Source organism: Gigantopelta aegis, chromosome 3, assembly GCF_016097555.1.
Source record: "Gigantopelta aegis isolate Gae_Host chromosome 3, Gae_host_genome, whole genome shotgun sequence".
Lineage (NCBI taxonomy): Eukaryota > Metazoa > Mollusca > Gastropoda > Neomphalida > Peltospiridae > Gigantopelta > Gigantopelta aegis.
In genome coordinates, this window is record NC_054701.1 from 14,546,780 (window position 1) to 14,618,868 (window position 72,089).

Genomic DNA, 72,089 nt, shown 5'->3' on the forward strand with positions numbered 1-72,089 from the left:
AAATACCTGTTCTGCAATGAACCCCGTTTAATGGGAAGGTACAGCAGCACCTTATCCCCTGGTTTAAATTCCCGACTCCTAGTCTTCCTATCAAACACTGATTTTATTTTGCTCTGAGCATGGCTCAGTTGCTTCCTAGCCTTCCTATCTCTAACTCTCTTATTCATTAATACTCCCTTGTCCATATCATAACCTGACATCTGATCCTCCATCTCACCCTCAGTTAACAATGTAGTGCGAGCTGCCAACAAACGTGGATCAGCCCCCTGCTCTAGGATTAACTCTTGTCTATTACAGGGTAAGTCCCCTCTATCAAACACAACTGGTTCATTTCCCCTTTGCGGGAGGTCAACAGGTTCCACCACATTTAGTTCGTCAGTTGACTTATCTACCATTTTACTGATAACCTCATCCACTCCAATTTCATGGCTCACACACGTATCAGACAAATCACAAATATCCTCTGGGTCTCGTGTTACCCTTCTGGCCATAGCCCTAGTCTTTACACACGCAGGATATCTAATCTCATCAACCTCACTCTCTTTTATTGGTAAAGGGCTGTCTTTAATTAACAATTGGTCACATTTCGGCTGACAACACTGACTAGTCAAATCATTACCCAACAAAACTCCTATGTTTTCAACAGGCAAGTCCTTTACAACACCCATAATGACTGGTCCCGTCACAAACTTCGAACACACGAAAACGTTATGTAACCGTACAACCATTTTTTCTCCATTAACCGAGGTTAAGGCCAAACTACGTCCTGTATCTGAATTCTTAATACCAGCTAAACACTTTGACGTTATAAGCGACAGGTTACACGCAGTATCTCGATAGACTGATATTGCCTTAGGACTCAATTCTTGTTTCACATCACAAAACCATGCCAGTGGACACATACGGGTTTACTTTCTCTGCCATGGGACTAACCATTAACTCTCTCGCTAACGGAGCTGACCTCACTAAACCGACCACTTGCGCATTATCGCGTTTCCTTTTAAAACAGTCCCCTACAAGGTGGTTATCCTTTTTACAGTAACTGCAATGTGGACGAAAAGTTCGTGCATTGGCTGATAATGCAGGCTTTTCCTTACTTTGCCCACCAGGTGCATTCCTTGCCTGACTAGCTGACCAACTAGAAGACTCTCCCCGATAGTTACTTTCCCGGGGAAAACCTGGCTGAAATTTCTTCTTATCACCCTGTTGTAAAGAGCTACCCTGTACTGCCTGAGCTTTGTGTATTAACACGTAGTCATCTGCCACTATGCCTGCCTCCTCTATCTTTTTGACATCACGATCCTCTAAATGAATATGTAAGCTAACTGGTAATCCATTTTTAATGTCCTGTAAGATCAACAACTCCCGTTACTCGGTATATGACTCTACCTGATGAGACACCACCCATTTATCAAACATCCCTGCCTTCTTAGCCACAAACTCACTATAATACTGACCCTGCATTTTTCTCAACTCGCTATACCGTAAACGATAATCCTCAGGTCGTAATTCATAAGCCCTCAACACTGCAGCCTTAACTAGGTCGTACTGACTTGCTCGCTCATCACTCATTGAATTATAAGCTACACTAGCCTTCCCCTTTAACTTAGACACGGCTAACAATGTCCACTTAGACTGCGGCCAATTTAGCTGCTTAGCGGCCCGTTCCAAAAGTTGGAAGAACATATCTACCTCCTGATCGTCAAATACAGGCACTGATCTATAAGCCTCCGACATGTTAAAATCATTTCCTGCCTCCCGTCTAACTTCTTCAGTATTCAACTTTAACTCATGTTCCACTTTTAATTTTTCTAACTGGAATTCTCTATCCCTCTCTCCTTTCTCTCTATCCCTCTCTTCTCTCTCTCTATCCCTCTCTTCTCTCTCTCTCTCTCTCTCTCTCTCTCTCTCTCTCTCTCTCTCTCTCTCTCTCTCTCTCTCTCTCTCTCTCTCTCTCTCTCTCTCTCTCTCCCTCTCTCTATATTCCCTATCTCTATCTCTATCTTCTCTATCCCTCTCTTCTCTTTCTCTCTCTCTCTCTATCCCTCTCTCTATCTTCTCTATCTCTCTCTATCTATCTAATGCACGTTCTTCTCTTTCGTACTCAAGTTTTTTAAAAGCTAATTGTTGTTCCACACTTAACTCATTTATCTCTATCTTTGGAACAATCTCACTGTCTTCCATAACAGGACTATCACCAAAAACTTCCTGGATAATAATTGTCCTTATATCTCCTAAGGTTTTAGCTGATGTTAAACCAATTTCTAGCGCACCCGCGATTTCAACTAACTCGGCCTTACGTGCTCGCTTAATCTCCACTACACTGAGCGTAGGCCTATCCAGCAAATTCTTATCCATGTTTAGATATGACGCACTTATTATTAATTAATTTTCTAGTGAACAACGTTGCTACTTCTAGTAATTTGTAAAAATAATTTATAAAGCCCCCATTTACAAACAATACTTTTTTCAGATCCGGGACCAGCGCCCCAATTTTCACTCCTGTCACGGGGATCCTATAATACCCGTAACTGAATAAAACACGATTATCCAAATATCTCTCCTAACTGTATATCTATTAGATCTCTCTGTAACGGGAAGTTATACCCGCGTGGCTCGTCTAGGTATGATCAGAGATACGATCTTATATAAAGTATGTATAATATAGCACGTTTAGTTCACTAGAAAACACAACAAAAACACAATACACTTTGGAATCTGTATTAACCTACGCTGACAAATGTACTGCCGCAGTAGTTAATTAACAACAACAAATAATAACAACCCAGAACTGATCACTTAATTAGTTAATCTCTAGGTGTCTAGTTTACACAATATTCTAATCACTTCACCGTGACACAACACCCACACGTGTGATAATTGAGAAACGCTTCCAGGGGAACTTAATTAATAAAGGAATTACAACTCTATTCCTAACTGGTTAATTTTTAATTAACCCTTACTACTCATTCAGTAACCTTGTAATACAGAATTAATACTGGTACCTATCACAATAAAGACAATAATCTACAGTTTACCTAGGTCCTCTAGGATGACTGCCTAAGCTTTATTAATTAGAACAGTGAAGCCTACAATTTACTTCGTCAGTTTACCGGAAACACTGTCTAAATAATATTGGTATAATACAGTATTAAAATATTTAAAGTCACATCAATCACATCAAGGTTATACAACAGAGCAGAAATAATATTTACCAAGTCCAAACGGACGCGTTCCCTAGAAGCCTTCCAATATGTTTCTCCCTGATATCTCTAAAACCCTAGCTATTTATCCCAAAAATCCGAATATCGTCTGGGGGCACATCGCGGCACCGAATACCTACAAGTGATATTTCCACAGCGACCAAGACGGCATCTCTTTCTTAGAAGCCTAGACTGGTCGTCGCCTAGTTCGCCAAATCACGGTCGTAAAAACCGCACTCGCGGAGGTATTACGTAACTACTGGCCACATGGCCTGCACACCTCGTCTGGGTGTATATTGGAAAGTACAGCTCGACCACCGTCGCGCAGACGTATTACGTAACAAAGTACCCACCTGATCTAAGTGCATATTAGAACTGCACACGGCGCTCTAAAACAATTAATATCGCCACAGGCGAAAACAAAATTAAGAGCATGTTCCGTCACAAGTAGCATGCACATTGTGATAACAAATCAAGATTACAATAGACAAAGCTGTTTAAGAATCACTCCCAGCGTGTGCCAAGGCCTCTAAGTCATTTGAGGTGAATGTTGGTCTTCTTTTACGATCACCATCACTTGCCATGCTTAATGTGTCAGCCTTTTACAGATAATGTGAATACACAAATACGAACAACACCTAGGCCTATTAGAAAGCACGCCTTGCACAAAAATCACTTTTGTCGCACATTTCTGTCGTTTGCTAAAAGTGCTAAATATGTAACCTACGCGTCACAGTTAAATTTAAGGGACGGTGGTGTACATGCATGTTATGGTACACACTACACTGCGACATACAGTTTATGTGCAGTTTTAACGAAATACCTACTGAAGTAAATATATATGTTATGTTCTGTAAACATGTACATTTACATAATATAGTACGCAATATGACTTTTATCATGTTTAACCTAGCCACTAAAAGCGGCCTAGAAGTACGATAAAAACTGAATATAATATAATAGGTCATATAAAATTTAATTTCTGAGATGCGTTTGGTATCTATTTCACACCGCTGTACCAAACGACACAGGGATTTCCCATGTTACGACATGCTTGCAACGACAGTATAACGATACTGTAACTGCACGTTCGACTAACTGTCGCTCAACGTATCGTTATGGTGTCGTTATTGTACTTTTGCGACGTCGCTAAGACATAACGACCGACAGCTTCGGGAACATGGCCCCTGATTGGCAGGTGTATATTTGATGTGTAACCAGACGAGCCAATTCATTATCGTTGTCTAGATACACAAATACATACCTGTATTGTGTAATAACCTGTCGACCCATAAAAAGGGTAATGGACATGGTTTATTACTGTTCTGTAAACCTATTGATTAAGTAGACTTTCCCATCTAAAATCATAGACCTGACCAATTATGTAGTCACAAAGAAAGGAAAATTATCACTTGGGTATCGTGGGTTGTCGTTTTTTGCTCCAACGTATTATACCAATAGGCCTAATAGTGTATATGTTTCCTTTGGATTATTTAACAGAGAAAAATACTATAACCCCATTTCGTTCCGTTAATGCAACTTGAAATATATTTAGTTAAATAGTTTATTATATTATCACGTCATTCATGTTGTTTTACAAGTTAGGTTGATCAAACAGAAGCGCCTTGTCGTAAATTACTTCTTTGTTTACACTGTGCATACATGAGTTGGTAGGAGCTGAGTCACTTCGCCCCAAGCTAGAGTACCGGACGCATCAAAAACAAACGAAAATGGCTGCCCCCAGTTAGCAGGAATAATCACGTTTTTTATTAACTCCAAAATTACGCGTTTTTCATTTGTTAAAGTGTCAGTGTGTGTTGGTGTATGCATCTTTCCAACACATAAGGCTCATGTTTGAGTTTACTCTCCCTTTAACGGTTGTTAAACCTCAACTATGTATATGGCACAGTGCGATAGTGTACTGAAGAAAATGCGTTTCTAGGCGAGTGTCAGACACTGTCAAAGCCAAATGATCGTGAAAGAATGACGAGTTAGAAGTCCCTGGGAGGTAGATATACATATGTTTAGATGTTGTAAAGAGTGAAGGTTTTGTGGAATATTATTATGTGTCCGTATGTGTTAAATGACGGGCGTAGGAAGGTGCCAAAAAGTGGCGGAGGCACACACACACACACACACACACACACACACACACATACACACTTCGCTTGTTTGACATGATTGACAGTACATTCGTCTTTAAAATACTATCGACAACGACAGTTTGGTCAATCCACACGCGTCGAGTTTTTCAGGTGCATACTGTATTAAATCTTTATGGCGGGACCAAAGAATTAGGTCGAGAGATCGAGGTTATCGAGTTTTCGAAGTTTGAGTTTTCGAAGGTAGTTATTACTAGTCTGTATAGCAACTCGGCCGGGACCGTCGCTTCAGATCGAGAGATCGAGGTTTTTTAGAGATCGAAGGTGGAGTGATCGACGTTTGACTGTGTGTGTGTATATATATATATATATATATATATATATATATATATAGATAGATAGATAGATAGATAGATAGATAGATATATAGATATTATATATATATATATATATATATATATAGATATATAGATATAGATATATAGATAGATATATAGATAGTATATATATATATATATATATATATACTTAACTCCAAAAGAAACGCGAACATTTTAAAATATTAAAAAACCCACATTTGAATAAACTATGTACAAATCGATTAAGTTGACCAATAGCCATCTTGTCATCGTATCCAATTCCACATAACGCATGAAAAAAACGAGTACAGTGTGACGTCACGCACGTGCTGAAATTGACGACCAAAATCGATCTGGAATGCAAAACGGGTGGATCATGAAAGATGCGAATTGCACGTGAAACACTACCAGGCCTGGGTATAAAAGAAACGCCAGACAGCAATGTTCAACTCATTTTACGAGTAGCGATTCAACGATGCCACGACTTAACGCTGATTCCAGACATAGAGCTTTGGGGAATTTGGAGGCCGGAATGGATGCCAGGCAGGTTGCACGTGCTTTCGGTGTCCATGTCTCGACAATCTACCGTCTCATAGGCCGATTTCTACAGAACAACAACGTCGTCGACCGTCCACGTAGCGGCCGTCCCAGAGTGACGTCACAGCGCCAGGACCGTTACATCGTCCGAACTCACATGCGTGATCGGTTCGTACCAGCCACCACAACAGCCCGGCAGACAGTGGGAACCCACAACCGCCCCGTTTCCTACACCACGGTACGACGTCGTCTGATCGCCATCCATCTGAACTGTCGTCGACCGTACATTGGACAACGTCTCACACAGCGACACCGCCTTGCACGACACAACTGGGCTGTTCTGCATCGACAGTGGCGGAACCGACAGTGGCAGAACATCGTCTTCTCCGACGAAAGCCGCTACTGCTTAGATAGGGCCGACGGTCGTATGAGGGTGTGGAGGCGTCGAGGTGAGCGCTTCACAGATGCGTGTGTTATGGAGAGGGACCGTTGGGGAGGGCCTTCCGTCATGCTGTGGGGTGCCATATCCTGGGGACGTCGTGTACAACCTGTCATCTTCGACAACAACGGCCGAGGACGCGGCAGGGGCGTCACAGCACAGCGCTACATCGACGAAGTGCTCACGCCTGTGGTGGTGCCTTTTTTCGCGGGTCACCGTCAGATGGTTTACCAGCACGACAACGCCAGGCCACACACGGCACGGGCCACCCAGGCATTCCTGGCACAGCACAACATCATCACAATGGACTGGCCAGCTTTAAGCCCGGATCTGAACCCCATCGAGCACTTGTGGGACGAGGTTCAGCGCATGATGAACCAACGCCCTGCTCCCGTGGTGACACAGCAGCAGCTCCGCCAGGCCGTCGTGGACACCTACAACAACGTGCCCAGGGCCTTCATCAGGAACCTCTTCCTCTCCATGGGTAGGAGGTGTGCGGCGGTCATGGCCAGCAATGGCGGACACACCCGCTATTAGTGGACATGTTTGAGTGGCATGTGACGCCATTGAAGAAGCGCCATGGCCTTGACATTTCAAATGACAATGCGACCTCGATTTTTAACATGTCAATAACATGAAATCTCATCTTTACGAATTGTTTAAGTTTTTCATAGAAACGATTATTTTAAGAACTTTGGGACGTATTTCAATGAGTGCACTCAAAACCTCCAATCTACGTATTCGCGTTTCTTTTGGAGTTAAGTATATATACCGTTACACCTTTTGTTACTACTTAAAGTTTCACGTTATTTCTCAAATATACAAATAAAGCGTGAAACTTTAAGTTGTAACAAAAGGTGTAACGGTATATATATTTATACTGGCTCCCCAAGAGGTAGAGCACTATACCAGCCACACCAGGAAGAATACTGTAGTGTGTGTGTGTGTGTGTGTGTGTGTGTGTGTGTGTGTGTGTGTGTGTGTGTGTGTGTGTGTGTGTGTGTGTGTGTGTGTGTGTGTGTGTGTGTGTGTGTACATGTATAAATATAAATATAAATATATAAAAACCATCGCTGCTGCTAAAAAGTTGAGGGGGCACATGCCCCCTCCTCAGCTTCCTACGCCAGTGTGTTTTAGTTGTATATTTGAGAAATAGAAAGAAAGAGACGGGAAGAGAGAGAGACACACACACACACACACACACAGAGAGAGAGAGAGAGAGAGAGAGAGAGAGAGAGAGAGAGAGACAGACAGACAGACAGACAGACAGACAGACAGAGAGAGAGACAGAGATACCGAGACAGACCGACAGACAGAGAGCGCAGTAAGTATACTAAATTAGCAGTATATTGTGTTCGTACAGGTATGTTAAATGGAAATCACATGTAATAGCTCACAGTAATATTGATTCGGACGTTGTTTTGCTGCTAGTGACGCTACACACACTGGCCGAGCACGTTTTGTTCAGACCGGAAGTACAGCAGTAGGGGTTGTTAGTACCGCAGTAAACACTGTAGTAAACATTATTCTGATCCGTGAAGCTGCAGTTCTCACTGGAAGTCATTCTTTAGACGGTTGTCAGGCAGGCTCTGCTACGTCATACTGGACTAACCTACAAAGAATTAAAGGCGCAGACCCTAGTTTTAACTCGTAAAAAATGGACACTACGTTTAGTTAACTTACAAACCTGTAACTCATTTGGATAAAGTTACAATAGAGTGAAAGAAGAGTATGTGATGTTAAAGCGGGACATATCCTTAAAAATAGACTAGAACTTGAATCAATAAACTGCTACTCCTGAGACGCACGTACGTTTTTAAAAATATGAAAAATGCATTTTTGGTACTAGAAACACCAGGATCACCCGAAATACTTCGGTTCTACGGAAATGGATAATCTAAAGAATAAAATATACATAATGTTTGATTTCAATGATCATAAACGGCTCTAATAGTGAAAAATATGATGAAGTGTTTAAAAACTAGGGTCTGTCCCTTTAAGCATTACAGTACAATAATAGTGGAAATTATAGTGACATTCACAATCAGCATCATTATGACATGTCCGAAAGAACGGGGGTGGGGAGAAGGTAATGTGCCCCATCCAGGCTTCTCCAACCCTACCCCTACTTGATGACAACAAACATACGTTTTTGACGTATGTAAATAAAGATAAAATTGTGTCTTGCGCCCCACCCCCATCTCCACCCCCCACACACACACAGTTGAGACTATGTCCCGCCAAACTAGAGCTTGTGCCACCCTACCAGGCGACTGTTCTACGGGCCTGTATGAAAATGCTTTAATATATTTTAGGGCTCACTGTAGTCTTGCGATGTATGCACTAAACCTGCACTGACCGGCCTCGGTGGCGTCGTGGCAGGCCATCGGTCTACAGGCTGGTAGGTACTGGGTTCGGATCCCAGTCGAGGCATGGGATTTTTAATCCAGATACCGACTCCAAACCCTGAGTGAGTGCTCCGCAAGGCTCAATGGGTAGGTGTAAACCACTTGCACCGACCAGTGATCCATAACTGGTTCAACAAAGGCCATGGTTCGTGCTATCCTGCCTGTGGGAAGCGCAAATAAAAGATCCCTTGCTGCCTGTCGTAAAGAAGAGTAGCCTATGTGGCGACAGCGGGTTTCCTCTAAAAAACAGTGTCAGAATGACCATATGTTTGACGTCCAATAGCCGATGATAAGATTAAAAATCAATGTGCTCTAGTGGCGTCGTTAAATAAAACAAACTTTACTTTTAAACCTGCACTGATTGTTAAACCGTGTATGTCTTTACGGACTTTTCTTTCATACCAGGTGTCGTTAAACAAAACAAACTTTCTTTCATATCTGTATGTGTGCAACTATGCGTATGTGTTGTTGATGGTGTTGTTGTTGCTGCTGCTGCTGCTGCTGTTGATGTTGTTTTACCCAGTCCTAATCTAGATGATAACTCCACTACCCCCCCCCCCCCCCCTCCCGCCCCGGAATTGTCACTGGATATTTCAGAGATTAAGTCCAGGGTGGGCGTGCCTGAACCTTCGGGACATGGGCACTTAAAAAGAGTTCCCTTCCCTTCTGATAACTCCACTATGTGTTTCTATTTTTATCTGTGGCTATTGTATTGCAAATATTGTTTGAGTGCATATTCGCAATCCATTACTTTATCTATTCCCTAAAGGTTTCTTTTTAATGGTATTTATTATAAAACTAATTAAATGTATTTATTTATGTATCTCAGAGACAGACGTTAAACAACAGACGTAACAATTTAAAATGGAAATCGACCTAGAAACCATGGTAGCTAATGACATTGATTTTCTATTATGTCAGAGGTTTCTGTACCGCTCTGTGATGGATCGGTTTCCATGCTCTGGACTAACATGAACAAAGTCCCCATATCGGAAGGCTTAGTTGTATTAGTGTATTATATTTTCGTCCTTGGGCGTAATGAACTAGTTACCGCTTTGGTGCTCAAAGCGTGTTATGTATTGCAGAGGTCGGTTACATTACGTGTGCGTAAAATCTGCGCATGCGCATGAACTAAAATAATGTGTCACTGTGCACTAATTAAATGAAGTTTAAACAAAATCTTAACACAAATATATTGGTTCTTGGTTGTGGGGATTTTTTTTTTTTTTTTTTTTTTTTTGGGGGGGGGGTTGTTGTTGTTGTTTTTTGTTGGGGTTTTTTAATTCTGAGAGATATCGTGCTACAAGAGTTAGAACAGTTGATATTTGAGGAAAGTTCAAGTTTGTTTTATTTAATGAATACATGAATGTTTAACGACTCCCCAGCACGACAAATACATCGGTTACAGGGTGTCAAACTAATGTAATTGCGTCAGTGAAGTGATGGTTTTGTTTAACGATACCATTAGAGCACATTGATTAATTGGATGTGAAACGTGTTATTTTGACACGTAGTATCCACAGGAAATCCGTTATATTGTTCCATTAGTGGCAAAGAATCGTTTACATGCATTTTCCCACAGACAAAACAACATATGACCACCTTTAGACACTGGTAAAGACGGGGAAAATCCCAGTCAAAGAATGCGTCCACTGAGGGGTTTTGAACCTCCTACCCAAACACCTCATACGAGAGCCCTACCGACTGAGCTACATCCATCCGTGCACTACATAGAGAGAATAATACACGAGTGGCCGTTAGATACAATTTATCTCACAACGAGATGTATTAAAATGTATCTAACGAACGAAAGCGAGTTTGATACGTTTTTAAATAACAAGTTGTGAGATAAATGGTATCTAACGGACACGAATTTCTTACATATCCTAAAAAAAAAAAAACATGTTTTAAGCAAATTTTAACATCTTTTTCGACTAAACGTTATTTACAGCCGTTGCACTTTTAGCTAACTTACGCGTCACAGACCCATGATTGTCAGGTTAACTATACGTCACAATTTAATCGATTTCCATCGTGTTGTTTTTAATTGGATGTATGGCAGTGGTGATCTGGTCATCACCTAGGAGCAGTCAGTCGTATGTCTTGAAATTATTAACACACGTACATATGTAAACAACTATATGTTATTAAAAAATAACGCATGGTGTTCTCACCAACAGGTTTGTAAGTAACCCTTTTATTACCGATATAGTTAAAACAGTCTTGGTACATGTATCAAAGTGGAACGTCCCACTAGAACGTAACACTTCGTGGTGTCATTGATTGGCGCACTACATCCTTAATGTCAATTCATACTTTGATTGCCGACCTCATGTGCAACTTAAATTTATTTTTGCATTAGGTCTCACTACACAGATGCCAACTGCCATTGAAACCCATGTTAAATTGACCAACTTCAAACGAAGATTGCCAATAGAACGGGTTATCGTTGCACTAACAACATAATACACCATTACGAACATACATTATATAAGCATTTATTTTCACTCCAAAATTGAGAACATTTCCGTCTCAGTGTTTTGCTATATTACCGCATCTGGCTGTAGTACCGGTCCGAACAGGTGGTTCATTAGCCGATTCACTCCGGCCGACTCTTACGCTGTACACTCATGTCCCAAAAGATCGATGCACAATATTACAAAATAACATGGGTAAAATACAGCCAGAAGGCTTACCATTATACATACATATTGTTTTAATTCTTCACCATTTCCTAGAAGTGAATATGTGAACCATAACATGTGTCACAATTAGGAACTATAGTGGATCGTGATGAATGAATTCTCACCCGGAAGTGATCTGTGTAGTGAGACCTTAGGTAAACTAAAAAGCGTTGAACGAACGCACTAAAATCTAATCATACTGAATTGACTGAAAAATGAGGATTAGGTTTGAACAGAAGCAGAATTGGGCGAGTCCACTACTTACCGAATCTTGTCGGCGGGGAAGTTTAAATCTAGCTTTACGGGAACGTCAATCAAACGAGTTGAGTGATATAAATTAAGATCGACTATGGGTAATAAATAGGATATTAAACTCGCTACCATTTCGTATCAAATTATTATATATGTCCCTCGTGAAATAATTTACATTATCACTCGCTAAAGCTCGTGACAATTGAACCGGCCTCGGTGGCGTCGTGGTTAGGCCATCGGTTTACAGGTTCGGATCCCAGCCGAGGAATGGGATTTTTAATCCAGATACCGACTCCAAACCCTGAGTGAGTGCTCCGCAAGGCTCATTGGGTAGGTGTAAACCACTTGCACCGACCAGTGATCCATAACTGGTTTGTGCTATCCTGCCTGTGGGAAGCGCAAATAAAATATCCCTTGCTGCCTGTCGTAAAAGAGTAGCCAATGTGGCGACAGCGGGTTTCCTCTAAATAACAGTGTCAGAATGACCATATGTTTGACGTCCAATAGCCGATGATAAGATAAAAGAAATCAATGTGCTCTAGTGGCGTAGTTAAATAAAACAAATTTTACTTTTTTACTATTCTTATGCTAAAATAAACATCATCTCAGAAATAACACACCCGTTGTAGTTAAACTACCATAGCCGTATTTAGAGTACAATAGAGATAGGGTCAGTGGAACAAAACACGAGAAATTGGATAGCGTTTTCTTAGGGTAGACCTACAAGGCCATTTTTAACTTTAAAGGAATTTTTTTTGTTTTTGCATCTTTCTTTCTTTGTTTCGTTTTGTTTGTTGGTTTTCGGGGGTGTTGTTTTTTCTTTGTTGTTGTTGGGTGTGGTGTTGGGGGGGGGGTTGGGGGGGGGCGGGGATAGGGCTTCTTTAACCCTTCTCATCCACTCTCTAAATACAGCCATGTTGTCTAGATAGCTGAAGTGTGTTCCCAGGACAGCGTTTTTGAACCTTAAAGGGACATTCCTGAGTTTGCTGCAATTTGTTAAGATGTTATCGAGTGACAGAGACTTTTTAACGATTGTAATTACATATCAAATATATTTTTTCTGCATAAAATATTAGTGGCTGTGTATTAAACGTGTTTCTGATCGTTCTAATACTTGTACTAGGTTAAATTTCATTTTATTTTCTAAAGTATTGTTTTTTCGTACGTACGAAATTCTTTGTAGACAAAATCTAGTTTTGGCTTCTTACAAATATTAAGACGACCAGAAACACATTGAATATACAGACATTGATATTCTAAACCAGAAAATATATTTAATATGTAAGTTTAATCGTAGAAATATTTTATTAGTCGGAAACATCTTAAAATGCAGCAAACTAAGGAATGTCGCTTTAATACCTAAGGTCAGTAACTTGAACGACCAGAAACACATTGAATATACAGACACTGATATTTTAAACAAGAAATTATATTTAATATGTAAGTTTAATCGTAGAAATATTTTATTAGTCGGAAACATCTTAAAATGCAGCAAACTAAGGAATGTCCCTTTAATTGGATATAAGCACGACAATAACTATAAATGAAAGTAATATCATACCAGTGGCGTGTTTACGAGGGGTTGGCGTTTCAAACAATTTGTCTGGTACTATTACGTTCTATCAGGTTGATAGATTGAACTGATATTTGGATTATTTGGACAAGCTTGAATATTATGAAATCAAATTATCGTGTGTGCATGTACTTTGTAGTTTGCTCAGGTAATCGTGTTGTGAGTATATGTATCATGTATCTTTTCATTTTCTCTTTGGGGGCGGGACGTAGCCCAGTGGTAAAGCGCTCGCTTGATGCGTGATCGGTCTGGGATCTTTCCCCGGCGGTGGGCCCATTTCTCGCTCCATCCAGCGCATCTCGACTGGCATATCTAAGGTCGTGGTATGTGCTATCATGTCTGTGGGATGGTCATATAAAAGATCCCTTGCTACTAATGGAAAAATGTAGCGGGTTTCTTCTCCAAAACTATATGTCGAAATGACCAAATGTTTGACATCCAATAGCCGAACACTGATAAATTAATGTGCTCTAGTGGTGTCTTTAAACAAACAAAAACTTTTCTCTTTTAAATTTTATCAATTAATATTAACCCTATGAAATAATAATACAAAGTGTATTATTCTCTTTTAAATTTAATCTTTAAATCCAGTCTCTTTCCTTCTATCTTTTTTCGTCCTTTTTTCATTCTTCGCTGTTAACCCCAAAAATGTTTATTTTTTTTATGTACACAAGTTCATTATTACTAACTAGTGTAATGTATCTATATATACATGTATATAGCCTATAATATGATCGTAACATAATGGTATCAGGGCCCCAACCCTGACACTACCAAATTTGTTTCTAGGGTTAATAAACGTTTAAATCAAGATTTCTCCTCGAGACCAGTACCGCAGTTAATGTTTTTAAAGTTTCTTAAAAAACGTATTTTAATTGATTTTCATTTAACAGTTATCTTCAAAATTATTATATTGTCTGCATAGGACGCAATGTAGGATTTATCCGGAAAGGAGGAGGATAGTAAACGGGGCTGTAGTAATTTTGAAGAGAAAAACACACAACTTATTAGTTAAGTTATAATTAAATTCCAGGTATAAACCTTATCTGTGCGAGTTCTGAATGTTGTAATTTGGACAAAGTTTAGATGAACATTCCCCAAAATAACTTTTCGTGTTATTTCACCATCATTCCTGGATTGGTGTCCGCATTAAATGTATTAAAATTACTGATTCTACTTCCCAAGTTAGTTACCTTTCCTGTTTTGCATACATACTCCATCGGTGGACACATTGAGTTATTTCTCGTTCCAGCCAGTGCACAACGGCTGGTATATCAAAGGCCGTGGTATGTGCTATCATATCTATAGGATGGTGCCTATAAAAGATCCCTTGCTACTAATGGACAATGTAGCAAGTTTCCCCTCTAAGACTATACGTTAAAATCACCATGTGTTTGATATCCAAAGGCTGATGATTGATAAATCAATGTGTTCTAGTGGTGTCGTTAAACAAAACAAACTTTTTGTTTTGTTTTGCATACATTGCCTTTTTTTAGCAACTACAAACATTGGGACTATCAGAACTACTTTAGATTTGCTACATTTTACAATTTAATTAACAATTTGTAACTTGATGTCTAATTGGAGCGGGATTTGGATCGCTTGAGGTGCTTGCGTCGCAGGATCGAACCATCTCGGTGGATCCATTTGGCTTGATTGGGATTTGTCTCGTTCCAACCAGTGCACCACAACTGGACAAAGGCCGTGGTATGTGCTTTCCTGTCTGTGGGAAAGTGCATATAAAAGATCCCTTTCTGCATTAGGAAAAATGTAGTGTTTCCTCTGATGACTATGTAGCAGAATTACCAAATGTTTGACATCCAAGAGCCGATGATTAATTAAACAATGTGCTCCAATGGTGTCGTTAAACAAAACAAACGGTAACATTAAAAAAAAAAAACTTACAATAGTTAAAAGTATATTATATTATCTAATACCGAAGGTCAGTAACTTGAACAAGGAAGAAAAAGCTTTTACGGTTTTTTGCGGGGTTTTTTTTCTACAATGCAATCCAGATTAATAACTTCTAAAAGTAAATATGTTGGTAGTTACCACTAGATCAAGTCGACTTATTAATCATTGGATGTCAAACATTTGTTGGTAGATGTAGTTCATTTTATCAAAAGTTTCGCTTTATTTAATTTTATCTAACCTTCCAAAAAAAAAAAAAAATGAAAGGAAGGTGGAATAATGTTTGTTTTCAGATATCGTTCTAGTCACTGGCTATTGGTAAATGTTTTCAGATATCGTTCTAGTTATTGGCTATTGGTAAATGCGAATAAGACATTTAAATTCATTCATTCACTCACTTTTATTTATTTATTTATTTATTTATTTACCTTTATTTACTTATTTATTTTATATATTTAAAAGATAAAAAATTAAATATAAATGTACCGATTATTAAATTAAATATCATGTTTGGATTTATTAATTAAGTAATAATCAATAAAAACACAAATTACATATAACTGAATTACATGTATAATTAATTTTCGCATATCCTGCATAAATATGCTAATATTAACATTTGACTAATTGTTACCATTAATGAATTAACAGAACCCAATTACAAATGATACTTGCCGCTGTGTGGGGTCTCGTAGTTCTGTCAGAAGCTCGTGGGTAAAAGGAAATGCCAGTCGAGACTTCTGAATCACTAAATGACCCACGATCGATGCCGCATCGGTATCTGGTGATTCGTGATCGATGAAGAATAAAGGAATAGAAAGAATTAGCCCATATCAGCAAATGCTAGGTCGATAATTTGTACAAATGGCTACCGTATGCAAATCGTCAATAATCAGATACGGCGGGATGGGCACGGGTAGAGGGTGTGATCAGTTAGTTATAATCAGATTTCGTATACGCACATCGACATTGAATCTGTTGATATCCAAACAGTCGCTACTTTGAAAAATCTATTTTTAAACTTTTGGTCACGTGCATGCACGTTTCAACAGCCGTGGCAAACGGCCAAATAGTAAGCGACCTTGGTCTGGGAAAATGTGTTAGCATCTACGAACAAAATATCACGAGTCGAAAAAGAAGTATGCAATAAATAAAAATATAGCTAACAAAGTTAGATTAACAAATGCTAGTAAATCTTAGAAAAAGCGTATAGCAAAAGCCATTTCAAAAAGTAAATTCATTACGGAAAACAAAATGCGACAACTACGTTCCAATGACCCAAAAGAATTTTATAAATTATTTAAGAGACCGAAAACACCAGAAATTACACTTTTTAAAAATTTCAGTGATCTAAATAAGAGTGACCAAAATGATACTGTACCAGATTTTAATATATATATATATATAAACGAAGTAATTGACGAAGTAAATAATATTGAAACTATAAACGGAAAATTTAGCGAATACGAAATTAAAAGGGCCATAAATATCGCTAATATAATATATAATCTTTTTTATAAATTAATAAAGGACAAGGTACGGGGAGAAATTAAATTAATATTGGAAATCTATTCTAAATACTTGAATATTAAATTACAATCGAAATAGTAATAGCGATCTGTGCTCTAATGTCGCATTAATCTCTAACGAAGTTGCTTCAAGATCTACATGTTAGATTCTTAATATATTAATGTGTCAGTTTTAGTCGATATTCAACAGAGATTAGAGCGATATTTTTCAGATTCTTAAAAAAAATTTATATAACATTTCTGGTAAATAAAAAAATAGCAAGAGCAAACCCACAAATATAACCAAATAATCTGATACACAATACAGAACACGAGACCCAAAACATAATTTTAGAATATCGGATATGTACGATTCTAACATACTTCTTTAAAACATCACTCGTTAGTTGTCAATAAACTTTCATAACCAAATTATTAGTACATATACTGAAAGTTTGTTTTATTTAACGACACCACTAGGGAACATTAATTTATTAATCATCGGGTATTGGATATCAAACATTTGGTCATTTTGATATATAGTCTTAGAGGGGAAACCCGCTACATTTTGCCAATTAGACCACCCATATGTCAATCTATTTCTATGGACGTCCGAATGCGTACTTAAACGACGTTCAAGGAAGGAAATGTTTTATTTAACGACGCACGTTGTTGTTTTTTATTTACGGTTATATGGCGTCGGACATATGGTTAAGGACCACACAGATATTGAGAGAGGAAAACCCACTGTCGCCACTTCATGGGCTACTTTTTTCGATTAGCAGCAAGCGATCTTTTATATGCATCATCCCACTGACAGGATCGCACATACCACGGCCTTTGATACACCAGTCGTGGTGCACTGGCTGGAACGAGAAATAGCCCAATGGGCCCACCGACGGGATCGATCCCAAATCGACCGCGCATCTAGCGAGCACTTTACCACTGGGTTATGTCCCGCCCCTATATATACTGAAATACATTTGCTGTAATTTTTCCCACCCGCCTGCTACCGATTTGATCGGGCTGCTCGTGCTCCCTTGCACCTGTAATCCCCCCCCCCCCCCCCCCCGCCTGCTACCGATTTGATCGGGCTGCTCGTGCTCCCTTGCACCTGTAATTTCTCCCCCCCCCACCCCCCCCCCCGCCTGCTACCGATTTGATCGGGCTGCTCGTGCTCCCTTGCACCTGTAATTCCCCCCCCCCCCCCCCCCTGCTACCGATTTGATCGGGCTGCTCGTGCTCCCTTGCACCTGTAATTCCCCCCCACCCCCCACCCCGCCTGCTACCGATTTGATCGGGCTGCTCGTGCTTCCTTGCACCTGCCAGTGCAGGCGGTCCCTCCTCTCCCCTCCCCCCACCTTTCCTGTCATGGACGGAGGAGCCGCTCTTGTGCCCACGACAGGCGTGCGCTACAACAGCTTGTTCTGAATGTGCACGTAAAACCCTATGACATGACATGACATGCTGTAATTTTAATCTAAAATCAATTGGGGCGGGGTGGGGGACAGTAAAACAGAACTTAAAGCACAGTAATAATGTGTACTTTTAAATTGAAAAGAGTATGGGGTTTTTTTTTCGTTTTGTTTTTTTCGTAGTTTTTTTTCGTTTTTTTTGTCATGGGGTGGCAATTGTCTCTGTTGTAAAGATTATCTTGTTATATCTGGGGCTTTTCTTATTTCAATACTTTTATTGGGGGAGCATGCCTCGACACCCTATACAATTCGCTGGCCATAATCTAGACCTTCCCTGAACAAATTCCTGCACATGCGCCTGGGTATATCTTCTCCTTCTCTTCGTTGTCAATACTGCTGTCAATTTGTTGTTTTAATATACGTTTATGTTTAAGAAGACACCCATGTCATGTCCACCAAATAAGACAACGAAGACCCAACCCCATTAACGGTGGGTTAGTGGTTAGTTTGTTACTGGTTAGTGAGAGAGAAGTCGGTCTAAGTGACCTTAAAGTTTACTCCTATCCAAGTCGTAAACTTACTCATAGCGAGTAATTTAGCTCAGTCGGTTGAGTGCTCGTTTGAGGTGCTAGTGTCGCAGGCTCGAACCACCTCGATGGATCAATTCAACTAATTGGATTTGTTCTCGTTCCAACCAGTGCATCACAACTGGATAAAGGCTGTGGTATGTGCTTTCCTGTCTGTGGGAAAGTGCATATAAAAGATCCCTTGCTGCATTAGGAAAAATGTAGCGGGTTTCCTATGACGACTACTTGTTCGAATTACCAAATGTTTGACATCCAATAGCCGATGATTAATTAATCAATGTGCTCCAGTGGTGTCATTAAACAAAACTCACTCAGGATGGGAGTCGAACCCAGTACCTACCACCTTTACGTCCTATGGCTTAACCATTACAACACTGAAGCCGGTTCCAGTTCCATGTTTATGCTCTCCTTTATTTTACTGCCGATGGTGAGATGACATTGAATGGCGGAGCCAGCGTCATGTTCTACAGGTTGCACTATACCAATTAATTTCCGGCTGGGTCGAAGTTCGAGGTGTACCGAACTTTTGATAGAGAAGTTAACACCACAAGTCCTGTGATTGGTTATAAATGTGAGTGTGTTGGTTGTAAAAAAAATTAGTTTCATCTGGGCTAAAAAAGTATGCAATTTTATTTGATGTAGTACCACCGTGTCAAGTAGCCTTGTGCTTGGAACATGTATGGGGTACCTGTAAAAAAAAGTACTAAAATTTTGTGCGAAACTAGGGGTGTTGCAGAAACATCTGGTTATACCGAAAATGAGCCATGAAAGGTACCATTTTCTGCAGTTAATACTTTGAGGTAGGGGTTGTAGTACTGATATTTATGGGTCACAGTTTGGTTGATATATTGCATATAGTGTTTTTAAACACAAACGTTAACATGGTCGCCTATGGGATTTGAATTGGTATAGTCCAACCTACAGGCGTACAGCACCAGTACCGTGGTCGTATATCGCTCGACTTATCACGAACAAACAGCGATTCGGTCGATGTGTTACGGGTCGATTCATCTCCGAGGAACTGTTCTTGTTTATAATATTCAATTGTCTCATCACTAACAACAATTAACCAGTAATCACTATTCTGGACAGTCAGTCCACGTATATTGTTCATGTCGATAGATATGCTTGGGACAATGTGTTTGAACCTCGAATGAATAAAAGCATTCTAATAACTGAAAATATAGAATAAATAAAAGCTGACTGTTTAATTAACTGACAATAAAATAGTGTTGTTTATTGATTAATTAAAAAACATTGTAAATGGCATTGTAAATAGTGTGTGTAATGTATGGATGGTATTATTAGGACACAATCATGCATGGCATGCACTCGGGAACAAGAAGATGTTTGTTTGTTTTGAGCACATTGATTTATTAATCATCGGCAATTGGATGTGAAGCATATGGTCATTTTGACACAGTCATAGAGAGTAAACCCGCTACATTTTTCCATTAGTAGCAAGGGGTCTTTTATACGCACCATCCCAAAGACAGGATTTTACATACCACGGACTTGATATACCAGTCGTAGTGCATTGGCTGGAACGAGACGAAGTCAGTAACACTGGCCATTAACGGATGTCGGCGTTACTTATTCTTGATATTTTTATTTTGAAGTAAAAACATCACTTTTTATAACTGGAAGGTTAATATTTGAAAAACAATATTTGGATTGCATTGTTCAGAGGCATCGGCCTCGGTGGCGTCGTGGTTAGGCCATCGGTCTACAGGCTTGTAGGTACTGGGTTCGGATCCCTGTCGAGGCATGGGATTTTTAATCCAGATATCGACTCCAAACCCTGAGTGAGTGCTCCGCAAGGCTCAATGGGTAGGTGTAAACCACTTGTACCGACCAATGATCTATAACTAGTTCAACAAAGGGTATGGTTTGTGCTATCCTGCCTGTGGGAAGCGCAAATAAAAGATCCCTTGCTGCCTGTCATAAAAGAGTAGCATATGTGACGACAGCGGGTTTCCTCTAAAAAAAACAGTGTCAGAATGACGTCCAATAGCCGATGATAAGATAAAAAATCAATGTGCTCTAGTGGCGTCGTTAAATAAAACAAACTTTACTTTTTTTGTTCAGAGGCATTTGTGATTATCATCTGTATTACTGATGATACTCGTTTTTAACAGCCGTTGATATGTTAGTCATAGCGCACTGGTTTCTCTGTGCGGCTTTGAGCCGATTTCTCGTCGACTGCTCAAATATGCAAGGTTTAAACCCTTGCTCACTCAAACCTAGTTCACAATAAACCATTCATCATTATAGATCCCATTTCACGTGCGAATTCATAATCTCGCTCAGCAAAAACTGGCTGTTCCATGTTGCGTACATTTCATATACCGTTTATTATTTCTTGTTTCTATCAGTTATGGCAAAATGTTGTAACAATTACAGCTTGTATGAACGGGAAATACTGTTTGCTTAAATGAATGAAAGTTGAGTGTGTCGTTAAATAAAATATTTCCTTAATTAATGAACATCGGGAGATAGTCGAGGATAAACAGAAGCAACAGTAATTAAAAAGTATCCTCCACCACTCCTTGGTGTAAAGACATAGCCATTAATTCGAAGGTAGTGGCGTCAGTCAAGTTGTTTGACGTGTGTCGGAAAGTGACTGATTACCAACACATGATGAACATGTTCTTTACGTTGTTATGTAATATCACGGTCGATCTCGGACAACACGGGCGTAGGAAGCGTGGGAACAAGGGGGCATGTGTCCCCTCCCCCACACTTGTCTTGATCTAGTAGCAGCAGCGATGGTTTATATATATTGATCATCAATTATTACCTGTGTTTGAAACCCAACAGCCGATGCATTTTAAACAATCAGGGGCGGGACGTAGCCCAGTGGTAGAGCGCTCGCTTGATGTGCGGTCGGTTTGTGATCGATCCCCGTCGGTGGGCCCATTGGGCTATTTCTCGCTGGTACATCAAAGGCCGTGGTATGTGCTATCCTGTCTATGGGATGGTGCATATAAAAGATCCCTTGCTGCTAATAGAAAAGTGTAGCTCATGAAGTGGCGACAGCAGGTTTCCTCCTTTAACATCTGTGTGGTCCGTAACCATATGTCCGACGCCATATAACCGTAAATAAAATGTGTTGAGTGCGTTATTAAATATAATATTTCCTTCCTTTTAAACAATCAATCAATTAATCAATCAATCATTCTTTTTCCTTTAGTTCGTACTGCGTTAGTTTGTTAACAGAACACCCCGAGGGTGAATTTCAACACAGAATTATTGTCCTGGATGAAAGTGATGGAACTATCAAGTACCACGGCAAGCGTCGTGCGGGAATTTTTTCTTCACTTGTCAAAATAGAAGTAAAGAGATCAAGTGTTCTATCAAACTGCAAAGTTTTAATATTGGATATCTAGACTCAAAAAATAAATAAAATATTCACCAACGAAAGAGGTAAAAAAATTGTATCCGATGTCACGCCACCTGTAGCTGTAATAAATACTAATATCCACGATACAGTCTAAGATTTCAAAACGCAACATTTTACACCAGTTTAGCAGGAACAGACAAGAAGAAACGATTCTTCAGGGGGTTTTCAAATGTTTGCATACGATACATTTCCCTTGGATAATAATATTCGTGTAACATTACCACACAGATCACGATGCGGTTCATTGATGCAGCAGTCAAATTTTGGAAAGTTGGTTACAAACTCTTTTATGGACCAATATACGGTTCATGTTTGGCTTTCGGAATTAAGGCTACCTTTTAGATAATCCTGGAGAAAGAGGTTCTATGGACTCGAATACTTCTTTGATAAAGTTTGCCTTGCCAAGTCAGTTAATGTCTTAAAATACCTGTTAATTCCCTCTCATTTTACAAATCTTAACTGGTTTGTGTGGAGAATGGAAATGAATAATTAGTGGGTAATAAGTAGGCCTGTTTACAACTTACAATAATGTCAGTACCTTACCAGGAGCGCTAATTATTTATCACAAAATGTATGGACAGCATATCCATCACTGAAATCTTAAAATTGCCATAATTGTTACAAACAGCAAATAAAAATCATATGTAATAACCGCATAATATTTTACTCCACACCACAAATTATTTACTCTATAGATGTTTTAACTGCTAAATACTTTACCCCAAAAAAATCGTCACCTTCACTTATAAAAACGTTGATGTGTGTTGATGTGGACAATACAGTCCACATCACTGAAATTAATCTTTATTTTTAAAAAATGTTTGTACTAACTGTATCCTTAATTTTTTACAAATGCCTGTTATATATTACTACTTATGCACAACAAATGCAGCAAAAAGTAGGTATAAATATGTAATTATATGGACGTAATAGCTTCTTTCGTGTCAAATACCAAATTCTTTATCTTCATACTGACAGAAAAAATAAACGCAAGTTCAGTTTTGGTAATATAACTTTCTTATCCGTATACAAAATGTAGTAACATTTGACACATAGCTACCTCAGTGTACTTGGGTCAACCGTGAGAACGTGCGAAGCTGCATGCTTTTTACCGATTTGTCAAGAAAGTTTGCATTCGAGCCACTGCCACGTTGAACACCATACCAAATCGAAGTTTTGAACAGTACACATCGAGTGCACAACATTTCATTTTAACCCGATTGAAAAGCATTATGCCGTGAATGTTACAAATTGATAAGGGTAGGGCTATTGCTATAACTATGCAGGGGAAATCGCAACGTTGCGTCGCCCAGCAATTTGGGGTACATGAGTCAACGATAGCTCGTTTAGTGGGACGTCTCAGAGTCACAGGAAGATTAGCTGACGTCCCAGGAGCGGACGTCCACGCATTACATTACCACGTCAAGATAGAGGCATACGTCTCACACACCTCCATAACCGATTTCAGACGGCTACGGAGACGACAAGTCGGGTTGTAGGCCCAGTGTGTCCACAAACAGTTAGGAATCGGTTGCGGGAGTTAAGGCTTAAGGTCACGACTTCCCTACGTTGGTCCGCAACTTACACCCAGTCGACGTCAACGTCGATTGCAATGCCTGCGTGCACATGCATTAAATCTGTTTCACTTGGCTAACTGGAGACGTGTGTTATTCACTGACGAGTCTGGTTCTCGCTTTACAGGTCAGATGGGGGAAAACGTGTCTATCGACGTCGAGGTGAGTAATATGCAGACGTTAAGGAAAACGACAGATTTGGGGAAGGGTCTGTTATGGTTTGAGGTGGCGTGGATTTCCCATGGCGTGAAAACATCTCTCGTGGTCATCCAGGGAAATCTCACAGCCGTAAGATATCGGAATCAGGTCATCAGGCTTCACGTCCTTCCACTTATCCATGCGCGTAACCTTACGTTGCAGCAGGATAATGCGAGACCGCACATTACGAGGGTTTGTCTTAACTTACTCACCCAAAACAATGTCCCAATGCTCGATCGGCCACCTTCCAGTCCAGATTTGAACCCGATCGAGCATTTGTGGGACGGGCTGGACAGGAGGGTCAGGAAGCGCGTCAACGTCCTAAACAACGTCGCTCAGCTCACGCAGGCCATTCTTGATGAGTGGAATAACATCCCACAAAGTTAACATAAACAACTTCACTGGTAAGAGCAGCGACTGCAGCCCTGGTCAGGCACACACGCTATTGATTTGGATTAGGAAATGGCGTAGGGTACCAATATTTCAACGTTATTCATGCAAACGCCGTCTGTGATAACACAATATAACTTGTCAAAACTTATTCAGTAATGAAGACGTAACCTAAAAATTCAAACAATGAAATAATCGTCAATAAAACATTTGAAATATATACTACCGAAAAACATTTCCGTCAGTAGAAGAAATATACTGTCATCATACTCGCATACTTATTTTAATTCAAACATGGGAGTTTTCCTTGAAATCATCACTTTACTCTTACCCGCCCTTCAGTAGCGTGCAGTCTCTCAAGATTGCAGGTAGGTATAAAGGATTTACGTGCACATATACCACGAAGGTTTCACGCACGCCTGTCATGGGCTTAATCTCTGACTTCGCCAGTGACTGAGTCCAGGATAGGAAGAGGGGGGGGGGGGGGGGGGTAAGTTTGAGGTGGACGGAATTTGGAATAAAGCCATTTAGTAACTTAGCTAAGTAACTTGTTTAACGTGTCCATATACCACTAGGGTTTCGAGCACGCCTATCCCGAGTCCGGCCTCCGATAGGATCGGGGGTCTGACTCGGGACAGGGCCATTTAGTAAAGGTCCAGCGAGTGCGCGGACCAACAAGTAGACACCAAGTAATAGCCGCGTTGTCATTGGCTGAAGTTCGATTCCTTGTGTCTACCTGTAAAAAAAACATAAGTCTACGGAGAATAACTGCATCCCAATCATGTTCGGACTAAGAATTTAAACCCAAACATAAGTTTGACTGCTCGGTCTGAAAGCAATTGAACGGGCGCCAAAATGAAGTGCGTTGGATTATTCATAAAAAAAACCCTAAACATAGGAATTTTGAAGCTCGGCCGAAAAAAATTTAAAGTCCAACTAAGCCCAAAAAAGGAGGTTACCTGTCCTAGTTAAGGTTGGCGCAGCAGGACTCATGGCGAAGTGATGGACTGTTCAGGGCTGAAGTTGGGGAGTCCTTCAGTCAACAGCTGGATGTTTCTGTCGATGGCTCCTGGATAGATGTCTCGCAATACCATCTTTAGGATGCGATGAATGGTAGCGTTGGACATCGATGGCATCAGGGGTCCCTGCCTGTACAGTCCGTAATTCTGTGCTGTCACGTAGAGTTGTTTTGAGTGGATGGCTGCCTGTAGCTGGTACTTCCCCTGTCCTGTTGGAAGTTGGCGCCACAGCTCTTCTACCCACGGTTCCTTGAGGTGCTTGCTGTCGGTGAAGTCACCGATAACCGCTCCTCGGTACTTTGTTGGAAGTTTGTCGCAGACAAGAATCCAGTTGGGTTGGTCGGATGTCTTCGGTATGGTGGCCCCCGACATCTTCCTCCTCTTGGGCTCTCGCTGGACCGCCGCTGGAACAGCAACAACTGCCGGAGGTGCTGGTGGACTTGCCGGGGGGTCAGTAATGACCACGTGTCCCGTATCCATTTGAGCTGGTACGTCTACAGGAGGGGCCGCCACTGTCAGTGAAGCTGACAGTTTTGGTCCCCCCCTGGGCCGCTCCTGGCGAGTGCTTCGGTCGAGTGGGTGGGGGCGGCCGCGCAGAATAAACCGCCCCCGGCGGTTTAGCCACCGGGTTTGGATCACCGCTCCTGTCGGTCTCGGAACAGGTGGGGCCGCCCCTGGCGGTTGAGCCGCCAAATTAGCCCCCCCCCCCCCCCCCCTGCGTAGTCTTAGGTCGCCTCCTCCGTTTTCTGCTGGGTGATCGACGCGGCCTATCAACGCCGTATAGTAGCGTGATAGTCGCGGAGTCGCCATTGTGCTCAATGCGATACTTGGACAAAGGCCCAAGCGTACGCAGCACAGCCCCTAGGGTGGGGGGAGAGAAATCACCACGTTCTCGGAACACAACCTCATTCCTCGAGAGTCAGTACAGAAGTCCTCAAGATTACAGCGTAATTCATCCAACCGCTATTGCTTTATCCGTATGATCAGCTTGGGCTTTGCTCCGCTCGGCTCTGCACGGCACGGCACGGCTCGGCTCGGGTCGCCTCGGCTGGGCTCGACGTCAGCTCGAACTTGGTGTAAAGAGAAGCTGTCACAAAAACAACAATACCACCCCCCCCCCAAAAAAAATAAAAAAATAATAATAAATAAAATAAAAAAAATAAAAAATAAAAATCATTGTCTTGTGCCTTATTTCCACTCAGCAATAACTAGAAAATATATTTTCAGTTGCTACTATGAGCATTAAATGACTGGCTATCCATGGCAATAAACCGGGGAGGGGAGGGGAGGGCAAAAAAAAGACATTATTCGTGTATCACTAATTTTAGGAATATACGTGTTATCCACAGCAATGTGGGTTTTTGTTGTTGTTGTTGTTGTTGTTATATATATATATATATATATATATATATATATATATATATATATATATATATATATATATATATATATGCAGTTCCCTACGGACAATATAGCACATATACCACATTATAATTATTTATACCTGTAACGAAGCACCGGCTGAAATGAGAAACTCCATGAAGAAGAATCGAGCTTACAATTTATTGTATTTTGGAAGAACGCTCTTTGAGTTTATAACGATCATTGCCCATAAATTATTCAAAAAATTTGCTATTTACCAGAGAAGCAAAACAAGAGTATGCCCCTGTTGTCAACAGCAACTTAGGTGACGAAGTAAAGTTTGTTTTTATTTAACGACCCCTCTAGAGCACATTAATTTTTATCTTATCATCATCGGCTATTGGACATCAAACATATGGTCATTCTGGAATATTTCTTTAGAGGAACCCGCTGTCACCACATAAGCTACACTTTCCGATAAGCAGCAAGGGGTCTTTTAATGCACTTTCTCACAGACAGGACAGCGCATACCACGGCCTTTGATGAACTAGTTGTGGACCACTGGTTGTCACGGAAAATAGCCCAAACTGCAAATGGGTTGACTGAAAAGGATCGATCCGATGACCGACCGCTTCACAGGCGGATACGCTACCGCTTGGGGTACATTCCGCTCTCCTTAAGTGACGAATACCATTATTTATTCCAGTGGCAATGTTTTGCAAATGTAAGATCTATGTATATCTTCAGACCCAGTTGTTTAATTTTAAATTAATAAAGAAATGTTTTATTTAATGACGCATTCAAGACATTTTACCTACGGTCATATGACATCATATACATAGTTAAGGACCACATAGATAATGAGAGAGAAAACCATTCCACGGGTTAACTTATTAGTTATTCAGTATGTGATTAACACCGTTTTCAGAAATATTTGTCACAATAATTATATAACTGGGGAGAATGCGAAGCGAGCTTGTGTACATTTAAGGTTGTATGATTACATTAGTTTTTCTATCATATAAAATCAATAAGAGTAACCTTTAGAACGGCCAACACATTATCTAAAACTGTTCTCCGCATCAGGTTTGATATACAAGATGATAGCTCATATGGGAGAATGCCTCCACACCTCCAAATAGCTCACCCTTATCTCTAAACATCCTCCATACGGCCATTTTATACCGTATGTTACGTTTAAATACAGTGCGGTTGTCATTATATATCAGTGTATGACCGCATGGTGATCGAGTGCGAGTACTTCGAATTTTGTTGGAACATTTCGAACTAATCAATCGGCAGAGACCAGTTCAGTGACCAAACAAAATGTTCGAATTTTACATGAAAACGAGTAAATACTTATGTTCATAATTTGTAGAAATGTTCTGAATTATCACACATTGTAATGATTCCATGGGATGTGTGTCTTAAAGACTCTAGTACTTCGACCTACCAAAAAGTAAAAAGAAGCGCGTGTCAAAACTGTCATACCAAAACAACGTATCGAGGTTCCATAAACAGTAAAGCAAACAAGAACACGCTCGATGTAAAAATAAAATTAATAATAATAAATAAATAAATAAATAAAATATTCTAGTCAAGAAGGTTGGTTTGTAGACCTGGATTAACGTGCTTACATCCAATTAAGGTTCAAACTCGCTAGTTGTGGGTTCAAACCAATCAAGAAGGTAAGTTTCATAAAGAAGTACCGTGAAAATGTTTTGACATGACTATGCATATTTAACAAAATCCTGATTAGGGGTTTTTTCTATGTTAGTCCATCCAATCTTTACTAGTTTAATGGTTTCCTATCACGTTTAATTAACACATGTTCTCTTTTGTCATCTGTTCTATTTCTAACGTGATTTCATTGTTTTCTGAATGGCTAAAACAGTATGACATCTACATAAATAACTCATATCACCTAGTGATTATTACATAAAATTAATTTTTGTTTTGGGTATGTCAAATTCGTAATTGCGTAAGAAACCCGCCAGCAACCCCTTTCAATAATGTTCCAGTTAAATACGTGGGTGCTGACGTGAATAACGTTTTGTACATATCTCCAGTGAAACACTTAGCGATTTGATGCCGATAAACTAAACGTTTGAACGACTGACCTTGACAATATTTCTCAATGTATCACCCTCTACTGTTTGTTTGGAAGGTGGTGCGTGCCAGTCTAGTTGTTTGACGTAAAGTGACAACCTAATTATGAACACACGATGAACAAGTTCTTTACGGTTATTACATAATGTTAGGCTGATCTCGAAAAATGTGTCTTGCTTGGTTTAAACAATATTTATTGCCATTCAAAAACAGTAGCGGTCTGGTGGATTGGCCAACAGGCGTTAGCCTGTCCCAACATTTTACACTATGAATATTTTATAAGCAATGAAAATAAAACATAATGATTATAACTTGTTCCAAATTTACTAACAAAAAGGGGAAATAGAAGGAAGAAAGGGTAAAGAGGATGAACAGGTTATTACCTTTAACCATTGTACATTATTTATAATTAGATATCAAAAGAGAGATAAAGAATGTGAATGGTTAATTAACGTTTGTATTTTTAATGAAGTTCTGGACAAATTTGAATATAGCATTATTTTCCAAGAGACTAAGGTTTGGGTCACCAAATAGTAAAATATTACAATTAAGATTATGGTAATTTGACAAATGGGTTCATTCATTTAATTTCAACTTATTTTCATGCTTATATCCAATAAGGTCGGTAACAACAAATGGGTATTTTTAACTACAATATACAGTGTACGAAGTGTTCAGCGTCTTCAATTAGGTGCTCGCAAGCACGAGATGGATTGTCACTTACGTATCGTGAGAATTTATGACCATTTAAGTTATGCTAGGAAGGAAGGAAATGTTTTATTTAACGACGCACTCAACACATTTTATTTACGGTTATATGGCGTCGGACATATGGTTAAGGACCACACAGATATTGAGAGAGGAAACCCGCTGTCGCCACTTCATGGGCTACTCTTTTCGATTAGCAGCAAGGGATCTTTTATATGCACCATCTCATAGACAGGATGGCACATACCACGGCTTTTGATGTACCAGTGGTGGTGTGCACTGGCTAGAGCGAAAGTTATGCTAGGAAGACACTGCGATAAATTGTGTGCGCTCTGATGAAAATAAAAACATGTGCTCCTCGATGTCACTGCGAGAACTGACAGACATGTGAGAAACGAGACACGAGTATCCTGGAGACAAAGGTAGTGGTATAATTAGTCCTGTTATAAACAAAATATGTCTACAATGTCACAGCGAATACCATTGTATTTAAAAATGATTTATGTTTCCATCCTGCATTCACACCCAAAACCCCACATATTATACAAATTATATTATATTTAGTTTATTTTACCCTCTCTCTACCCCCCCCCCCCCCCCCCCCCACACACACACACACAGAACGAAACAAAACACATACACACACACACGCACGCACAAAACCCTAACCTATTGCACAAAAGTCACCCTTTCTTAAAAACATCATAACATGTTACAGGCACGGCGTAGTACGGGAGATGGGGAGCTTTAACCACACACCAAAAACGTATTATTGACATTTTCATTTGGCATGATCAATTTATCTTTAAGCATATAATTTTCAAAATGTTCGACGGTAGCCAATGATCCCTTAATATTTACCTAAAAACTGTCCCCAACCACACACACACACACACACACACACACACACACACACACACCACCCCCACACCACCCCCACACCCCACCCCAGTGCTGGAGAAAAACCTCAAATTCTGGCAAAAATTATACAGATATTCAGTTAATTTTATCTTTTGGGGAAAGCTGCCATATGGATGTTTTGAAACAATGAAGTAAAATACAAAATATTCCTTTCCCGCTATTTAATTACTGGCATAAGGTGACACTATGCCATCCGCATTATTGGAGAACAACACCGGCCTCGGTGGCGTCGTGGTTAGGCCATCGGTCTACAGGCTGGTAGGTACTGGGTTCGGATCCCAGTCGAGGCATGGGATTTTTAATCCAGATACCGACTCCAAAACCTGAGTGAGTGCTTCGCAAGGCTCAATGGGTAGGTGTAAACCACTTGCATCGACCAGTGATCCATAACTGATTCAACAAAGGCCATGGTTTGTGCTATCCTGCCTGTGGGAAGCGCAAATAAAAGATCCCTTGCTGCTAATCGGAAAGAGTAGCCCATGTAGAGGCGACAGCGGGTTTCCTCTCAAGATATGTGTGGTCCTTAACCATATGTCTGACGCCATATAACCGTAAATAAAATGTGTTGAGTGCGTCGTTGAATAAAACATTTCTTTCTTTCTTTCTTTATTGGAGAACAACGGTGCCTGTTAGTTAATATTACATAACTTTAATTCATGGGGTTTGGCAAGCAGATGGTAGGTGTGTCCCAAATTCTAACAAGAACATCCATGCCTAGGATACTTAGAATAGCGATGGCCTGGCTATATAACAGTTATAAAATACTAGTAAATGAGTTCTCCAAACGGTATTTCATAATGATTCATGGGCGTCATTTGGTGGGGGACAGGGGGGACATGTCCCCCCCCCCCCACTTTTAGCAGTGGGGTGACAGAATATCTGATGTCCCCCCCCCCCACTTTACTCTAAATAATGTTCTCAGACAGCCACAATGACCTTCATTTTCGGGGGGGGGGGCATGCCCCCAGACCCCCCTCGAGTCGCTTCACGCCTAGGGCGCTCGCGATTAGTCGCACGAAATATTGTTAGAACCCAATTGTCCCCCCCCCCCCCCCCCCCACTTTTTCCTTGCAAATGACGCCCATGTAATGATTAATGATTTTCTGGTACTTTTGTTTCAATTACAATCCATCAATGGTTCAGTCAGGCTTTATCTGCTGTGTGATATAGGTCGTCCGACATTACACTATCTTTAATTCCAACGAAATAAGAAATCTGAAGACATTATAATCTGCATGGATACCTTTAGAGCAGACGTTACATATATAGGCCGCACAGGCGTTGCCGTGAGTAGGGACATCCCCTCACTACCCATCATATCTCTTTTTCCCACCACTGACCAACCTTTATAATAATTTGCTTGTCGCTCCAAAATGCACAACATGATTAATAAATAGAGTCCCCCTCCCCCGCTAAAAATAAAATAATAATAATAATAATAATAATAATAATAATAATAATAATAATAATAAAACTCTGGCTATACCAATGATGGGCCATGTATTCATTGGATGTAAATTACCAGATGCTCAATGGGTATTTCTAAAAATGCCATATCAGGGCCGTAGCTAGCGGGGGGCAAGGGGGGCAGTTGCCCCACCAGAAAAAAAAATCCGGAAAAAATATAGAAACTTAATGAAAATTCTCTTCTTAACCGTTTAAGGATTTTTAGACTATTAACTACTCAGTTGCTCCCCCCCCCCCCACCCACCCACCAACAAAACATTCTGCATATATGGACTAAGTCATAGAAAAAGTACAAAGCATTATATTTTACTTGTTTACATTTTTTTTAAACTATGTATGATAGCATATCGAGAAATAAATTTCAAACCATCATAACATGTTGTTGTTTATTGATCACAGGGGGTAATCAGGAAACGTTTTAATGCAAACGGAAATGACGTTCGATCTTATATTATGTCTACAGCATAGTTCTGAGATCCAAGTGTCGTTCTTGAATTCAGAACTGCCCATCCCAGACATTGACATTGATCTGGAGATAATTATTTTTAATCAATAGTTGTTAAAAGGAAATTATCATGATGATTTATTGATACATTGGCATTGATCTGGGGATAATTATGTTTTTAATAAATAATTGTTAAAAGTAAATTATCATGATCATTACTGATACATTGCCATTGATCTGGGGTTAATTATTTTTTTAATAAATGCTTGTTAATAGGGAATTATCGTGATCATTTAAAAATGCTATAATTTAATTTAGCATTGACATAAAATTGCATGGAGTTAAAGCACGCTCTTCGGAAAAAAATATTAATATTTTGTTTTGCCATGTAGTTTATTTATGAAGTGGGTTACTTTAGGCCTATTCGTTACTTCAAGTTCATGAAAATTTCACAAACTGTTATATCAAACTTCTACTTCGATACATTTTTTTTCTCCCTAGAAACATGATAAAATAAATCAAGGTTAGGTCCTTGTGTCAATGCCATTAATTATATAATATATGAATATTAAATATGTTATAATCACATTTTAAAATGTAGGCTATCTTTCTATTGCAACTTGTACACGTTACATTATATTTGAATTTTGATTATTTAGTGCGGTATGTTACATTTATTATCTTGTTTTGTAATCAAACCCAACAATTTTCTCCTTTAAATTTTTTTAATAATAATTGTTTTTATCATTCATATTAAAGTGTTTCAATCTTACTTTGATCTATTATCATTGTTATGAATAGTTTTAATTTTTCGTATTTCGTTTTGTTATTGTTGCAAGCGAGCTCGGAGCAGGAAGTATACATGATGTCATTTCCGGATTGACGAAAACAAAGTTTTACTTCTGTGGCAAAATGTTGGACATTGTTTCACTGAATAATACTTGATCGGGTTCAGGGTTTCGTTTCGACTATGGCGTATCATTCTTCCCATGACCCAGACGAGCAGTTTGATTATTTATTTAAAATTGTTTTAATTGGTGACGCAGGAGTGGGCAAAACGTGTGTGGTACAGAGGTTCAAATCGGGGTCCTACACCGAGAAACATGGAAGTACAATCGGGGTTGATTTTACCATGAAGACTTTAAATATTGATGGAAAGCTTGTAAAGGTCCATTGTTTTTTGTTATTTTGTGGAGGGTTTTCACTTTGATCAAATGAAATAACATTTTTAATTTAACTTAAGTTTGACCATCAATTATCATTAGACAAATGATGTTGACACACCAATTCGGTTTTCAAAATCTAGTAAATGTGCATCCATGCAGTTACGATATTGTAACGGAAACTTTCGCATGGATATGGATGTCATTTCTTCGTAGCAGTGCCGCCACAGATCACAGCGGCACGTTTCCCGCCAATATTATCGCATGTTTCGTTCAAATAAAGTTGTAGTTGAAAACATATTGAAGTTTCAGGTGCCATAAAGATGTCTTGTGTATTGGTAAGCCCCTAAAATTCGCAATGTACAATATCGTCTGGCTATTCCTATCCCTTGACTACCATGTTGGTTGTAAGTAGTTTCCTCCGCTATCTTCTTCGGAGCACCGCAGAAACTGCGTCGAGTAATATTTTTTAAATAAAGTATTTATTAACTGTAGTTATTTTAAAACCATATACTGTCCAAGACGAGCTCATGAGGAATATTTGGTGAGCACTAATAGTAATACAGTGTTAATAATAACAATAAATTGATTAATTAAATCCTAAGACTATACTATTAGCACAAAGCTAACATTATTTACAGTTCTTCATCTCAGATCTGAGGTAAGCCATTACAATAATGCACAAAATACTCATTAATATTAAAATGAAATTCTACCACTACACTACTAGCATACGGTTAGCACTGTAAGTACTTTAAAAACCACTACGGTCGATGATGGTCACTTTTCTGCACCCTTATTTTGGCTTCATACACAAATATCAAAAAAAGTAATTTCACTTGAAATCATCCATATTTCGTAAATAGTACAATTTTTTAATCACAAGATTTTCTTCAGAATGAAGTGCATCAGTAATGTTAAAAAAATGAAATAAAAATTCTATAGCAATTTTGCATTAAAACGTTTCCAGCATTGTTAAAACGGAAATGTCATGCACCCAGTTTATTGTTCTTGTAAAGAGATGTAAAGTGACGTCATTCATATAAAAAAAATAGCTATATTATTACAATGCTTCGCCACATTAAAATAAAAACTGGTCTACTTACCTTGACCTCTGTCAAAAAAGTTCCAAGAGCAGACAATGCTGTTTAAATTTTAGACAAACTATTAAGTTTAAGTTTTAAAAGATAAAAGCAATAAAAAAAAATACATTTCGTCAAATATATCATAAAATAAAAATTACTGTAGTAGATTCTATATTTTCATGTGTGGATATTTCACATTCTTACGAGATTCTCATATTATCTGTCATGGCTGCCGAAGAACACATTTAGTCTTGATATTTGTTAATTTGCATTGTATTAATTTTATTTGAAACAACAATTAATTTAAGATATATATCAACTATATCGAGTAAAGTTTGTTTTTGCTACATATGGGGTATATGCCTCATCTCGTAGCGCTGAACAGAAGACCATGTCGATGTCATCGCTACGTTATCATATCTACCATGCATATTGATGTGTTTTAAACTGAAAGTGGATTCTACTATACTACACTATAGTCCGTCCCATCATTCTATTAAAATGTATTTTGTAAATAATTTCAGTTTGGTTTGACATAAGAAGAAAAGTAAGTGTTTTGAAACTAACAAAAAAAAACCCACTGTTTTTGTCGACAATTTATAAATCAATCATCTCAGAAATAAATAAATTGTAAATTCTATAGTATGAAAAAGGCATTTCTGTGGGACAGACTATAAGCCTTGTTGACATACCTGGCTCAAAAGTCCTTTGGTCTGCATATTCCAGAGGTTTATGTTATAACACTGGAGGGTCACATTGTTTTCATACGTCACATATATATGACTATCCCTGCATTCGTACATGATGTCATAAGGGAGCAGGTCAACTTGCCCCAAAATTAACTCGCCCCAGCAGTTGGTCAACTCGCCCCACACTGTTCAGTCAACTCATATCATTACCATTTTATTAATTAATATACCAATATTTTAAGCAATAATGTGCATTAAATATTGTTAAATATACACACCAGTCGAGTCCAAAAGGTTTGACAGTTCATTGTAATAGATTATCCGATACTAGGATCTCCCAATATAAAACCATTTAATAAGTGGTGGAAATGGCGGAGTTGCACTGTAATATTAATAAATAAAATGACACCAAAGTTATAGACGTCCATTTTTAATTTTGTCACAATTATTTACGGACAGTAAAGTTTAGGGTGAGTTGTTCAAACACTGGGGCGAGTTTGTTTTGGGGCGAGTTCTGTCATAACTGAAACCAAAATAAACCATATTTTGTTATTAAAAAAAATACCACCAAAAATAGAAATGAATCCAAATTCCACATACGGATGAATTGCAGTCATAATGGCCCCAGTATAAAACGGCCCTAAAAATAATTGGTCAAAACAGCCCTAAAAAGTCAAATTGGCAAAAGTGCAAACAGCCCGTAAGAAAAGTAAAGACTGCCCTAAATATCAGATATTTATACATTTATTTCATCTGTAGATCTACAGGGCTTCTGGAATTTTTAAAAAATCCACTAGCCATGGGATCAGTGATTTCAAAAATGTACTAGCCAGGATTAAAAATTCACTAGCCCTATTTTACTTTTACTTAATACAATTTTACTAAATAATAGTAATAATCAGATACATTGTGTATGTCACATAAAGAGGGAGATCTTTAAAAAGACTAACGTTGGGGTGGGGTCAATCTGATAACAATTAGCTCTACTGGGTCTAACAGTAGATCTAACAGCATTGCGTTGACTCCCATGTCCAGATGACATTTCATCTATAAATAACAATTTAAATATCGACCAATTACACTTTGCCTTTTATAACGTTATTCAGGAGCATACAAATTCTAAAAATATCGGGCGAGACTATTTATGCAATTGGCGAACTTATTGGTCTATTCAACATTGAAAATACAGGGGGAAAGGTGCAATAGTAAACTCTGGATTGTATATTAGTATAAACAGATTTTATGGCTATACCATCACATTTTTTTTTTTTAGTCTTGAAATAAATTTTATATTGCAATTAGTTTCCGGCATACTTCTCAATTCACCCGACTCATTTCGTATACCCTCGGCATAATCCCGAATGTTTTAAAATTCTTTTCAAATCACTGGCATGATTTTGCAAGTACGGTTTTGATTGGTCGAATGAAAGGTCAACTGGACGTGAGCTCCAATGGGCAGCTGTTAGATCCACATGTAATAGTGGAGCTAATTTTAATTAGATTGGGGTGGGATCAGGATATTCATATTTACAAAATAGACTTAACTGCAACATTTGACAAAAAATATTTCACTAGCCATCCGGCATGGCAATAGTAGTTATTTACTAGCCCAACATTGAATATCACAAGCCATGGGAGTGGGGCTACCATAATCTAGAAGCCCTGGATCTATACAAATAAGTCAAGGAAGATAACTGTGCAAGGACCGCGTTTTCATAGTACGGTCTCACTACACAGATGTTATCTGCATCTTTCTTATTTATGAAATACTCCAAGTTTGGTTGAATAAACAATAGTTAGATTAACAATAACATCTACATACATGTGCAGGCATAGATTCAGTGCCCCCCCCCCCCCCCCCCATTTGTGGTAAAACATATACATTACAGAATACACAAAATGCAAACTTATTCCGTCCAGCTGTCAAGGACTTTTAAATTCTATTTTCAAAAAAAGCAACAGATCTATTAAAAATTCTGGATCCATGCCTGATGTGTGATTCGTATACATCTGTACTAATATATATGTGTACAGGTATATTTTAGAGAAACATTACATATTGTCTTTTACAACCATTCCAAACTCACATCGCAACCAGGAGAGGGCATCCCCACCCCATCTTGAACTCAAAACCCGCAAAAACCTAAGGGAACTTGACTATTTCCTTTGGTCGTTTTGACTTACATCTTCAGGGCCATTTTGACTTACATCTTCAGGGCCTTTTTGACCACATACATGTACCATACAGATGAGGAATGGGCTGAAAGCACATTGAAGCATTTTACAACCAAAGTTGGTGTACATGTGTGTTTATATGTATATATATATATGTGTGTATATATATATGTATATACAGTCAAACCTGTATATAACGGTCACCCATGGGACCTGACAAAAGTGGCCGTTATAGACAGGTAACCCTTATATACAGGTTCAAAATTAGAACCCATATATTAAAACATATCACAACTGTCATAAAGAAAGAAGACATACATAGAAGACATGCATGTGTTATAAATAAGATGTCAGAAGATATTTTGTTTAATTGAAGGTTATTACCCATGTGGCATGTTTAACTCATTTGTTTGTTTCATGTCACCGCTGATCCTTCAGTGGAGTATGACCATTGATTACAGCTGAATAAGATCATGAGTCATTAAATAATCCTAACACGAGGCATCTTTAATGACCGTCGCCTTCAGAAATTCATGTTTATTTACCAATCATGTCTGGCTAGAAACAATCAGACACTTAACATTTGTTTTGTTTCTCGAGACTCTATGAGTGACCATACATACAGATTACATTATGTACTGCCAATGGGAAGTCGTCTACTGTTCAGTGAGGATGCTGAGAACCAATCGAATTACACCACCAGTAACTGCATGTCACGGAAGTTATTGAGTGTCCGTTTGTTTTTCGATTACGATCAGAGAATTACAATGGAACTTTACTCTGGCAGAAAATAAACTCAAAGGTTCAACCTGTGATTTTGGGTGAAAAATAGTGACCGCTGGCATGGACAGGTGACCATTATGAAGGAAGGAAATGCATTGGGGGGGATTATAGTGGCCGTTATAGGCAGGTGACCATTAAGTGCATGGCCATATAAACACATTAGAATTATAATATTTAAGATGATTGAAAAAGTAAAGACATAACCAGGGTCAAAAAATAATCCTTTAAAACGTCTTCACGACAATCATCTTGTGACAGTTCCTGCCACCAAAACCCTTGTTGGCTTCTTAATTTGAGGGGAAGGGTGTGTGTAATTAAATTAAATATATTTTTTACTGGTTATCTTTAATATTGTAGGTAAACATATTTTCCTCGGTTGGTATATAATAAGCATATATGTTATAACTACAGTTAATGAATTATATAGCAGGTTCACCTTATATTTTAATATAAACACAGTGAATTGGGTGCTGTGAAAAAATAATCATTCTCATATCAAACAATATATACATCTAATACATGTTTGTCTGTTGGAAAATACTTTTCATTTCATTTCAACTTATTTCCTTGCTTATATCCAATTACGGCTCGAGCATGCTGTCCTGGGCACACACCTCAGCTATTTGGGCTGTCTGTCCAGGACATAGGGTTAGTTGTTAGTGGATACTGAGAGAGAAGTCAGTGTGGTGGTCATATCCACTTAGTCATTAAAACTTGCTCTGGGTGGGAGCCGGTACCGGGCTGCTAACCCAGTACCTACCAGTCTTATGTCCGATGACTTAACCACAACACCACTGAGGCTGGTTGTCACACCTGCAGCTTTCATTCTCTCGTATTTCACAATTAGTTAAATGTACAAATATAGGCTAATGCCTGTTGGCAAATCCTCAGACTGCTATTTTTTAATACATATTGTTTAAACCAATTATTCAAACTATTGTTTTGACACTGTGGGTTTTTTTCTCATGCAGCTCCAGATTTGGGATACAGCTGGACAAGAACGGTTCCGCACGATCACACAGAGCTACTACCGCAGTGCAAACGGTGTGATCATCGCCTACGACATCACCAAGAGATCCTCCTTTGACAACATTCCTCGTTGGCTGGAAGACGTGAAGAGATATGCGGGAATCAATATAGTTCAGCTTATTATAGGTAAATGATAGTAATTATAGCTGACATAGATCTACCGTATGTTTCTTTAAAATCTTCAGTATTGCAGAGATCATCACACACAGGAGTGTAGAAATGGAAAATATTTCACTAGTCCGCCAGACCAGAACCACCTGAAATCTATTAGCCTGCCAGTATTTCTACTAGTCCGCCAGCCTATAGAACAATATATTATTGTTTAAGAATGTTATAATATACACTTTCTTCACTTCAAATGATAGATATATATCTGACGAAAGCAATAATAAGGACACTTGGTTGGCCCAGTGATCAACATCACCTAACAAATGAAATCAAGCCCCAAACCTTGAATGGCAAAACAATAAATTTTGTAATATTCTTGTAAAGAATACCTTTTTGACATTTATAGATTTACAAATTTCAAGTGACACTCCGCAAATATTTAACAGAACAATCTATTCAAAACACACCAGCAACCTACGTTCAACATAAACAAGCAATTTCTAGGACGTACTGACTTTTGACAGGCTCTGTTTCCGGAATGTCACTCCTGCGCCATTCGGAACTCCGGACATTCAGAACACGTATTGTGTATTTTGTCATAATTTTAAATAATTTGTTTCAATGATTTGGAATTCTGACATAACTGATGCAGAAAAAAAAACAACAACAAGGAACAGAACAATTACGGTCGATCAGAAAAAGATAGATCACCCGTCGGACTGGTAGTTGTATTTTTTAACTTGTCCGTCAGAATTTGGCGAGTGTGCGAGTACTTTCTGCACCACTGACATGTTGCAGTCTGTTCATGTTATTCAAGGCCATTGTGTTGGGAATTGGCTGGAATTTCATCAGTAATCATTGGTTGTAATCAGTTTGCACCAAACGATCAACTTTCAGTTTCTCAATTTTAGAATTATACGAACTGTGGAAAGAGTTTAATTGGTGTGTTCACCAGAATAGATCATACTAATGGAAAATTTTACCTGTAATAACTATTTAATATCTTTCTTTTTTTATGTACACTTGAAAACCAACACCAGTCCCAAAATATTTACAACAATTTCACCATCTAAACTGGATGAGCAGTTATAATTAACATATTCCTACATGATCGATTATTATTATTTTTATAATCAATTATGACATCCATAGGCATACAGGCTTCCATTTTTGTAGAGGGGAGAGATGCAGCTGATTTTTCCACAAATTAAATGAACATGCCCTAGTCTGGATAACATCATTTATTCATATTAGCATTACTGCCAAACAGTTATATATATCTGGTTTCAAAGCAATTCACTATGCATGTTTACGTGGATTACAACTAATAGTGTGGGTAGAATGATGGAAATACATGGAGAAAAGGTTTCAGACAAGCTAATTTTGCCAAAATATTTATCTTTTTTTTTTGGCCCTAAATTAAGGATTTGCTCCAGCTTGGAGTGGAGGGGACAGGTGCCTGCCCTGCCCCCCCCCCCCCACCCCCCCCCCCCCCCCACCCCCCCCCACCCCACCCCCACCCCCACCCGTTTCTCGTACACTTATGATGACATCGGTAGAGCAAAATCAATCGGTTTTTTATTATAATCGATAAATTTGTCATAATATCTGTTGTCTGGTAACTAGTATATTTTGATACCTGACATATACATTTTCAATGTATCCATTATTTTAGCCATGTCTGTATTTTTTTGTTTGTCAGGAACTAAGAATGACCTTGAGAGTCTGCGGGAGGTGAGTGCGGAGGAGGCACGGAGTTACGCCCAGCAGCACGGCATGCTGACCCACGTGGAGACAAGTGCCAAGGAAAACAACAATGTTGATGATGCTTTCTTAAGTATTGCCAAGGTACAATCATTTTTTAAATCTTATAACAGCTAACAAAATTAAAAAGGGCAGGACATAGCCCAGTGGTAAAGCGCTCTCTTAATGTGTGGTGGGTCTAGGATCGATCCCATCAGTGATCCATTGGGCTATTTCTCGTTCCAACCAGTGTACTGCCAGTGCACTGTGACTTGTATATCAAAGGCCATGGTATGTGCTATTCTGTGGGATAGTGCATATAAACGATCCCTAGCTACTGATGAAAAAATGTAGCAGGTTTCCTCTCTAAGACTCTTGTGTCAAAATTACCAAATGTGTGACATCCAGTAGCCAGTGATTAATAAATCAATGTGCTCTAGTGGTGTCGTTAAACGAAAACAAACTTTAACTGTAAACAAAATTAAAGATGGAAACCTGTAGTGATGTTGCAAAAAGCTGTTTCAAAATTGATCTGTCACAGCATTTTATAATTATCGAGTATTCACTTTATTATTATCTGTACTAAATTAGATCGCAAGATGGTCTGAAATATTGTTTGTGCCCTAGGCTACTTATCCTGACATATTCTGATATATGTTATCAGCACCAGTCATAATCATTTAAACAACACAAAGTGTATTCACGTGTGTCAATTCTGTTTTATTTATTTACCGTTCACTATTGAGGAGTTTATCAAAAGTAGGAAATAGTAATTTGATGTGCAAAAGCAACTTCCCGTGCGAGACCTTGAGATGTCACTCTTCAGTCTAAACTATTACCAACCCCTGTGATTTAAAAAATGTCTACAGTAAAAGAAATATCATGGGAAAAAAAATGAATTTAGTCCACAGCCAAAAAAGTACCATGGAGAATTAAAACCTCCATAGCAATCTCCATGGGATTGGTGTGGAAAATTGCAGGGGTTGTATTACTACAAGTGTTATATATGTTTCCGAAGTTGATGGACAACATTCAAAGGGAAGTAACTCTTTGCAAAATTGAAAAGACCAGACTGCTATGTTATGAATATCTTTTATATTGTTTTGGGGTGACCAAAATTTATATTATTAATAAGCAAAATCTGTTTTGCAAAAAAATAAGCAAAAACTAACTGTGATTTATTCATTACTTGAAACTTTCTTTTTTTCATATTTTAGGAACTAAAGAGGCATTATGGTGGGGAATGGTGGGGAATAATTCTAAGTTGTTATCAGACTTTTCAACACAATTTCCATTTTGGATTTATTCATTACTTAAAGATTTATATTTTCTCATGTTTGATGAACTAAAGAGACAGTATGGTGGGGATATCAAAGAAATAATTCTGATTTATTCACAATACTTGAAGCTTTCTTGTTTTTCATGTGTTAAGAACTAAAGAGACAGATGTCAAGAAAATAATTCTGATTTATTAATTACTTGAAACCTTGTTTTTCATGTTTTAGGAACTAAAGAGGCATTATGTGAGGATATCAAGAAAATAATTCTGATATATTCATTACTTGAAGATTTCTTGTTTTTCATGATTTAGGAACTAAAGGGGCATTATGGTGGGGATGTTATATTTGTTACTTATACATTATTTGAAGCTTTCTTGCTTTTCATGTTTTAGAAACTCAATAGACGTTATTGTGGGGGTACACAAACTAACAGGGTTTGAACTTAATAATTTGTACTGTCCGTAGTTAGTTTCTCTTTCAGTTAATCTACCTTAGCAGCTGATAATTTGTAATAGTTTTTATTTATTTATTTATTCATCATCATTATTATTATTATTATTATTATTTATTTACTTTTTTGTTTTTTGTTTTTTTGTTAGTACTGTACGGACAATATGACGCTATTCATATATCTATGGAAAAAAGTACACAAAAGGGTCCGCTAAATTCATATACTTTCCCACTCCCTCTCCTGTTAAGAAAATGCACTGTTCGTACAGTACTTAGTATGTATTCCTCCTGTTCCAGATGGTTCGGTAATATGGATCAATCAAATACATGTACTTATTACCGCCTATATACAGTTTAGCTGTGAATATAGCCAGCCCTCGTTAGTGGAGGCTATATACATGGCCTTCGTATATATAGTCACATCGTATATAAACACCGTCTAGTTAGAGTATTCTTTAAAAATGTAACAATTCCTGTCTCAAGTCAGCTGTTATGGCATATTTTGCATGATAATGAATTTGACAAGGTGGAAAATGAAGGTGTTCATGATCCAGATGTTTAGAGTTTTTCACGTACGACGACTAACGATAAATTTACCTATAGATGCAAAGGCCTAACTGGTCGGGATTGTCGATGTTTAACATGCTTCTGTTACTAAAATAAATTAATGTATAAGCTTATTATCATTAAGTACATGTTTTTATTATTTTTTAATAACTTATTTTTATTGTTGTTTTTCTATTTACCCTACGTCGCAGAGGACGGTCAAGCGTTCTCGTTACACGAGCTTGGTAAATCGTTTTGACACTGCAGGGTATTCAGGGAATGCCCGTCACGTGACTCAAAATAATACGTTACACCTCTGCACTCCAAATAGCCGTTATTTTTCTCAGAATTATGGACCGTACCCATAATTCAATTATTTTTATGAAATATCAATAATAAGTGTGATATGGTGGTCATATAGATGGTTCAATAAAGTACTTTTAGGTACAAATCTATATTGTCATATAATACCTTGTTGGGTCAATAATTAGGTCAACCATCTGTGGGAGAGCGCGTTTAAGAACGAAAGGGGCATTATGGTGGAGATGTCAAGAAAATAATCTGAATTATTCATAATATTTGAAGGTTTCTTGTTTTTCATGTTTTAGGAACTAAAGAGGCATTACAGTGATTTGTTAATTACTTTATACCTTGTTTTTCATGTTTTAGGAACTAAAGGGGCATTATGGTGTGGATATCAAGGACATTTTTTATAATTCTGCTTTATTCATTACTTGAAGATTTCTCGTTTTTCATGTTTTAGGAACTAAAGAGGCGTTATGGAGGGGATATCACTCTGGATGGGTCTGACATGGACGGGATCCGACTTAGCTCACAGAGCATAGGCGCAGACAGATGGAGCTGCTGTAAGAGCTAACGCAAGCTGTAGGAGCCAACAGGAGCTGTATGAGCTGATACAGACTGTAGGAGCTAGCAGGACCTGGAGCTAGTTGTCATAGAGAACGATTGGATCATCAAATCTTGAGCTTTCAAAACATTTGCAGCCTGGACTCCATGAAATGGGAACCAAAGGTCATGGGATCAATTCTCAGTGATTCCCCCATTCCAAACATTGCTCCACAAAGCTGTGGTATGTGCTATCATGTCTGTGGTATAGTGTATATTATAACTGACTTCTCGCTAGTAATTATTAAGAAGAGCATATGAGAATCAGCTTTCTGTCCTGACTCTTGCTATCAGTCATTAAGTAAAGAGACTGTCCTGAGTTTGCTGCCATTGTGGCATGTTTTCAACTCAAGATCCTCTTCCATCATCAACATTAAATATTAAATACACTTTATTCTTCAGAGTATCCATTTCTGTATATTTAGTGTGTTTTTGGATGTCTTAACAGGGCTCGAAATAGTGCCTTGCAAACAGTAGTCCTACAGGTGAAAAACAACCCTTCACTAAAATTACCGAAAATGCCAGGTAATTTTTCAAGACATGTACGATTATCTCATCTTCTACTTAGTGGAGACTGATTGTTATATAGAGGGTATTTCGTGTTTTTTGTCAAATATAATTTATATCTCATCGACTGAAGTTTGCAATTATATCTCACGGGTCACGCTTGCAAACTTCACAAGATGAGATATAAATCATATTTGACAAAAAACATGAAATTTTCTATTTATTATATAACATTTAGCAATTTACCTTTATTTTTAAAATGCCAGCAGCAAAATAGTTACACTTTTCTTACAGTGAAGATAACACTTTCTACAGTGATCATAACACATTTTAGAGTGAAATAGTGAAATTTTCGTTCTAAAATGTGTTATCGTCACTGAGTGACTGATAACACTTTTATTTCACTGATATTTTGAGATATTTCACTAAATGTTATATAATAAATATTTTTACTTAAAGGAAACATGACACGAGACCATATTATAGCTCATTTTAAAAGAAAAATGATATAAAAATAATATACAAATAACTTTATAACAATAAAATACGTGTAGTTAACTTAAAATGAAGAAATTACGCTAATCAGTATCAAAGTACGATTTATGCATATTTCTTCGTGAGCGTTCGGAAAAAAAGGGAAGTGACGTCAGAGCCGCTGTACTCTTCCATTGTTGTTAACTGTTTATATATGGAGTAAGGGGCTTACGATCTTTTCAGTCCAACAGTGCCGTACTGCGCGGCCTTTGGGTGTAAAAATAAACAGTTTAAACGATCGGGATTGTCTTTTTATGGTTTTCCAAAGGATTGTATCCGAAGAAAGACGCGTGTATTTTATCGCAAAAGAAAAGATTGGACACCAACACCGCATAGTACTTTGGTGTCAGCCTATTTACAGCCCGGAGCCCGAACGTTACCCGGAGACAAAAACAGTACTCGGTTGCGAATGCCGAGGTGTACATTGTACACATTTGGCACAAAGATACACCTCAGCATGATGTATTTATATATGTTAAAACAAAAATGTAGAATTTTTTATTTATTTATTTTTTTGGAAAAAAAAAGATTTTTCATGTTAGGGCTGTAGGCCTACATAACAAAATCTGTATTCACCGTCCGAAGAAGGAAACGTCAATAAGTAATTAAATATGGCATATACAAACATGGGATTTGGCATGAGGATACATCTCAGTACGATGTATTTAAATATGTTTTTAAAAAACGTGTAGAAAACAATAATAATTTTAAATAATGTTTTTAATCTTCGGGCGGAATACGTCACAAAAACGTTTCTCATCGCCCGAAGCCCCAAAGCAACACGAAGTTCAATACAAAATAAACCACTACTGTCGGTGTCGAAATAACTATTATGTTTCATCCACGGGCTGACTTGAGAATCGGAGTGTTGTTTTAGTTAATTGGCCCTTTCTTTCCGTGGCCTGCACATGTGATTCCTGATTGGCAGGTGTATATTGCAGGGTATCGACCAGGTAAGTGATTACCACGGTCTAGACATACGTACAAAATACGTGCCAGTTTTTTTTAAGTTCACAGGGTATTGTGGCGTAACCTGTCGCGACTATAGTACAATGTTAATGGACATTATCAGCCGCCCTGCTTCATTACTGTAAATAATGCTGTAAAACCCTTGATTAAGTAGACTTTCCCATCTAAAATTACAAAACTGGCCAATTACGTAGTACCAAAGAAAAGAAAATTATCACTTGGGTATCGTGAGTGGTAGTTTTTACTCTAACGCACCCTACCAATAGGCCTAATAATATGCTACTTTTTTTTATGAGAGAAAAATACTATAACCCCATTTCGTTCTATTGATGCAAATAGAGATATATTTAGTTTAAAAGTTGATTATACTCTCAAGTCATTTATGTTGTTTTACAAGTCAGGTTAATGAAAGTGAAGCGCCTTGTCGTAAATTAGAGCGTTTGTTTACACTGTGCATACAGATTTCATTATGTACAGCCCGAACATAAAAAATGCGATATTTTCTATAAAAAAAAACCCAAAAATGTTTGTCCTACATTTATATTTTTTACATATTTAAATACATCATATCGAGGTGTATCTTTATGCTAAATTTGAACAGTATACACCTCGGCATTAGCATCCGAGTTTTGGTTTTGTCTCCGGGTTACTTTCGGGCTCCGGGCTGTAAATTGGTCGACCGGTCTGGTCTGGCACCATCAGTTTCTCCACCCTCCGACTCGCTATCCGTTTTTTCTTCAGTATCACTGTTGTAAGTAAATGTGTGTCTTTCTTCATTTACTAACAGCTCATATTGATACGGCAAAACGTTTTGCGAACGAACACTCATTGTTTTGGTAAGCTGTGCAAGTCTTAGATTCTTTATAAGTGGTACGGACTAATGCTTTTAAGTGTAAGGCTTCAGATCAAGCGACGCGTCTCTGACGTCACGGACCTCGTGATTGCCCTGCTCATTAAAGATCGGCAATTTCCGATAAGAGCTCGTATCTGGGGTTCTTTTATGGAGATATTTTAAGTAATTAATTTTTTATACAAATTTTTTTTAGGTGATTCAATTTATAATTAATTGTACATGGTTGGTGCCAAATATGGTTTACGTGACATGTTTCCTTTAAGTACAAACATATTGCGAGGTAGAATCAGGTTTCGGCTCTACAAACATTAGGATGACCAGAACCACTTTCTATATATGGAACGTGATATTATAAACAAGAAAATACATAGGTAACTTTAGTGACTGAAAAGTCTGTATGAGTTTGAAATATGTTATAATGGTCGAAAACTCTTTTATGTGTATCTTTGGCTGGCTGCTTAGTACAGCATACTTGTTGAACCTTGGTTTAATGTTAGCATGTAATTGGTTATCGTCATCTTCCTTCAAATACAGGGCTGGCACTTACCAAATTCGACAATTGTGAATTTTAAAAAACAATTGGCGAATTTTATTTTAAATATATTTGGCAAAATAAATTCATGCGTTAATTGACATTTTGTTACAAAATAACTGGGTATTTATAAAATGTGGAAGTTTAATAGATAATTTGGCAACATTTTCTGCCGACTCAGAGCTAGCCCAGAAATATCTATACTTACCATGCCTATAAACTGATTCCTTTATAAAACCAATTACCAAAGATAGTGTAATAAAACCAGGTGCACCTTCTATGAACTCCATGTCAAGGCAGCTTGAATCACACTCTAAATTAATTAGTAGGGCCCATTTCTTTCATCAAATAGATAGACAAATTCAGCATGTGTTTTGGTTATAAAATGGTGGTATAAAATGATTGCCATGATTTTATTTTGTGTCCTTATTGGTGATTTATCTTGTAAATATGTGCTTGTTACTGGTGTTTTAAATGGTTTGTCTGTGTGTAATAATAATATAACTAGTGAGACATGATGAGGTAGGAAATGTTGAGTTCTGTACAAAGCCAGACTAATGAATGCTTTGTGTCCAGACTAAACATTTTGAATATTGCTGAACATCTCTGAGGGATCATTGCCTTCATTTCCCATGGTGGAAACATGATACTGAGGTTCACCTTGATGAGGTTTACTACAGCAGATCCATGCCATTGACTGTGGTTCATCTGGGTGTAACCATCACATTGAGGTTTTCGTGTAACCATCACATTGGAATTTATCTCAATGTAATCTTAATATTAAAATTTCTTCATTGTAACCATGGAACTGGGGTTCACATGGGCGTAACCATGGAACTATTTTCAGCTGCATAACCATCACACTGAGAGTTTCATCAGTGTTACCATGGCCCTGGGGACGAGTTTGGTGTGACCATTGCATTGACGGTTACTTCATTGTTACCTTCACACGTCATTGGTGTTTGCTTGGATGTAACGAGCTCACTTGGGTGTAACCATTACATGACCTCACTTGGGTGTAACCATGCCATTACGGTCATTACGGTTGTCTTCCATATCAAGTTAGAGTGAAACCATTGTAGTCTTGTTTTGAACATTGTGATATTTTGTAAATTAATTATATATTGTTATGAACATTATAACACTAAGTGATCCATCACAATATTGCCAATATTTTCACAAGCATTCAAACCATATATTGAGGGTACACTTTTGAGCACAAAATATCTTGCTAGAATATTTCATGTAGAATCTAGATTGTTTTAATTTTTGTATGCTTTAGGAGGGAGGAGTAGCAAAACAAGGAAGCTTTGTCTGTAGGTTTGATCAAATGCTGATAACGTGATCAGTGGCCTAATTCACAAAGATCTCTTAGGCTCTGCTAGACAACAAAGCATCCTCTTTGCTAGTCTGTGAGATCGCAAAGTTGCGAGAGTTTTTTTAATTAGGCCCCAGTTCCTTCACCAAATGTTTTTGTTTCTGTGATGACCATCAGTTACTTTAATGTAGGGTACTAAATATTAAATGTTAAAATGAATAGAATTTGGTGCAAATAAATACACAAATTTACGCGATTAGCCTACACTTATGTATGATAAATATTCAGTCATTTAACATGTAAAGAAAAGACGGAAGATCAATTACAGAGCAAACCAGGGCCCAATTTTACAAAACATTGTAAGCCTAGTTTTACACGTACACGTAAATCTACGACTAAACCACAATTCTTATTACTTGTAAACTTACAATGTTTAGTGAGATGGGCCAAATAGGCTTACACGAATGGCGATCAGATTGGGTGAAGAGGTTAAGATTTGGGGAATTAGAGAGGGGACACAAGACACACTTCTTTTATAACAACTATTGATAACCTCCCTGATGAATTTATACCACTGCCATTGTGTTCTTCTGTTATCTGATTCAGCTAGTAAAAGATCATGTAGCCTATTTTCATGTTTGCTCTTGGCTTGATTGTACAGATTGTTTGAACATTATACATAGATGTGTGTGCTATTTATGATTACATGTATTTGAGAATGCGGTACATTAATGCATTGCTTAATATGAAATCAAAGAAAATCCATATCCAAACAGTACCTGGTATATAGAGAATAACTAGTTAATGATGTGGGGTATCAGCTTTATCCTGTGAACGTAAAAATGGGAAATTTCTCATTTGACCAAACTAGGATAAAGCCAATACCATACATCCTTAACTAGTTATTATCTTTATCCTGTAGATCATAAAAATTAAAGGGGGGGGGGGGGGGGGGGGGGGGATTATTATTTATGTTATTTCAGCTACATTGTATGATGACCTAGAAGTCAAATGAATGATTGTTTAATGAGTGACATTAAAAGTCATAATCTGCTAGTATACGTTTATGACTGCTTTAATCGGTCATCATAATCTGTCAATAGAAACTGATTGCAGAATAAATACTATTTCATCACATTAAAGCTGCCATCTCTGGTTTCAGTCTTATAAAATCAAGTTCTAAGTTCAAATACAAGCATAACTGCACTTTTACGTTACTCGAGTTGTCACCATTAACGCATATCGTCAAATACTTACTACGCACTTCGAACAATTCTCGCCATTTTGTAATTCAACAGTAGCTAAACCGTGCTATTTTTAGCCGTATTTGATGTCAGTAGGAGCCCATCAAAAGTGTTCCACTTTCAAAATACTGGGTTTATTTTTAACTTAGAAAAGCCAGCGTAGTGCGGCGTCTTATATGCACCAAATGTGATTGGATTAACTGTTCTAAATGCTTAAATAATAAAAATATTCCAGGGACTGCCACTTTAATATAAAATATATACACTTGTAACATAGTTTATTGGTATTAAACAGTTGCAGCACATATAACAAGGACTGGATGTTTTTAAATAATGTATGAGGGTATATTAGTAAACCAAAACAAATTTGGCTTCTGCATTTTCCTTTCTTTATAGCTTTATTATGAGCACAATATCATTTATAAGATTTAATATTTACTGGAGTGTATGTTTTTGTAGTGTACTGTGGTGATGTTTATGTGATATCCTTGTTATTTTGGTTGTATCTAGGATCTTTCTGCACCATAAAAAAAAAAATTCAGTTGCTTTATACTGGTTTTGAAATTTAATCAAATTTACTATGTTATACCAGGACTCGGATGGGATGTAACCCAGTGGTAAAGCGCTCGCTTGATGCATAGTCGGTGTGAGATCAATCCCCATCGGTGGGCTTTTTAGGCTATTTCTCATTCCAGCTCATGCACCACGACTGGTATATTAAAGTATGTGGTATGTGCTATCCTGTCTGTGCGATGATGCATATAAAAGATCCCTTGCTGCTAATAAAAAAATATAGCAGGTTTCCTCTAAGACTATATGTCAAAATTACCAAATGTTTGACCTCTAATGGACACGGGCGAGACGTAGCCCAGTGGTAAAGCGCTCGCTTGATGTGCCGTCGGTTTGGGATCGATCCCCGTCAGTGGGCCCATTGGACTATTTGTCATTCTAGCCAGTGCACCACGACTGGTATATGAAAGGATGTGGTATGTGCTACTATCCTGTCTGTGGGATGGTGCATATAAAAGATCCGTTGCTGCTAATCAGAAAGAGTAGCCCATGAAGTGGCGACAGCAGGTTTCCTCTCTCAATATCTGTGTGGTCCTTAACCATATGTCTGACACCATATAACCAATATTAAATGTGTTAAGTGCGTCATTAAATAAATCATTTCCTTCCTTCTAATAGACAATGATTAATAAATTAATGTGATCTAGTGTTGTTGTTAAACAAAACAAACTTTAACTTGCTACCTATGGGTACTTTGAAAGGTTTTTACCATAGGCAAAATGCTCACCTATAACGATTGTGTGGCTGCTTACAGCAATTGTTAACCAGAAACTTTGGTAACAAATAAAACAAAAAATAACCAATGAACCAACAGTTGTGATTTATAACCAGCAACAAAAACACTGCTGTCGGTAAAGCCTATGAGCTATAGCTGTTCAAATCATAACTATGGCAATTACCATTGGTGCCGTTATTACGTTTGAACTCTCTTTTACTCCTTAACATTTGGGGACTTAAATATAGACTGTAAATCAGGAAATCTTAGTAAGCATGACATGTTTGTGAATTTAGCTAGGCCATACAAGATGCTAATATTTCATGATGCTAAATTTAAAGAGACATGCAACACTGTTCCAAACAATGCTTGTTTTGTCTGTGATTAACTCAACTCTCAACAATGGGCACATACTATTGATTGAACCAAAAGGATAGAAAACAACAATAGTTAGTTAGCATGCTCATTACTATAATTTTCTAGTAAATTCAAGCTGCATAACGTCAAGATTCGTCAAAAATATTATTTCAACTGATCCAACAAATCAAGCTTTTATTTTTTTATTTTTTGATATGATAACCTCGGTAAAGGTCTATGTCACTGATATGTTTCTTATTTGAATCTCGCTAAAGTTTAAGATCACTAATATTTTATTATTTACAGTGTGTGTATACATACATACATACATACATACATACAGACAGACAGACAGACAGACAGACAGACAGACAGACACACACACATACACACACATACACACACATCATGGGTTAAATTAGAAGCTGAAACTCTAGAGGTAGAAACTGTAATTACACGTTTTTTACTATATACAGGAATTACACTACTGGTAGATTTCACATTAATGATTATACGACACATGTAGCAACAAGAGGTATATTGTAATGAAACTCATCTGCTTGTTATTGTGCTTTATTTTATACAGTTGATCATGTACCACTGTATATAGCAGACTGTTTTATTTCTAAAAACAAATCATTTGGAAATCAAAATATGTGAACAGTATTTGTAACATTAGTATGGATGTTGTGTTTTATAATAAAATAGGTGGAGCTTTTCTTTTGATTTTTGTATGTGTAATATAGTGAAATGGGTATGGCAATGTATCAATGCTAACTTTAGTTTTTGGGAAGACAAAGGTGATGCTTATAATTTTGGGGGTTTTATGGAGGGGGGTTATTGTGTTTTTTTGTTAGCAATTATTGCTGTTAAATTGAAAAACAAATCTGTCCGCTATTAGAAAATTCAGACTTGTAATTCTCCACAAAACAAACTTGTGGTTATATTTATATAAAAGAAAGTCATGACTATATGGTGTTCTTAAAGTTATTAAAATTAAAGAACCTAATGTTTCGAAGGCAGAATCAGGTGGAGGTGTTCCCCTTCCAAATTACAACTTTACCATAATGATAATCATTCTTCATCAAGAAAGGCGGATGATCACGTCCGCTCCCGTCCTCCACTCTCTCCGGAAAAGTTTTAGGAGAGTGGCAAAATGATCGCTTGACATTAAATAATTTAATAAATTTCATTTGAAACTTCATGTTATTTCTTGTCTGACATCATTTCAGGAGAGTTATCTTAAGCTTGCCTTGATATTTCTCGTATCAAAGACTAGTAATAGTCCTATGATCCCAGAATATTGGCTATTCTTTCATTTGTTCAGTGTGAGTTTTCTTCAATGTTTATGTACATGCAATATTTTAAAGGGACATTCCTGAGTTTGCTGCAATTTTTAAGATGTTATCGACTAACAGAGACTTTTTAACAATTGTAATTACATATCAAATATATATTAGTGGTTGTATATTACACGTGTTTCTGATCATTCTAATATTTGTACTAGTTTAAATTTCCTAAAATATTTTTTCGTACATAAAAAATATTGGAAGACAGAATCTAGTTTAAGCTTCTTACAAATATTAAGACAACCAGAAACACATTGAATATACAGACACTGATATTCTAAACAAAAATATATTTAATATGTAAGTTTAATCGTAGAAATAGTTTATTAGTCGGGAAACATCTTACAATGCAGAAAACTCAGGAATGTCCCTTTAAGTGAGGCATTGGCTACTTTATGTTATATGTTTGTACATGTATGTTTATCTTGTTTGTATATACCGTGATGTAAATTGTTTTCTTAGAATGCTGGCCTGCTGGTGTGTCATTTGTTTATAACTAAGTGATAGTTTTATGTGTTGTTATACTGTTTGCTATAAATATACAGATCTTAACACATTCCATAAAATGTGTAATTTTATATGTGATATCTGGATGCAAAACAAAAAAAACTGCCATGTAATGTGTTTTAATTTACATTTTAAATGTTGCTTTATATGTTTATTCATAATTATTATTTGCTACATGTTTATATAATAAGTTATTTCAGATAATTTTATGAATGTAAAAACTAAAATCTTAATTATTGGATATAGGTTATTTTTGTGACAAAAGTTAATAGACTTACGGGTTTGGGATGGCCAACCAGACATGTATAGAGCAGTGAGTGGTTATTGGACATTCTAGATCCTACGTCAAAATATCCCTGAATAGTCTCTGTAAGCTTTATGTAGTTTATAGTGCACTACAGATGTGAAGGGGTGGGACATAGTTCAATGGTAAAGTGCTCGCTTGATGCTTGGTCGGTCTGGGATCAATTCCCATCGGTGAGCTCATTGGGCTATTTCTCGTTCCAGTCAGTCCACCACGACCAGTATATCAAAGGCTGTGGTATGTGCTATCCTGTCTGTGGTATGGTGTATATAAAAGATCCCTAGCTACTAATGAAAAATGTAGCAGGTTTCTTCTCAATGACTATATGTCAATATTATCAAATGTTTGACATCAAATAGCCAATGATTCATAAATCAATGTGCTCTAGTGGTGTCATTTAACAACACAAACAAATCTATCTCTCTCCGTTCGTCTTTCTCTCATTGGTATTCTGAAATTGACGTGAGGCAGCCATATATCAAACACAACTAAATCAGTCTGAATATAAACCTCTGTGGAACGTTACAGCTCAATGATACTAATATTTGTATGTTATACAAAGGGTACATAAGAAGAGTAAACATTGATTTTAAAGCTCAGTTAATATCCAAACTATAATAACTATAATAACTAAGAGACTGAAACACTCCAACCAGTGTTTCATGTAGGGCATAGTATGTACTGCCCTGCGTATGGAAAACTGTATATAAAAGATCATTGATTCTTTTTCCGTATTAGTAGGCTGTATGGTGGCAGCGAGTTGTTTACTCTCATTCTCTCCCTTTTTCGTTCTCTCTACCCCTCATCTAACGTCCGATTCTCTCTCTCTCTCTCTCTCTCTCTCTCTCTCTCACTCTCTCTCTCTCTCTCTCTCTCTCTCTCTCTCTCTCTCTCTCTCTCTCTCTCTCTCTCTCTCTCTCTCAATCACTCATTAGATATCGCTCTTTAAAGAATTACTTTCAATACTCAACAAACGTTGGATCAATTTTCCATAGACATTATATGTTTTGTAGATTGTTTTATTTTTGTAATAGCTAGCATGATACGTGTTGTATACTGTGGTCTTTCACTGGCGCATTTATTGCTTTCTTAATGGTGATGGTTTTGTCATGACGTTGGAGCAATCAAATAGTACGTTTTAGTCGGGGTTTTCCTTTGTTTTGGCTGTGTGTAATCGTTTGTGTTTTGCATAAAGATCACGTACACATGCATACATGAGATATGCATATTCATATTTGCCATGTGTTGTTTCATTGTGTGTTTGTTGTTGTTGGGGGTTTTTATCGGGGACACTGGTTTGTTTTATTGTGTGGCGTTGAGGGGGGGGGGGTTGGTGGGGGAGGGGGGTGTATCTCGACAATATGTTTAATATCATGCATATCATAATGTTGTCTGTATTATATTATCTATTTAATTTATTCTTTTGTTTCTTCAAAATTAATATTATTTCCATTTTGTAAGATTGTTCTTGTTTTTAAATTATTCATTTAATTGTGTGGCACTGTGTTATATTCGGTTGTGTAGCAGTGTGTTATTGTTTTTTAAAACATCTGTGGTATTTTTGTATATTTATCAGCTTTGTTGTCTTCTGTTTGTTACGGGGTTGTTTGTTTTGTTTTCTAGAGGGGGTTGTTTCTGTTTGCTTCTTTTTGTCATGCTGGAATATGTTGCTAAACATAGTCATTCATTCTTGGTTTTCTTGTTCAGCGATCTCAAAATTGTTATTTTGATGATTGTGTTGGTGGTGTTTCATTATATCAGCCAAATTACCTCTGAATTTTTATGTTAGATGTGTCAAAAACAAAGACACACACAAACACTCAATCTATCCCTATCTCTCCCCCCCCTCTCTCTCTCTCTCTCTCTCTCTCTCTCTCTCTCTCTCTCTCTCTCTCTCTCTCTCTCTCTCTCTCTCTCTCTCTCTCTCTCTCTCTCTCTCTCTCTCTCTCTCTCTCTCTCTCTCGTATCTGCTACTATAAACTATCTGCCAAGTGGACGGTAGGGCGTCTATCAAAGGGCCACGTAGATAAGGATCACTTCGATCTTTATTTCATTAATATCTCATTGATTCTTTAAAATACTGAAGAAGAACACGGATATTTTATATAATGTGGGATCTTTTACAGTATTTAATTTTACTGCTGTATCATGTGAGACGTTTTCTAATAAACTATATGTACTAGAATCAATATATGTAGTTGTGCTTGTTTTCTTACATTGTATGTAACCGTTTGTCAGTTAGGGGCGGGGGCGGCATTTCGCTCAGTTGGTGGAGTGCTCGCCTGAGGTGCTTGCGTCGCTAAATCGAACCACGTCGGTAGTAGACCCATTCAACTCATTGGGGCTTTTTCTCATTCCATCCAGTGCACCACAACTGGTCAAAGGCTCTGGTATGTGCTTTCCTATCTTTGGGAAAGTGCATGTAAGCGATCCCATGCTGCTAATGGAAAAGTGTAGCGGGTTTCATCTGATGACTACATGTCAGAATTACCAAATGTTTGACATACAATAGTCGATGATTAATTAGATGATTAATTAATCAATGTTCTTTAGTGGTGTTGTTAAACAAAACAAATTTTAACTTTTTGTCCGTTAATATTAATCTCTCTCTCTCTCTCTCTCTCTCTCTCTCTCTCTCTCTCTCTCTCTCTCTCTCTCTCTCTCTCTCTCTCTCTCTTCTCTCTCTCTCTCTCTCTCTCTCTCTCTCTCTGCAGTAAACAAGCAGTCTTTTGTCTGATGTGTAAGTTAGTCCACGCTTAGCCTGGGTTTTGCATGATGACATATATGTTGTTTCCGTCCCCCTGTACATTTATATATCATGTATAGTGGCATTTATTGTCCAGTAATTAATTATTCGCCCATGCGACTGTAATAGAATTACAGCTGTAAGAAAGCCCTTGGCCTCACAGGATAATGGGTTTCGTTCACTCGGCTTATTTTAGTAACATCAAGTAATTGATGGGTTGTGCACTGCGAGTAAATTAATTTAGTGCAACACGACTACATCTAACGAGGATCAAAGCCAACAGATAGATTTACAAGTATACTTGACCAAAAAGAAACGGCACTTTAAACACGAAAGACTATAGGGTGTATACTACCAAATCAAATCCCATAGACGACAATAGTAACATATGTGGCTAAACCTCTTACGTGCAGCGTATCAATCGACATAAACGCCACGGATATGAATACTACCACCCCTCACCCTTAAAGTGAAACAGAAAACATTTGGGGTCAAGCTGCTCATTTCTGAGATAACGGGTAGCGTCTATGACTACCCTAGTTCCGCATAAAATTCGAGGATTTTTTTTACAGGTACCCCATACATGTTTATAGTACAAGGCTACTTGACACAGTGGTACTAGATGAAATAAAATTGCATATATTTTTTGCCCAGATGAAACGGGTTTTTTTTTACAACTAACATACACATTTATCACCAATCACAGGACTTGTGGTGTTCACTTCTCCATCAAAAGTTGGGTGCACCTCGAACTTAGACCCAGCCGGAAGTTATTTGGTTTAGTACTACCTAAAGTTTGTTTTGTTAAACAACACAACAAGAATACACTGATTTATTAATTATCAGCTATTGGATGTCAAATATTTTGGTAATTCTGACAGCAAAGAAGTCCGCGACATGTTTCCATTAGTAGCCAGGAATCTTTTGTATGCATCATCTCACAGACAGGATAGCACATACCCTGGCCTTTGGTAATGTATACCAGTCGTGGGGCACTGGCTGGAACGAGAAATAGCCCAATGGGCCCACCGACGGGGATCGATCCTAGAGCGACCGCGCATCAAGCGAGCTCTTTACCACTGGGCTATGTCCCGCCCTACATTTGAAACATTTGTCATAGTAATCAAGAATATATGATTAATTTCTAGTTTTCGTCTGTGTATTCACTGGGCTGATGGAGTAACGTCATAAACGAGGATTAAGAGTAGTTAAAAACGATATATTTCATTGTGCTGCTATCATTCCTAGCTGACAAGCGGCTCCAGTGATGTGACAGTCAGGACAGATTGGTGTGGGGGGGGGGGGGGAGGTGGTAGAAGCTCTAGAGCTGATGTACAACTCTAGAGCTCCTGATGGAAGGAAGGAAATAATTTCATATTCACGTTCAGAGCAAGCTGTTGTAGTGCACGCCTGTCCTGGCGCAGGTTCTGACGTTGTCCAGTTTCTTCGTCTAAGACAGGACAGTGGCGTAGAAAGGTGCCAAGACGTGTGAGGCACACTTTTATATTTACACACTTTTTACACTATTATAAAGCAGGGGGGGGGGGGGGACATGCCCCTTTGTTCGCAGTCAGGTACCGACTCCAACTCAAAACGAGTTCTAAAGGGCTTAATGGGTAGGTGTAAAGCCACTACACCCTCTTCTTTCTCACTAACCACCATGATGCACCATCCATCTAACAACTAACCCTACTGTCCTGGACAGACAGCCCAGATAGCTGAGGTGTGTGCCAAGACAGCGTGCTTGAACCTTAACTGGATATAAGCACGAAAATAAGTTAAAAATTAAAAATGTCCTGGACGGAGGAGCCGGCCGAGGTCGATACCTGAGCCCATGACAAGCGTGTGCTAACCTATGACCAGACCTGACCTGACCTGCTGTTAAAATTTATGTGTTCATTTATTTATTTCCATCAGTATAGACGGTTCTGGTATCTCATCATTTCCAGTGGATTTCGAAAGGGCTCTTTCGGATAGCTTGATTATTCGTGTATATTTGTGTTGGTATGTAAGACCCGGTCCCTACTCCTTTTGCCACTAATATGCAGCAACAGGGGCGGATCCAGGATTTTATAAAGGGGTCACAAAATTCTAAATAGAGCAGTTTGAATTTGTTGAAGGCAAATGAGTCGAGCACCCAAAGGGAACAAGATCTGTTGCGGATTCTAGGGCATGCAGCTTGAAATGTTTTTAATAAAGATATTCAGAAACGCGGTTTCATGGTAACTGAGTGTTGTATATTGTAGAAGATGAATTTAAAATAAATAAGTAAAGTCATTAAAAAGGGAACATCAAACAGGCGTGAGTGGGGTCATGGGACCCCTGTTATTCCTTTAGGAGAGGGCCTAGTAAGTTGGCAAACTTGTGCTCAACACTTTTATTGTTTTTGCAATAAAATATGTTTTGAGTTAAACCCCACTCCCCCCCCCCCCCCCCCCCCCCCCCCCCCATGGATCCGCCATTGCCCTTTGTCATTAATATGGAGCATGCCCCTCCCAAACGTCCCAGCGTGAAGGCTAACAAAAGCCGTGCTAATTTTGTCCAGGGGTCATGAACTCCGAAGATCCTGAACACAGTGAACTTGTGTACGCTGTTGACAAATCGTCGAGCCCGCGGGGCTGTGAGTTATTTAACTCTGTGTCGTGCCGTCGTCTCGATACGCCTTCTTACGGAAATACACAGCTGCGGAGATAGTGTAAAGTTATTTCCAGTATATTAAAAAGTACTGCCAGTTTAAAGATGCATAACCCTCATTCGAGACTGTTGTCGGGAACGTGTGAATTCACCTCAATGTGTTAACCTCAATGAATGAATGAACGAAAGAATTCATTCATTCATTCATTCATTCATTCATTAATGTTTAACGACACCCCTACACGAAAACTACATCGGCTATTGGGTGTGAATTAACCTACTCGCATACACATTAGTAATACACTACGAAACTATTATTAGGCGAGGATCTAAGGGAGGAATGCCCTCAATGTTCACTGTTTAATGAAGCCACCACGATTACGAACCTGCCAGTAGCATTTTCAGCACCGTAGGCCTATCTATGTACTAGACAGAGTCCAAAATAAGTCATAACAGTCTTTAGTGTATATAGAAGAAGAAGGAAATGGTTTATTTAACGACGCACTCAACACATTGATTAACAGCAAAGGTTCTTTTATATGCACCATCCCACAGACAGGGTAGTACATAACACGGCCGTTGATATGCCAGTCGTGGTGCACTGGCTGGAACGAGATTTTCTATAAAAGGAAACCCGACCTTGACTGTGATATATGGTTCCCATTCTTGTCTTGAGGAGGACGCCATTTTACAACGTGTTCATGCAGGCACGAAACACCTTGTGATGTCTAGAAACACCTTGTGATGTCTAGAAACACCTTGTGATTTCTACAGACCCCATACACTATGGGCTGTCTGAATGTGCACACGGTCCTGCGTAGAATAATGTTTCACTAATGAATTGTAATTATTTGACAGAAATATTGCACACATTATTTAGAGGGCGGAGTTCCTTTAAGATTTTATACATTAGTAGTTTGCACATAATGATAAAGTGGAAGTTAAAGTTTGTTTTGTTTAACGACACCACTGGAGCACATTGATTTATTCATCATCAAACATTAAGTGATTTATGACACGTAGTCTTGAACAAAACCCGTTGCATTTGTGCATTTGTAGGCATTTTCTCACAGACAGGCCTTTGATATACCAGTCGTGAACAAATTAGGACGGGAATAAACCCAGTGAAGAGAGTGGATTCATTGAGGCGATTCGTTCCTACGACGCAGGCACCTCAAACGAGCGTTCTGTTCACCGAGCTAGATCCCGCCACCGGCTATTGGATGTCCAACATTTGGTCATTTCTTTTTACATCTACATTTGTTCATCAGCAGCAAGGGATTTTTGTATGCATTGTCCCACAAATAGGACCACACATACCATGACCTTTGATATGCCACTGGTTGGAATAGGAAATGATAAAGTGAAATACCAATATGTCCGCTTATAAAACTAAGGTCTTTCCAATTTAGTCAGTTGATACAAATGGCTAAGTAAATATCTAGGGATGGTCATTGCCATTAGTGTATGTACTGCAATACATCTATATCAATTGTAATATGTAAATATGTATTGCGATATGCACTGGCTACATATTGTGGAATGCATATGCGAAAATCAATGGATACACTAAAGAAATGGTTATTAATAAACTGTTACTATTTCCATCGTTCTATTGTTGGGTTGGCAATGTTCAGAAGGCTTTCAAAACAGATACAAAAGCAAACTAATTAAGATAGACCATGACTGAATACTAAATATACCAAGATTCGTGTGTGTGTGTGTGTGTGTGTGTGTGTGTGTGGTGTGTGGTGTGTGTGTGTGTGTGTGTGTGTGTGTGTGTGCTTGCATGCGCGTGTTTTTTGTGAAAATAAAATGAATGTTTTCAACCTAGCACATATCAAATTGTATCCAGTTACATAACACATGTATATAAAATGGGCGTATATTATTTATGTATTAGACTACCATTAAGCCATATACGTATAGACATCAGCATTTAAAATGAGAGTTTTAAATTTTATTTTGTCGCGAAACCATATTATACACGCATTTTTGGGATACTACAAACATTAGGAAGGCAATAAATACCTTATTTATACAGATACTGATATTCTGAACCAGAAGTGCATGTATCTATATACATATCAAATGCCGTGGTATGTGCTGTCCTGTTTGTGGGAAAGTGCATGTGAAAGATCCCTTGCTGCTAATGGGAAACATGTAGCTGGTTTTCTTTCTGAGACTAACTTGTCAAAATTAGCAAAGGTTTGACATCCGATAGCCTGATGATTAATAAATCGATATGTTCTAGTGGTGTCGTTAAACAGAAACAAATCTAACTTTAAGAAAATATCTTTAATATGTAACAGTTGGAAACACCTCTAAGACTATTATAATTTATGTAAAAATTATCAAATGTTTGACATACAATAGCCGATGATTAATAAATCAATGTGCTTTAGTGATGTCGTTAAAAAAAAACCTGTTTTACAATGTAAACAAACGCAGGGCAGTCCCTTTAAAATGGATGTGACAGTGGCAGATCATGTCGCTTAGCCGTATTTACTCTACTGTAAGAGACTGGCTACTGGTTCTCCCACACCTGTGTGTCAGAAATAAAACCACTCGCACACAGTCTTTAGTACGAGTGAAACGTCGTCACGATTTATATCACCGGCACCAGAATCAGTGGAATCTCAGTGGACCGAGTGATGGAGGAAAGCCATCACGATAACCGCGGCTAACGGCTTTTCTCCACCAGCAGTCACTGACTTCACCGGGACACACGATTAGGCTGTAGTTGAGGCCAAACAAAGTGGACAAGTTGCTGAGATAATAATAATACGCTAGGACTCGCAGTTCTCGGTTTGTTGGAGAGTGTCTGTGTGTACGCCGAGCAGCTTGTTTTAACTTTCGCACCATACACAATGGCAGAAGAGGATAGGGTTGTCGTAATAGGAATGGACGGGAGTGAATACTCGGACTACGCATTTGAATGTAAGTTTGGACACTTTGAATATTGCAGTTTTTGTCAGGGAAGTACATAACTTTAATATTGAGTTGGGTCGGGGCGTCCAGTATAGTTGTATAGAGTTTCTTAAGCTCAAAAGGGATTCATTGTTTGCAGGGGAGGAACACCTGCCTCCTGCATATCCCCCCCCCCCCCCCAGCACTATAGCACCACCACCACTGCCCTGCTAAGTACTGTTTAGTTTATTGATATTGGTAATGAAATGTTGTCGAAGATGTAAGGAGTGGTTGCTTGGAGCCGGTATCACCATTACGATTAATAATTGATTTCCTTACAGATGCTCTTGAAATACATTACGGTAATCGTTAAATCATGGGGGCGGGACGTAGCCCAGTGGTAAAGCGTTCGCTTGATGCGCGGCTGAATCCCCGTCAGTGGGCCCATTGGACTATTTCTCACTCCAGCCAGTGCACCACGACTGGTATATCAAAGGCCGTGGTATGTGTTATCCTGTCTGGGATGGTGAAAGATTCCTTGTTGCTAATCGAAAATAGTAGCCCAGCGGGTTTTCTCTCTTTATATCTGTGTGGTCCTTAACCATATGTCCGACGCCATATAACCGTAAATAAAATGTGTTGAGTGCGTCGTGAAATAAAACATTTCCTTCCTTCCTTCGTTAAATAATTTTTATTAATACTAGGAGCCGCTGCACAGAAGGGTCGCACCTTCCCACTGTTCAATGATATTGTGTTCAGAAGGTTGGAAATGCAGTATTTGAACACCTGAAACTCAAATGTTTTCGGTTTGGGGGAGGGGCACTCTTGGCCCTCAAATTTATGTCCCCTGGGCCATCGCACTAACAGTGTTCCCCGCCCCTCCCTTACTAGCAAGTTAGGGTAAAAAATAATAATAATACACATGGGCTGCAGTCGTTGCGGATATTCGAACTTCCACATACCCACGGGTGGGAGTTAGCTCTGTCGGTTGAGTGCTAGCTTGAGGTGCTTGCGTTGCAGGATCGAACCACCTCCGTGGATCCATTCAACTTTATTGGGATTTATCTCGTTCCAACCAGTGCACTACAACTGGTCAAAGGCCGTGGTATGTAATTTCCTGTCTGTGAAAAAGTGCATATGAAAGATCCCTTGCTGCATTAAGAAAAATGTAGCGAGTATCCTCTGATGACTACGTGTCAGAATTATGAAATGTTTGACATCTAATAGCTGATGATTAATTAATCAATGTGCTCTAGTGGTGTCGTTAAACAAAATAAACTAACTTTCCACATACCCACCTTTATTTCTGTTTGGATATTCAAACTTCCACCCACCCACCTATCTTTCAGTTTAAATATTCGAACTGCCACCCACCCACCTATCTGTCGGTTTGGATATTCGAACTTCCACCCACCCGCCCACTAAAAATCGTTCGGTTTGGATATTCGAACATCCACCCACCCACCTATCTTTCAGTTTGGATATTCGAACTTCCACCCACCCATCTATCTATCGGTTTGGATATTGGAAATTCCACCCACCCACTTATCGTTCAGTTTGTATATTCGAACTTCCATCTACCCACCTATCTTTCGGTTTGGATATTCGAACTTCTACCCACTCACTTATCGTTCGGTTTGGATATTCGAACTTCCACACACCCACCCACCTATCTTTAGGTTTGGATCTTCGAACTTCCACCCACCCATCTATTTTTCGGTTTGGATATTCGAACTTCCACCCACTCACCTATCGTTCGGTTTGGATATTCGAACTTCCACCCACCCACCTATCTTTAGGTTTGGATATTGGAACTTCCACCCACCCACCTATCGTTCAGTTTGTATATTCGAACTTCCACCCACCCATCTATTTTTCGGTTTGGATATTGGAACTTCCACCCACCCACCCATCTATCGTTCAGTTTGTATATTCGAACTTCCACCCACCCATCTATTTTTCGGTTTGGATATTCGAACTTCCACCCACCCACATATCGTTCAGTTTGTATATTCGAACTTCCACTTACCCATCTATTTTTCGGTTTGGATATTCGAACTTCCACCCACCCACCTATCTTTAGGTTTGGATCTTTGAACTTCCACCCACCCACCTATCTTTAGGTTTGGATCTTCGAACTTCCACCCACCCATCTATTTTTCGGTTTGGATATTCGAACTTCCACCCACTCACTTATCGTTCGGTTTGGATATTCGAACTTCCACCCACCCACCTATCTTTAGGTTTGGATCTTCGAACTTCCACCCACCTATCTATCTTTAGGTTTGGATATTGGAACTTCCACCCACCCACCTATCGTTCGGTTTGGAGGTCTTCCTTTGACGTGTTTACACCGGAGCAGAACAAAATGCAAATACAAGTGGAACATGACAGACATGTCGTGTTGTATCGGGTGATTGACATAAAGCTTTGTGATAAAGTGTAAACAAGACGTCTGCTTGTAGTGAGTGCGTAATCGTATTGTTTGTTTTAAAGGTGCAATCTCTTATTGTACACAACTGATTCGAGACATAAGACAAGATATTAATATTGAAAGCAAGCATCGACGGTTCCAAAGGAGAGTCACGGGGGTCCCGTGACCCCTCCCCGCCCATTTGAAGTGCTATTTTTACTTTTGGGGTTGTTGTTTTGTTTTGGGGGGGGGGGGGGGTTTGGGAGGGATTGTGTTTGTTTTTGTTGTTGTTGTTTGTGTATGTGTGTTTTTGTTGGGGTTTTTTATATTGTTGTTTTAATTCACCACTCATAATATACAACATTAAATTAACCTGAAAACGCGTCTCTGAGCACCTTTATTTAATCAAAATTACCAAATGTTTGACGTCCAATAGCCGATGATTAATAATCAATGTGCTCTAGTGGTGTCGTTAAACAAAACAGACTTCTTCCTTTATTTAAAAAAAATCGGGGAGCATCCCCCCCCCCCCCGAATCCCTTACATATCTCGCTTCCTTTGGGAACTCGGCTCATAGACCTTCGACAAACTGAACCCCCTATTAAATCCTGGATCCGTCCTTTGTAAGAGCTTGTAATCCGATATGCATGTCATAATTTTCTTTATGAAATGGAAATAATTTACAAAGGTAAAACCAGAACCTTTGGTTTGAAATCTTTAATTAATGGTTAACTCGTTTGTTAAGATAAGTTGCTGTTCAACACAGGTGGTCGTTTCAGCAGTTTTCACTGGTATGAAATAAAATAAGTATTCAATCAATCAAAATCAGAAAATAAGATAATTCAGACACGGTCTATTTGGGGTTTTGGGGGGTGTCTTTTTTTCTCTTTTTTTCTTCTTTTTTCTCTCCCTCCAGCCTTTTTATAGAAATATCTATATATAATAATTATTATTTCTAGATTCGGATACATACATTAGTATACATTCTGGGGCGTAGCCAGAGAGGAAAAAACGCCGAGGCAAACTCAGACCTGTAAAATAAATATCAGTGTCATGGGAAAACTAAAATAAATCTGGGGAAATTCCAGACGGGGCAAGCATCTCCACTGCCTCATGCTGGCTACGCCATTGTACATGTAGGTTAAGTTTCCGTGTGTTTGACCAGTCTAACAAAGTGTGTTTGTTTTACGACACCACTAGACCACATTGATTTATTCATTAACGGCTGCTGGATGTCAAAGACGAGTTTAACGAATACAAATATTCGAGTTTCCGCGATATTGAAGTATTAATGAATCTTTTTTAGCTACGGCGGTTTGTTGTAATTGTTATTGCTAACAATACGAATCGATTGTGTGTTGCAGCTCGTTAAAACACAGACAGGGAATGACGTCAGTGTAAAACATTACCAGTTGTTACTCCCGGTGGGAAACAAACTGAGTGCTGACCCCTGTTAGAATTACTCTTAATGTTTAAACGCATACAGGGGCTGATCCATAATTTTGGAAAGGGGGTGGTGGGTTCAGAATCATAAAAAGACATTTGTTTGAGCACTGGTTTTTCTCAGGAAAACAGAAAACGAAAACGAAAACGAAAACGAACGCATTTTGGAACCAATTAAAGTCATTTCCCACACAAACAGATATGTGTAAAGATATTACAGGCGTAGATCCGCCCCTGTGTTACAGTTTTAAATGAGTGAATGTGAAAATTGAACTTTCTTTTGTAAAAAGGGGGGGGGGGGGGGGGGGGGGGGGGGGGGGGGGTCGAACAGAGAAACACTCCTATAGCGTTGCATCTAACGCAGGCGTGTGTGCAGTGGGGGAAAGTTTCGGGTGTTTACCCCCCCCCCCCCAATCAAACTCGTTTATTTTTCAATATATTTTCTGAGAGAGTATAACTCGACTCAACTATACACTTCGAATGTCAGTCTAGACCCGCCCCGCACCCCCGCCGCCCCCCCCCCCCAAATAAAATTGGTTCAAGTGCCTCTTTTTTCCCCTATTGGGATGCTCTTTTGAAGAGTTGTTTCATGTGCTCTTTTCGCATTAGTTCCCCTCGCAAAATAGTTTTTGGATCCGCCCTTGTTAAGGTTGGTAGCAGTGGTAGATACTTGGTTCGCATCCTACTGGTTCCTACCCAGAGTGAATTTTACATCTCAAAGCCATTACACCGACCCCTTTCACTAAGCACATATTATTAATCCGTGTTCTGAACATATAACTATGGTTTGTGCCCAGGGCACCGTGCTTGAACCTTAATTGCCTTTTAGCACGAAAATAAAATTAAAATTAAATAAATGCAATGTACGTATGTAGGCTTTACACTAACTTAATTAATATCTGGGCCCAGTGGTAAAGCGCACGCCTGATGCACGGTCGGTCTAGGATCGATCCTCGTCGGTGGGCCTATTGGGCTATTTGTTCGAGCCAGTGCACCACGACTGGTATATCAAAGGCCGTTTTATGTGTTACTCTGCCTGTGGGATTGTGCATATAAAAGATCCCTTGCTACTAATGGAAAAATATAGCTGGTTTCTTCTCTAAGACTATATGTCAAAATTACCAAATGTTTGACATCCAATGCTCGATGATTAATAAATCAGCGTGCTCTAGTGGTGTCGTTAAACAAAATAAAATGTATTTATATTAATTAATTTCTAATTTTTTGGCTACTGCAGACCGCACTCCACCCAATATTAACTTCAGGAATTAAAATTTAAAAACATCATGGCACCCAAGTATCATCCCAAGTGCCACAAGAGTGTATATATAACTAGACAGTCAGAAAACTGGAGTATGTGGCTTGAGAGCTGAGCATGTTGGCATCTAATCAGTATGCATACTTTTGGGTCTTGCGGCCCGTGTTGGTGCCAACTTGGTGGCGTGAACATAAGAAGTGCATTTATTTGCTAGGCACACGTGCCGATATGAGAAGTCAAGACCTGCGTCTCTGAATGCATTTTCGGTTACAGTAAGTTACTCTTCGGCTTATTTATCTAGACATACATAGGGGCGGATCCAGAAATATATGGGAGGACAAAGGGGGAAAGGGTACGTGAAGCCACTAGAGAAAAGGATAACCCAATGAAACCCATCATTGGCGTAGGAAGCGTGGGGGGGGGGGGGGGGGGCATGCACACACTTTTCAGATATTGTGCTTTATAATAGTGTAAAAGTGTCTAAATATAAGTGTGCCCCCCCCCCCCCCCACACACACACACACATACACACGTACACCAGTATTCAAAAATAAAGGAAGTCGACTACATCCCGAAAATTACCGACCAATTACATTACTTTGCTGCTGCTTTAAACTATTCACAACATTACTAAATAACCGTTTAAATAAATTTATCGAAGAAAACAATATAATTAGTGAGGCCCAAACCGCATTTCGGAAAGGCTATTCAACTACGGATCATATTTTTACATTACATCACTTAATAGATATCCTTAAAAAACGAAAGAAAAAGCTATATTGCGCTTTTGTTGATTTTGAGAAGGCATTTGATATGGTACCCAGAACGCTACTTTGGCATAAACTTCTGCAAAATAATATCAACGGTAAATTCTTTCGAATTATCTACGAAATGTACCAAGGCCTAAAATCACTTATTCTTATAAATAATAAACAATCGGCTTTATTCCCATGCAATATCGGCATCCGTCAAGGTGAAAATTTATCCCCAATTTTATTTTCCCTGTATTTTAACGATATAGAAGATTACTTAACTAACCATGGATGTCAAGGAGTTGCCCCTATGTCCGATAATCAAAATTCACCGTTAGATATTGTACTACATATGTTTTGTTTGTTATATGCAGACGATACCGCACTTTTATCAACCTCCGCAAACGACTTACAACACACCTTAAATATATTTTATTAATATTCTTTAAAATGGAAATTTAAAATAAACTGTAGCAAAACGAAAATATTAATTTTTAATGAAACCACTAGAGATTATAAACATACTTTCAAGATCGGAAACACTGTTCTAGAGAATGTAAAAGAATATAAATATCTTGGAATTATCTTTACTAAATTAAATAACTTCCGTATTACTAATACTAAGCTCAGCCAATAGGCTACTAAGGCCATGTATGTTGTATCAAAAGCCAAAGATAATCATTTATCAACCGATTGTAAATTAAAAATGTTTGATTCAATAGTCCAATCTTGTTATACGGATGTGAAGTCTGGGGACATGAGAAAATTGATATATTTAATTCCGTACAAATACATTTTTTAAGACATATTTTACCTATTAAGAAAGCAACACCATTTTTTATGCTCTTTGGAGAGCTAGGGAGACTTCCTTTTGAATTAATAATTTATAGAAGAATGGTATGTTACTGGGCAAGGCTTTTATCAGGAAAGCAGTCAAAATTTTCGACGTTATTGTATAAAGTAATGCTAAATGACTATATTGTTAACGGAACAGAATATAAATGGGCCATTACTATTAAAAACATTTTGGAAAACTTGGGAATGGGTAATGTCTGGCTAGCTCATACTTTCAGATCAGTTAATTGTCTCTCGCAACAAATTAAACAAAGACAAACTGATCAATATTCACAAACATGGAGAAGTAACATATCATTATCTTCGAGAGGCAAAACCTACCAATTATATAAGAAACAACTAATTTTAGAAAAATACATTAATATACTTCCAGAAAAACTGTGGAAACCACTCTTAAAATTCAGAACATCAAAGCATTATTTACCGGTAGAAACAGGACGCTGGAATAATATTTCATTAGAAGATAGAATTTGTACCCTGTGCAATGAAAGTGAAATTGGTGATGAGTTTCACTATCTTTTCATTTGCCACTTTTTTAGTAATTCTAGGACTCAATTTTTACATCCCTATTACTATACTCGACCAAGTACTTATAAATTCAAAGAACTAATGCAAAACAAACGAATCAGTACACTAAAGCATTTAGCAAAGGTTATCAAAGTAATTATGAATGCATTTAAACATCCTTGATATTTCACATCCCCAACCCCCAGAAGTACATTTTATATATATATATTGAACATTAATTTACCAATAACAATTTTAACTAGTTCTACCGACTAAACAGTTTATATATTTGTATTTTTATGAATATTCACAGATTTATATTGTATGCAAATGTTCATAGGAATTAATTCACAATCATTGTAATTTAACTTTTGTATTTCTCTTTCATCTTGTCACGTGTTTATAGAAATATTATGTATATATTCCTCCTACGCCGTTGTGCAACGGCCAGAGAGTAAATAAAGTCTTGTCTACACGTTTTGGCACCTTCCTGCGCCATTGCCCATGGTCACCCCACCCTGTTTTCGTGAACTGTTTTAATGTATATAAGGTCTTCCCCGTATAGACCTCCAGTAGCCAATAATTAATAAATCAATGTGCTCTAGTTAAACAAAACAAAACTTTATAAACGGTATAGACCAAAATGGCATTACTAAACCAAAACGGCACCTTTGTCGTATGTTGGTGGTGGAATGGGGCGTATGCCACCCCGGTTCCCGCTTGACACGGACCTGGTGATACAGAGCAGTTCTCCACATCCGCGTGACTGTGACCGGCCTCGGTGGCGTCGTGGTTAGGCCATCGGTCTACAGGCTGGTAGGTACTGGTTCGGATCCCAGTCGAGGCATGGGATTTTTAATCCAGATAACGACTCCAAACCCTGAGTGAGTGCTCCGCAAGGCTCAGTGGGTAGGTGTAAACCACTTGCACCGACCAGTGATCCATAACTGGTTCAACAAAGGCCATGGTTTGTGCTATCCTGCCTGTGGGAAGCGCAAATAAAAGATCCCTTGTTGCCTGTCGTAAAAGAGTAGCCTATTTGGCGACACCGGGTTTCCTCTTAAAAACAGTGTCAGAATGACCATATGTTTGATGTCCAATAGCCGATGATAAGATAAAAAAATCAATGTACTCTAGTGGCGTCGTTAAATAAAACAAACTTTACCGTGTGACTGTCGACATTAACTTGCATTCTCTAACTTTCACGGCTCGTGGCTGTTGGTCACGATACTTAAACTACGCTCGTGATGACTTTTAACTTGGATGTTGGCGATCTGGCAAGAAACTGCGAGTATATTTGTAATAAGAGTATTCCATTTCCAGAAACAGATTATATTAGCTAAAGATATGTTATAAAGTACATGTTTTACAGACAATATCTACTACTATTACGGCGAGGAACTGGTCACTATTTTCTTAGGTAAATTACGTGGATTCTACTGTTAATTTGTTATATATATTCGAAACCACTGCTTACGCCTGATGGTAAAGCGCTCGCCTGATGCGCGGTCGGTCTTGGATCGATCCCCGTCGGTGGGCCCATTGGGCTATTTCTCTTTCCTGCCAGAGCACCACGACTGGCATATTAAAGGCCGTGGTATGTGGGATGTTGCACATAAAAGATCCCTTTCTTCTAATGCAAAAAAAAAATACAGCGGGTTTCCTGTCTACAACTATATGTCAAAATAACCAAATGTTTGACAATAGCATATGATTAATAAATCAATGTGCTCTAGTGGTGTCGTTAAACAAAACAATCTTTAACTTTAACTTTGTAGGTGTTGGGGGGGGGGGGTTGTTTCTTGTTTGTTTGTTTGTGGGGTTCTTTATACATTTTTAGGGGGTTCACCGTTCTTGAGGGTTTTCTTTTCGGGGATGGGCGTTTCGGATGGAGAGTGTTTCTTGCTTTTTGCAATGTTTTGTTTTGTTGGGGGTCTTTTAGAGTGGTAGGGTGGGATGGGGATTCCACAAATAAATGTAAGAAATGTGACACATGTAATTGTAATAAAGCACCTTTAATGTTCGTTGTTTTTCCAGGGTACATTCACAACGTCCACAAACCCATCGACCACGTGGTCATCGTCCACTGTCCCGAGTACCACCACGCCATGTACGCCCGTAAGTTGTTCATATAATTTAGTACACGTCTTGTCAACGACGCAGACTTGACATTTACATATCATGAATATTCAGCGCACTGCGAAACAGCCGCGTTATTGTTTGTATGTATTTGGCCTTGCAACCTGCATGAGCGATTATTGTCCTTTTGACCTCAATTAAT

The 72,089-nt window shown here is 38.5% G+C and overlaps 2 protein-coding genes and 1 long non-coding RNA gene across 4 annotated transcripts in view; 2 read left to right on the forward strand and 1 right to left on the reverse strand.

Moving 5' to 3' along the window:
* Nucleotides 1–8,186, reverse strand: part of LOC121391801 — a 15,093-nt gene extending 6,907 nt beyond the window's left edge. The window contains exon 1 of the long non-coding RNA XR_005960387.1: nt 8,038–8,186. This is a non-coding gene — a long non-coding RNA (uncharacterized LOC121391801). The remainder of the gene's footprint in view (nt 1–8,037) is intronic.
* A 25,277-nt stretch (nt 8,187–33,463) lies between these two features.
* On the forward strand, nt 33,464–45,320 carry LOC121369490 (ras-related protein Rab-43-like). Its single transcript, XM_041494597.1, has 4 exons — nt 33,464–33,742; nt 39,441–39,624; nt 41,309–41,454; nt 44,389–45,320. The coding sequence occupies exons 1-4, from the start codon at nt 33,545–33,547 to the stop codon at nt 44,500–44,502; spliced, it is 642 nt and encodes a 213-aa protein (XP_041350531.1). The 5' UTR covers nt 33,464–33,544; the 3' UTR covers nt 44,503–45,320.
* A 16,844-nt stretch (nt 45,321–62,164) lies between these two features.
* The window catches only part of LOC121367558 (universal stress protein PHOS32-like), a 24,584-nt gene continuing 14,659 nt past the window's right edge, over nt 62,165–72,089 (forward strand). Inside the window, exons 1-2 of one of the 2 annotated variants that reach the window (XM_041491810.1) lie at nt 62,165–62,610; nt 71,846–71,926. In XM_041491810.1, coding sequence (XP_041347744.1) covers nt 62,541–62,610; nt 71,846–71,926 — 151 coding nt within the window. In that variant the 5' untranslated portion in view covers nt 62,165–62,540. The remainder of the gene's footprint in view (nt 62,611–71,845; nt 71,927–72,089) is intronic. The other variant, XM_041491811.1, reaches the window with a different exon arrangement.

Excerpts from the sequence above, each read along its gene's own strand:
- LOC121369490 (XM_041494597.1), top strand. The coding sequence starts at position 33,545 with ATGGCGTATCATTCTTCCCATGACCCAGACGAGCAGTTTGATTATTTA. Across the intron at positions 33,743-39,440 it reads TTGATGGAAAGCTTGTAAAG|CTCCAGATTTGGGATACAGC; the intron begins GTCCATTGTTTT and ends TTTCTCATGCAG. Across the intron at positions 41,455-44,388 it reads CTTTCTTAAGTATTGCCAAG|GAACTAAAGAGGCGTTATGG; the intron begins GTACAATCATTT and ends TTCATGTTTTAG.